Source organism: Corythoichthys intestinalis, chromosome 12 (genome assembly GCF_030265065.1).
Source record: "Corythoichthys intestinalis isolate RoL2023-P3 chromosome 12, ASM3026506v1, whole genome shotgun sequence".
NCBI classification, from domain to species: Eukaryota; Metazoa; Chordata; class Actinopteri; order Syngnathiformes; family Syngnathidae; genus Corythoichthys; species Corythoichthys intestinalis.
Window position 1 is genome coordinate 48,326,908 of NC_080406.1, and position 60,948 is coordinate 48,387,855.

The 60,948-nt window shown below is 42.2% G+C and overlaps 1 protein-coding gene across 1 annotated transcript; it reads left to right on the plus strand.

Moving 5' to 3' along the window:
* The first annotated feature begins 37,098 nt into the window (after nucleotides 1-37,098).
* Nucleotides 37,099-55,609, plus strand: vtcn1 (V-set domain containing T cell activation inhibitor 1). The gene is made up of 5 exons (XM_057852279.1): nucleotides 37,099-37,413; nucleotides 37,608-37,672; nucleotides 42,585-42,941; nucleotides 55,099-55,353; nucleotides 55,468-55,609. Exons 1-5 carry the CDS (start codon nucleotides 37,382-37,384, stop codon nucleotides 55,575-55,577), a joined length of 819 nt encoding a protein of 272 aa, XP_057708262.1. The 5' UTR covers nucleotides 37,099-37,381; the 3' UTR covers nucleotides 55,578-55,609.
* The last annotated feature ends 5,339 nt before the right edge of the window (nucleotides 55,610-60,948 follow it).

Below are 60,948 nucleotides of genomic sequence, written 5' to 3' on the forward strand. Positions count from 1 at the left end.
AAAAACAAAAAAACGAGGGGTAACCGGTGAGAGGCAGACAAACGGAAAAAACAAGGCAAGGATGCAACTAGCAACGAAAGCATGTACAAACTATCAAATAGCAGCAAGTCAATATCTCGGCAAGCCGCTTAAGATCGGTTTAAAGACACTGCTGATGAGCTGGAATTGGATGCAGGTATGACGTTGGGAACTTCCACAGCTCTGTAACTAAACAATCTGACCAGCAGCAGCATGTGACAAAATCATGCCAGTCTTCATACTAGCTTCGCTTGCTTGCTAGCACAGCTATTCACCCAGTCCAGCCCAATCGCATCATCATTCCCAGCGTGTTTTGCGCGCGTAAAACATGTCGCCCTCCGTAGGTCAAAACATGTACTAAATATTTTAGATTTTTAAATCAATGGCAATAATATGAGTGTTTCTAATAAGATTTTGGTAAACGAGAACAATTGTGGATATTAGCGCCTACAAGTCTATAAGTCAGAGGTTCTCTTTAAAGTGTGTACGACAGGAGAAAAAAAAGTCTTAAATAGCATTATTATGTAAATTAGAATAATATTTTAAGATGATTCAACTACATACAACAATTTAGCAAAGCGCAAATGACAAGAAATTAGTCTTTTAATCTGCCGGTTAGCCACACCTACCATTATAGGGCTCAAGCGTTCCCAACAGGTGGATGACGTCAGCGGGAAAATGGGCTCATCAGGCTCATTGAGGGGGAAACACATAACTAGCCCGGATCATTTCACATTCTGGGTTGTCGATGGTCTTCGCCGATCGGCAACCCGCCTGGCGGCGAACAAGTTAGAGCTCGTCGTTCCCCTCCTGAGGGCAGAGGGTTCGTTTTCGGGAAAGCAGCTGGACAATGATCGCCGGACAAACCGGTCGACGTCGGAGGAGCGTGTAGCTGCCAAGTGGTTGATACGAATATGACAAAATAATGCTTTATTACACGGCGAAGCTGTAAACAGCGAGAGACTCATAGGAGGGAGGCTGCAGTTGTTATGCAGCTAACATGACAATATGTGTATGAGGAGAGCTTTGTACATGCCAACGTAAGTAGTCCTTTATTTAAAGAAAGTTTGTAGTGTTTACTTTGTAATCGCTGTATTCGCTGCTATTTTCAACACAAAGTTGCAATTTCTGATCTGTTGGAAAATTTGACAGAACACTGGGCACATAAAAAAGGCAATAAGATGAGTATAGTGCTCTCCCGGCGGGGGGATGTGCGACAAGCCGTCGGCCGAGGGGACAAGGAGCATGTCAGCCACAAAATGCAAGCCACCTACATATAAAATGATCCCAGTATTTGACATAATACAAAACACGATGTTTACTCACTTCTTTGTAAGTCCCATTGTCCCACAGAAGTAAGGCTTGTTTTGGCCAATATCCACCGGTAAATGGGAACCTTTTGAAACCCCAAAAAGGCTCACACGCCTCTCCCTCGTACAGAAAAAGTTCTGCAGCCGTTTGGCTGGCGTGATGCAAAAAATAAACGTATTAATCCGCAAAATCAGCTGAATCCTTAGTCCTTCTCATACAACAATACGGCTGTAGAGTGAAGAGGACTCCTTCTCCCATACACGTCACAGCGCCCTCTTCCCCAATGCAAGACCGAAGCCGGAAGTCTGTCATTTCCGTAGCGAGGGATTCAAAAAATTGAATGAATATATTGATCGCTTCATCACACATCCAAGTGGTCCATTTCATTCAGGAGCATAAAATACCGCCTGTATTATGAAATAAACATGCTTTTTCGTGTCATAGGCACTTTAAGAAGCTCATGTGAACTAAAATAAAACAAATTCTGCATTACCAAAACTTATACTTACTGGTAACCTAAATCGAGACATTACGTATGCCTAAGGAAATACAGTATTTCTGCAAAATTTTCTGTTCCTGATCAGGTAAAACATAAATTTAGCCAAATAAATAAGTTCATTTTTGAGCCATGTGACTAGTGCGTCACATTTTCTTTGTCTTTCTTTACTGTGATCATTTTACTTTTCTTAGTCTTGCTTTGCTGTGATCAATTTACCTCAGTGGAAGCTACTGTCTGCCTCATTGTCTGTCCATTAGCCACACTAAACAAATCCCAGTTAATGTCATTCATGCTGATGATTTCCTAGTGTTCCACTCAGACATGTGACAACACGTGATTTTAAAAAATCAGGCTTTGTTTTATGTTATACATTTCACTAAAACAAGTGAATTGCTCAGAAAAAGCCTGAAGTGGTACTGTATTTTCACGACCATATGGTGCACCGTATTGAAGGGTGCAGGCTGATTTTCGGGTGATATTTTTGTATTCAACACACACACACAAGGTGCGCCGCATTTTTGGCCGCATGAAAAACTTACGCTAGCATGCGCGCTAGCTCTTTTTAAGGCATCAGGAGCAAAACTGAGTTCAATTGTACTTTATTAAATAATTCAACAAAGTACTCATATTAATCTTAATCCATCTACACATCATAGGCGGAGTTTGACTTTTGGAGTGGGGGGGGGGCAGAACATGTTGGTGACCCTGAAACGTAGTGTCAGCAATAAAATTAACTTACAAGAATATTTATAATAATAAGTTGACAAGTTGAGTGTTTTTTGTTTCCCATCATTCTTGAGGGGAATTCTAAATCAGGCTGCTTAGGCAATACTTTTCGCCATGATCGTCATTCATTGAATATGGTGCGCCCGCCGGTGTCGTGCCAATTTAGTTACCCCAGTCAGAGCCATATGGAGGTAGATTTGTGTCTTTAGTATTCAATCAAAAAAAAAAAAGTTGTTTCAATAGAAAAAAAAGTTGCTTCAATCAAAATATATATTTTCAACCAGAAAAAGTCACTTCAATTAAAAAAAAAAAAAAAAAAAAAAGTGTTTGAATGCAAAAATAAATTTTGAACTCAAAAACTTAAAAAAATAAAAATAAAAAAAAAGCATATGAAAAGTGTTTTTTATTTATTTATTTATTGTTTGTTTGGTTTTTTGTTTTTGATTGAAGTAATGTTGATTTGTGTTTGGGCCAGATTCTGGCTAGGGCATTTTTGTCTTTATTATTCAATCAAAAAATAAGTTGCTTCAAAAAAATATGTTTTCAAAAAGAAAAATCACTTCAATCAAAAAAAAAGAAACAGAAACATTTCAGTCATAAAAAGTTTTTTAATGCGAAAAAATATTTGAGATTGAAAACTCTGCATTTGAACACTTAAATTTTTCATTGAAAACGTTTTCTTTGATTGAAGCAATCCTTTTTGTGTTTGGGCCATATTCTGGGTACATCTGTGTCTAAATCATTCAATCCCCCAAAAAGTTGCTTCAATCAAAAATAATATTTTCAATCCAAGCAAAATAATATGTGAAAAATAAAATTGCCCTGCCCTAATTTTTTTTTTTTTTAAATTCTATGCAATGATCGTCTAAGGTGCTAGTCACATGATCTGTTCGAAAAATAATTTTAAACCATTACAAAAAAATATTTTTTTGTTCATTCCATTCATTTTTGTAGCAGTTTTATTGCTTTACAACTTTTGTATATATAGGAAAGTCAATTACATACACTTTTTGGCCACCAGGGGGGCCTGGACCTCCTGCCCCCCCCCCCCCCCCCCCCCCCCTTAAAATTCGCTTATGCCTCACATCCATCAAAGTCCTCATCTTCTGTATCCAATTGAACAGCCGAGCACACACAAACTTTTTAGCTACTGGGGGCAGGCCCCCTATCACACGCAACCTTCTCCCTTTAAAGTTCTCATGTTGCTCTCACTTACGTCCGCCTTTTCAAAAATTGCTCAGTCAGACAGACACATTTTGGTTCTCAGTCCATACAATAGGCGCACACTGCAAAAACTCACAATGTTACCAAGAATTTGTCTGATTTCTAGTAAAAAAAAAAAAAAAAAAAAAAAAAACTATCTAATCACTGTTAAAATAAGACAAAATCCCTTTATATGTCAAATTGCATTTAATTTAATTGTTGTTTTATTGTTACATTTTAAGTTATATCTTTTTAAGCTAGAAAATCTTGAAAGCAATTTTATTAAGCAATTTTTATCCGTTATAAACATTTTCAAGCTTTTGAATTATTTGTAAAAGAGGATTTTTGTTATTTCATGACATAGACCCAACTTGTTTCAAGAAAATCTGTCCTTTTTATTGAAAAGCATGCACACTTCATGTACACCATTTATTGCAACATGAAAGAATATTAAGACGAAGGGCTAAACAGTCTGTAAATCATCAACTTCATCACAAAGTTATGACGAAATTGAGTCTTTGGATAACAATATACAGGGGTTAATTTGTGCCGGATCCTGCCAGAACAAGATCCGGCACCTCTTGATTTTGGCCTCCCTGTGTTCCGGGACTTATTTGGGCAGATCTGGCACCTCTCGTGTATAGAAAATATACCGGTAGTCAACATAAAAACTTATTTTTAAAAATGTATTGTAACAGCCCTGAATGGGGGGGGGGGGGATGAGAGGACTCGTTGATGGCTTTCTCCACGTTATTGTGGCAACAATAAGAAAACAATAAACAAAATAACAGCGGACTGCCGCCACATTCGACCGGTAACTTTTGCTTCTCGCCCGTCTCCCCCTCGCTTCCTACTTCCTCACAGCTGTCCTTTCCCAGCGTTTCTTAAAGGGACTGTGCATAGTTACGGATATTATAGTATAAAATAATAATATACATAAATTCATTTAGAGAACAAATCCCAAGAATTGCATACTGTCTATAAAAATGTAACGTCATTTGAAAGAGTCGGAGATTTGTTGATGCACTGAAAAGCTGGACCAACAAATCATGCACATGACATTAAGAAAAAAAAAAGTGCGGCATCTGCGGAGCAAGCAGCCAGGATCAAACGGTATTTCAACATGCCAAAAAGAACGTTGCATTTAGTGTCTTTTACCAAAAAGAAGGAAGATGGTTCAAAACAAGTCAGAAAAGCAATGAGGGCAGCTGCAGCGATCATGCCAACGGGGAGGACCGGGTGCAGCAGGAGCACCGCAGCAGCTAGCCAGGTTCACGGACAGCTGGCCAAGCCAGGGCAGGAGGCTGCTACCATGGCAGCAGCTGGTCAGGTTCAGCGCCACCTGGAGTGGGGGCCAGCTACAGCGCCAGCCGTCAGCCATGTGGACCACCAACACCCGGAGCAACAGGCCAGTACCCTTATGGAAAATTAGGGTTTGGGCTGCACATTTTGTAAGGCGGTGGGAACTTTGGAGCCAGAGAAAATGGGGGGGATGAAACTCGCAAAAGAATGGGTTTGTGTTATTTACTGCACAAAATATTAAATGTGATGGTTCATTTACTTAATTTCCCCCTTCTGTCACTGTTTGCGTACTATACTCATTAAAATATGAAAACTTATAAAAAAGTTCAGGTGGTTTAAGTAAAAACAGATGCTGTTTTTTCATCCGTGTGATTTTGACAAAGATCAGATAACAATTGATGGTGATTTTATGCAGAAATGTGAGAAAATGCAAAAGGTTCAGATACTTTTTTATACCACTGTATGTATGATGTTTGGATATGTTTGTGTGCATGTGTGTGTTTAATGCAAATTAGCCTGACCCAGTTATTACTTAAATTCAAGTAATTAGTATAGGCTGTATTGGGACCATGGAAAAAGTGCTTAGAAAATGAATTTTGTTCCACTATGCTGGATCTACGCGTTCAATGCATCTTTTCATAGTCAATACCCCTCTAACTACTGGGTTACAAGTTCGACTCAGAATATATGTCCGAACTTTGTCACAAGCCAGAAATGTATCTTGATGTAACTACACAAAAACGAAAATCTGGTGCTGTTTTTGCTTGTTATAAGTGCTATATTAATTCTGGCAACACAAAATCTTTTATCAAATCTCATAAACACATCTACCAAATATTTGAAACAAGTATTGGTGCCTTTGTGTACACATAGTTGAATTCAGAGTGAGAAATGTAGCTAATTTCTTGAAGGAAACACTTCAACAAGTGATTTGCACCCAGCACAATTAAATATGTATTAGATTTGGCAAAACGTTTTTGTGTCATATATTAAAAATATCACAACCTACTATGTAATGAAAGATATAAAATAAAAAATACACACCATGGACATAAATGGCTGAAAATCAACTGAATTGCTACCACGCCCTCCTAAATCTGAATCATGCCAAAAATTGGATGAGACATTAATCATTCACAACTGTGGTATAAAATATTTAATCAAATATGGCAGTGTGTCTGAATATGTGTCAGGCCCCAGGCTGGACGAGTGTGTGGGTGTGTCTGTCATCCAATTACAGGCCCAGCACCTGACGGGTGGAGTGATGGCAGCTGCCAGCAATCACCATCACCAGCCTACTTAAGCCAGCCAGAGCTCCACCACGTCGCTGGATCGTCTCTTTCAGTTCACTGATTTCGCCTACGCCTCTTGTTATTGGTACCTTCGCCCGGAATCTTCAAGCCACAGACTCCACAGCCCTGCGAACAATAAACTATTTGAACTCAGATCCTCGTTCCCTCTCGTGCCTGTTTTGAGGGTTCTCAGCCCACGATCATAACAGCACGATCCAGCCACAATATGGACCCCGCAGGCACAGAACGGACGCCCCAGCACCAACCAGCTCAACTCATGGAACAGCACAACCAGGCTATCCAATACCTTCTCGCCCAGGTATCGAATATCTCACAAACACTGCTTTCACTTCAAGCCCAGCTCACGCCCTTGCCACACGCACAACGACCTCCGTCACCTCAACGAGCACCTGCCTCACCACCTCAACGAGCACCTGCCCCGTTTGCAACACCGCTTGTGCAGCCCCTGCATGAACCCATGGTGCCGACGCCAGCTCCCTATGACGGCGACCTGGGTGCTTGCAGGGCGTTTCTGGTCCAATGCAGCCTCGTGTTTGAGCAGCAAAGCCTCACATATAGCAATGACCGAGCCAAGATCGCCTACCTTATTGGCTGTCTTCGTGGCAACGCCTTGTCGTGGGCGAGCGCCGAATGGGAGAGGGGCTCGGCAATATGTTCCTCCTATGCCTGCTTCACGGAGGAGATGCGAAAGGTATTTGACCACCCGGTGCGCGGTAGGGAGGCCGCTAAACGTTTGATGTCGCTTCGCCAAGGCGCACTCAGCGTGGCAGAATACTCTGTGCAATTCCGTACCCTCGCCGCCGAGAGCAAATTCAATGAGGAGGCCCTTCAAGAAGTATTCGTCAGCGGCCTTAGTGAGTCTTTGAAGGATGAATTGGCCTCACGTGAGGAACCCAACTCTCTCGACGCGCTCGTTAGTCTGGCGATCAGGATAGATTGTCGACTCAGGGAGCGTAGACGGCAGCGGCGTGACTCTCCGCCTGCTGCCCCTGCACATCCATTGGAGAGGCCCGTCCCGTTGTCACCTGCTGCAGCGGTGGGCTCACCCCCGGCATGGGGGTCAGTGCCCATGCAACAGAGCCGTACCAGGCTGTCGGCAAGGGAGCGCTCTCACCGGCTCCGCTCGAGTCGATGTTTTTATTGTGGTGGTAGTGATCATCTCCTGCAGAGCTGCCCAGTCCGCCCAGGCTCGCCGAGGGGAAGGGAGGCATTGGTGAGCCATACTACGAACGCTTCCTCCCGTCTTCTGCTACCGGCTACCCTCTTGTGGGAGGGCCGGGTTAGTGATATTACTGCGTTGGTCGATTGTGGGGCGGACGAGAGCTTCATAGACCGCTCCATCGTGTCGCGATTGGGCATCAAGACCCACCAGTTGGACGTTCCTTTGCGTACCACCGCACTCAATGGACAGCTTTTGTGCCGGGTGGAACGTCAGACCGAGCCAATTAACCTCTGCCTCTCCGGGAACCATCGTGAGGTAACCAGTTTTTATGTCTTTGATTGCCCACGCACACCATTAGTGCTGGGCCTCCCTTGGCTCCGAGAGCACAACCCTAGTATAGACTGGTCTCACCCCAAGCTGACAGCCTGGAGTCCTGCATGCCACACCAAGTGCCTTCAGTCCGCTCTTATTCCCAATACGCCGGCTCAAACGCCACCCACACCTGACCTCTCGGCCATTCCAAAATATTACCATGACCTTGCACACGTTTTCAGCGAGGACCACGCTTTGGCCCTTCCTCCTCACCGCCCGTATGATTGCGCCATCGAGCTCTTGCCTGGTGCCGCTCTGCCTAAGGCACGCCTTTACAACATCTCGCGGTCCGAGCAGGAGGCCATGGAGAAATACATTGCAGACTCGTTGGCCGCAGGCATAATCCGCCCCTCCTCCTCCCCGGTTGGCGCAGGGTTCTTTTTCGTTGGGAAGAAGGATGGCTCGCTACGGCCCTGCGTTGACTACCGGGGTCTGAACGACATCACTGTCAAAAACAGGTACCCTCTGCCACTCATTGACTCTGCCTTTACACCGCTCCATGGTGCCCGCATTTTCACAAAGCTGGACCTCCGCAACGCTTACCATCTTGTTCGAATCCGAGAGGGAGATGAATGGAAGACCGCCTTCACCACCTCCCTGGGCCATTTTGAATATTTGGTCATGCCATTTGGCCTCTGCAATGCGCCCGCTGTGTTCCAGGCCCTCGTCAACGACGTCCTTCGGGACATGCTAAACAGGTTCGTGTTCGTCTATCTGGATGACATACTGATTTTCTCTCGTACTCCCGCAGAACACGAGCAGCATGTGAGGCAAGTACTGCAGAGACTCCTGGAGAACCGCCTCTATGTAAAGGCAGAGAAGTGTGCCTTCCATGTGTCCGAGACTGCCTTCCTCGGCTTCATAGTGGCCGACGGGGAACTCCGGATGGATCCCGCAAAGGTGACTGCAGTCTCTCAGTGGCCCAGGCCGGGCGATCGGAAACAGTTACAGCGCTTCCTGGGGTTTGCGAACTTTTACCGGCGGTTCATCCGCAATTATAGCCAGATTGCAGCCCCCCTCACGGCCCTCACGTCCACCAAAGCCCCGTTTCGGTGGTCGGATACCGCAGAGGCCGCGTTCTGCGACCTCAAGGCCCGCTTCACGTCTTCTCCTGTGCTTGCTCATCCAGACCCCGCGTTGCAGTTCATTGTGGAGGTGGACGCTTCAGAGCTGGGAGTGGGCGCTGTCCTCTCGCAGCGTGGGCTTGGGGATGGGAAGGTACACCCCTGTGCCTTTTTCTCCCATAGGCTCAGTCCTGCAGAGCGCAACTATGGCGTTGGGGACCGTGAGCTGCTGGCGGTGAAGTTGGCTCTGGAGAAGTGGCGGCACCTACTGGAAGGAGCACGCCACCCATTCGTGGTTTGGACAGACCACAAAAATTTGGAGTATCTCAAGTCAGCCCGCAGACTGAACCCCCGTCAAGCCAGGTGGGCCATGTTTTTTACGAGGTTCGATTTCACATTGTCCTATGTCCCAGGCTCTAAGAACGTGAAGGCTGATGCCCTGTCTCGCCTGTACCAAACCATCGACTCCGAAGAGGAGCCCATGCCAATCCTCCCGCCTTCCTGTGTGGTGGCTGCCACCATGACTGATCTAGAGGTAGAGGTTTTGAGGGCTCAGGGTGGCCAACCGGACCCCCGACAGGGTTCGCAGATGGATCTGTTTGTCCCTGAATCAGTCCGTCCCAAGGTGCTGGAGTGGGCACACACATCACGCCTGACTTGCCATCCTGGCATCACCCGCACCTTGGCTGTTTTGCGCCAGCGTTTCTGGTGGCCAACCATGAGGGAGGATTGCCGGTCCTTCGTCTCTGCCTGCCACGTGTGTGCCCGTAGCAAGTCGTCCACCAAGCCAAGTTCAGGTCTGCTCCACCCGCTACCGATACCAAGCCGTCCATGGTCGCACATTGCCGTAGACTTTGTCACTGGACTCCCGCCATCTCGGGGTCATACTGTCATTTTAACCATTGTCGACCGTTTCTCCAAAGCTGCTCACTTTGTCGCCCTCCAAAAGCTGCCCACAGCCAAGGAGACTGCAGACTTGCTGGTCAAGCACGTGTTTCGCCTACACGGGATTCCAGCGGACATCGTCTCGGACCGCGGGCCCCAATTCACCTCCCACGTCTGGTCGGCCTTCTGCTCTGCTCTCGGTATCACTACGAGCCTCTCCTCTGGTTTTCACCCCCAGACCAATGGACAGTGTGAACGCGCGAACCAGCAGTTGGAGGCGGCGCTCCGTTGCACCACCCAGGCCCGTCCGACCACCTGGAGTGATCAGCTCCCCTGGGTTGAATATGCTCATAACTCGCTACCTAACGCATCTTCCAATCTGTCCCCCTTCCAGTGTTCGCTTGGCTATCAACCTCCTTTGTTCCCGTCTATGGAGGCAGAGATTGCCGTCCCTTCGGTACAAGCACACCTTGCCGAATGTGCCAAGGTCTGGAATCAAACCCGTGCAGCGCTCGGTCGCTCATCTACATGTACCCAGAAACAGGCCAACCGTCGCCGTGCTCCAGCGCCTACCTACAAAGTTGGCCAAAAGGTCTGGTTGTCCTCCAGGGATCTGCCGCTCAAGACTGAATCACGGAAGTTGGCCCCACGTTTTGTCGGCCCTTACGAGATCGTCAAGGTGGTCAACCCATGCGCCGTGCGCCTTAAGCTTCCTGCGGCCCTACGTGTCCATCCAACCTTTCACGTATCCCAGGTAAAACCTGTCGGGGTGAGTCCCTTGTCCCCCCCTATTCCGCCCCCTCCGCCGCCTCTGTCGATCGACGGGCATCCGGCCTTCAGGGTGGAGAGGCTCCTGGATGTCCGCCGCCGGGGCCGCGGCCTGCAGTATCTGGTGGATTGGGAGGGCTATGGCCCCGAGGAGCGTAGTTGGGTCCCGGCTCGCCAGATCCTCTGTCGTTCCCTAATCCGGGATTTCCATCAGGCCCACCCGGATTCTCTGCGTCGCGCGCCCGGAGGCGCACGTAGAGGGGGGGGGTACTGTCAGGCCCCAGGCTGGACGAGTGTGTGGGTGTGTCTGTCATCCAATTACAGGCCCAGCACCTGACGGGTGGAGTGATGGCAGCTGCCAGCAATCACCATCACCAGCCTACTTAAGCCAGCCAGAGCTCCACCACGTCGCTGGATCGTCTCTTTAAGTTCACTGATTTCGCCTACGCCTCTTGTTATTGGTACCTTCGCCCGGAATCTTCAAGCCACAGACTCCACAGCCCTGCGAACAATAAACTATTTGAACTCAGATCCTCGTTCCCTCTCGTGCCTGTTTTGAGGGTTCTCAGCCCACGATCATAACAATATGAAAATACAGATTATTACACAAATATTGGGAAAAAACTGTACATGACGACATTGTGCGTATACAACCCCTAGCAAAAAGTATGGGATCACTAGTCTCGGACGAGCACTCAGATATTTTATCATGTAGCACAAACTCGGATAAAAACTTGAAAAAATAATGAATTCGTTCAAAAGTACAACTCTTTAGCATTCAGAAACACTAAAAGAAATGAATAAAACATTGTGGTGGTCAGTAAATGTTAATTTTATAGAACAAGTGCAGGGAAATAAATATGGAATCATGAAAAACAAACATAGAAATAACAATTAAAACACATCGCTAGTATTAAGTAGCACCACCTCTGGCTTTTATGACAGCTTGCAGTCTGAGGCATGGACTTGATGAGTATTCTTCATCAATATGGTGCCAACTCTCTTTGATTGCAGTTGCCAGATCATCCTTACAGATTTTTTTTTCAATTTCCACCATAGGTTATCAATAGGGTTGAGATCTGGGCTATTTGCAGGCCATGACATTGACTGCAGTGACGTGCGGTCAGGGGAGGCAGGTGAGGCAGAGCCTCACCTGTCATCATGACAAAATTATAATTATGGCATCAAATTTATATTAATATTTGTCCATTGCTCTTTATGTATGACTTATTTCAAACATTTTTTATAGTCAAAATCGCTGAATTTGCCTATTTCCTGTTCAAATAAAGAAATGAAACGAGAGGTGCGGCAGCAACGAGTAAAGCCTCACCTCTGAATGCGCAATCCATAACAAACTGGGTTGACACATGGAATTGGAGCATGCTGGTTGCCGTGCATGTGCATGTCGCCATTATAATGTTTCCAGATACGTTTATTTGACCTGATTTTTCACAGTCTGGCTAATGTCTTTAACCCTTAAAGTTTAATGTTTGTTAGCGACATATTTAGTTTTGCTGTTGGGAAATAAAACCGCAGTGAAAAGGCACATGTTGCGGCAGATAGTACTCTGCCGCACTGAAAGGGGGCATACGTGAAACTGGACTTTCCGTCAAAAGTGGACGCGATTAACACAACACCGGAGCTAAAAGGTTTGCTTCAAACTACGGGACAGAAGATAACTCGCGCTTTTCAAACGGACTGGTACACCCGAAAAGACTGGCTATGTGTCTGTCCTTCGAAAAATCGCCTTTGCTGCCCTGCCTTTTCTTCTCAACTTGTGCCAATGTCTGGACTAACACGAGATATTGTGGCATTAAAAAACTACCACGAAGCCTCAGCAAACATGAGAGCTCGACTACTCACATTCAAAGCCTGATTGCTTTAAAAACTTTTGGAAGCTCAAGGATCGATTTGGCTTTGACGAACAGCGGAAGCTCAACGGTAGCATCCACAAAGCTAAGGTAAAGGAAAACCGAAAGAGTTTGAAAGACCTCATTAATGCAACCTGCATCCTAGCTAAACAGGAGTTAACATTCCGTGGTAATGATGAGCGTGTAAGCTCTTCTAAACGTGGCATATATGTAGAACGATTGCATGGTTTTGCTGAGAAAGATGAAAGGTTAGCTAGACATTTGGACACATCCACTCTGTTTTCTGGCTTGTCAAATAGAACACAGAACGATCTAATTGAAGCAATCCTCTCCATTGAGGGGGAGAGATTTTTTAAAGTAAAGGAAAATAAGGAGGACTTTTACAAAAAGGGCGTAGGTTTGCATAGGGACAATAGGGACATAACACTACCAACTTTTCAGGATGCTAAAATTGTCCCCACCAACTTTTAAGCAACCTTACCTTTTTTGCATGATATAATGTTTAGTTATATAGAGAATTTAGATCTTTCAATAGTTCCATATGTTGTAAGGATAGAATTGACCCTACCATTATTAAGTGAATTATTTTCATTATGTTTATGTTTGCTAATAAAAACCAGACATTTATTCAGGAAGTTTTCAAAATGTTTCTTTAGTATTTTTTGAAAACAAAGGTTTGAATCGAACAGTGTATCATCTGAACCAATGCACGTAAAAGTTATTATCAGTAGATAAGGATTTATTTTGCATTGATCATTTTGCCTATTAATTAATTAGGTTCATATACATGAGAAATGTGGCCCTTTTCCCCCTTCATCCAACTGTTTGGTCTTATTAATGTCCCGTCCCCAGCAAAAAATGTACCTACATGCAGGTTATGCTGTTATATCGTCCCTACGAATGTTGAGACCAAAACTATGCCCTTCCAAAGTAACGGCGGTTTTTGTGGTGAAGGACAAGCGCAAGACCACAAACAGTTTTCATTTCAATCTTATAAAAATTTTTTTTTTTTTAAAGAGCTTAGACTAAGAAAAATACAACAGAATATTTAAAAACTAAATTTTGGCCTTAAATAAAATATTTGTTTTTCTTTTCACACTTGTTGTTCAGCAATCTGTAATGAATTGATTAAAGCATCAGAATTAAAAGTTTTAAAAACAACTGAATATTTCACTAAAGGTCAGAATTGAATTTTGTGGTTTTGTACACCACTCTTTACTCTCATTTATGTTGCATGAATTATAGAATTGCGACGGCCAACACATTGAGGGTGTAGAGCAAATGCATGTTATTTTCTAACTTTTACGTATCGATAATATGAACCGTGTGTGCGTGTTTTGTGAAGAATGCTGATGAGATATGAAATAACCAGTAGCCAATTGAATAAGCTACCCTTTTTGGTTTATATATTTGGAAATCTGACACTAAAGGAGTCAGGGCCTCACCAACCATGAACCTCACCGCACGTCACTGATTGACTGGATGAGTCTTTCTCCAAGAAATGCTTTAACAGTTTTAGCTCTGTGGCATGATGCATTGTCATCTTGGAAAATGACAAACATATTTTCCAATTGAAGGGATAAGAAAGCTGTCTTAAATTTCAATGTAAACTTGTGCATTTATTGAAGATTTAACCACAGCCATCTCCCAAGTGCCTTTGCCTGACATGCAGCCCCATATCACCAAGGACTGAGGGAATTTTGATCTTTGTAAATCTCACTGGAACAGCAGCAAACAAAGGTTCCAGCATCATCACCTTGTCAAGAGTCAAGAATCTGCATTGGACACGGGGTCAAGAGTAAAAAAACTGCATTATTACTCCTTAATATCATTCAAAGTCATCATCCCAAACCAATCTGTCCTGTTTCATTTCATTCTTCTACCATGCTTGACACCAACATAAATCTGTACAAGACAGTTTTGCAGACATACAAGAACATCTTTCCGTTTCACATTTGGTTGCCTTGCAACTACAGTGGACTACTTGAAAACACTCTCAGCGGCAGGATTTGTAGTCATCCATGTCACTGCCAACTGCCCATTCTCAATGTGCCACCCATTCCCAACGGATGAAGGGGCACACATTTTGCCTGTCAGACAATTTTTCATAATTGCTGTTTGGTAGTTTGCTCTCCTGCTGTGTTGGTACAGGGTATCACTTGTTGTGGGAATGGAGAGTTCTGACAAGGCTGAAGATTCAATACAGAAAGATTTGTGTCTGGCATCATTTGCACATTTTTGGTGGGTGACTGGCCATACAGGTGGCACACATATTTACTTAGCGTGTTAAATGTCTGTAATTTAAAAGTTTAAAACTGCTGCCCAGCTTTGCAAACCCAGGCAAGTATTCTTTTTGACATGCAAAAGAAAATGTTTTTTTTTTTTTTTTTTTTGCCTTATATAAATTGTTTTTCAAACTCTATACGATGTACTGTCGGAAAATAATTTCACAGTGCCATGGAAAATCCTTTGAATTTTGATGGTGTGACAACCAGTGGTGTTACCAGGATGCAAGGTGTGGGTGGGCATTAGTCTTACCTGGGGGGCAGAAAAAAAAAAAAAGCTACAATGCTCAAGTAGTTCAAAATCCATATAACTACGTATGAGAATATTTGCTTTGAAGAGGCTCAAATAAAACATACCCCACAACGCGCTCGGAGTGGGACTCATTTTCATCCCGGGAGTTTCATGCCGCATTAATTTTTTTTTTATCGCGATTAATCGCATGCCGTCAATAGTAAACTTGTGATTAGCGGCATTTTTTAAAATGCATAAATTATAGATTTTCATTTTTAAATACACCTATTAGCACAAGAGTTGATCTATTATATCAAATTTAACCCCTTAATGCCGTATGTGGCAATTCGGCATCAAAGTGTTTCCGCTCAAAATGCGGCCAAAATACCGTCTTTGTTCACTGCCGGTCGATTTATTGCAAACACATGCCTAGGAAGCTATTTCAAGCATTAGTTTCAATCGGGTCCGACCAGAAACGACACCACATCCTTTTCCCGGACCGCGATGTTCAAGTTGTGAGTCACGTCCAACCTCTCGTCACCTACTTGACAAAGCTGAAATAAAACATATGTACCGCCTTGTTGTGTACTTGTGTTGCTAACACGAGGAGATACAGTTTCTATGACGAGCAGTGTTATTAATTTTACTTTTAAAAAGTAATTAATTACAGTTACAAATTACTTCTCCCAAAAAGTAATTGCGTTAGTAACTCAGTTACCTGATGTAAGAGTAATTAGTTTCTTGGCAAAGTAACTAGTGATAATTTTCTTTTTTTTTTCTCAAAAAAAAAAAAAACAGGTCACGCAATGTGAAGTTTAAAGGGTTTGGGGGACAATTGGCCCTAGCCCAATTCTTTACCCTCCACTTAACTAGACACAAGGGTATTGCGATAACTAGCTAGTAACCTTTGCTATGTGTGGAAGTCATTTAAAGTTGTGAATCAACCGTTAAAGTTGTTAAAATTGCTCCCGTTATTGCATTAGTTCCCTTCTGTCTACTTTAAACATGTGTGAGTTTTAAAACTGTTTCATCATTTAAAGATAGATTTAAGTAAAAATTTTGCCGATTTAGGAGCATTTTAGATTTTTTTTTTTTCAGGAAAAAAAAAAAAAAGTTACTTAGGTTCGCTCTCTACATCAGAGCCTCTGAGAGGTCTACTGCTTTAAGATGGCGGCTGTTTACTAACGCATGTAATCCTTAAAACATGTTGCCAATGCAGCTGTGTCTATCATTTGCATCTAGTTCTATAATATGATATCTACCGTGTCATGTGGGCGTAGTTTGGCGGCGGCTATGGCTACAGTCAGGTATTATTGGAGCCACCTAGCATCGCGGTTGCAACGGCGTCTTCCCTACTCCTGCTCTGCTCTCTCGTCTCCGTGAGTCCGTTTCTCTCAGACTTTTTTTATTCAACCAACTTAGTAACGCATAGTAATGCACGCCTTTCCCACCTCAGTAACGGTAACGGCGTTGCCAAGATGAGAAAAGTAATTAATTAGATTACTCATTACTGAAAAAAATAACGCCGTTATTAACAACACTGATGACGAGTATTTTTGAAGCGTTTTGATGATTTTGGTTTGTCGCTTTAACGCCACAGCCGGCATCAAAGGAAAAGCACCCCCCCCCCGCAAACGTAAATGCGCTGTTTGTTGGCGGTTTGCAACTCGCACGCCTTTTGTGCAGTGTTTCCCACCAATGAACGAGACTCTGGCGGCCCTCTCGTTTGGGCCCGCCACAGTCTCGTTTGCCCCCCCGCCGAGAAAAAAAAAGATAATCAGATGCGTCAGTCAGCCGATTACACAGCTGTAGCCCACTCCACTCCACTCTACTACCCGCGAGAGCGATCATAGACGGGACTACTAGCCTGGTACACCGGACTCATAGCTGTGCTATGCAGGCATGAAAATCTCTCACCTTTCGGCGAAATTCGCCGTTTTGAAGTCAAAAAGGGCGACCTACGTGAATTGCGTATATCCGAGGAGAAATTCTTTTTGGGAGGAGGGGGGGGCGGGTCGGGAGGTTTTATTTAATTATTATTGTTATTATCATCATGTGATTAACTTAGTATGTAAACTGAGCACTTAAGAAATCGGTTCTTTAAAAAACTGACACTTGGACAGTCAGCAAGTCCTTCTAGATGCTTCGCTGACGAGAACCAATCATCGGCCCAAGCTGCGTTCCATTATTCCAAACGCGTGCACTCCTTGCGTGTACATGGAGTGCTCGGAGAGCCTTTGGTTGCATTGCAAAGCTGCGAAAACAAAAAGCAGGCCCTATCCACACCGGGGCAGACCAGAGCGCAGCATACACACTTGCCTGTATTTGCCAGCAGATTGAATTTGGTGAGTAATGGTTTCAATCGTTTTCACATTTTGCGATATAAAAAAGTACTGCCATTCGCTGCAGCTTGCGTTGAACACTGCCAGAGCTAGCCAAATCTCCCATGAAAAAAAATAGCTCCAGTTAAATTGGCGTCAAGCTTGTGTATTTAGCGGTAATATAAACGAAGAAACACACTGTTGAGTGAAATTAAGCGGCATGCTCTCGGATGGAGGGGGGCGCCTGGTATCGCTCCCGTCGTCCACCTGAGACGCGTTATTTTCGGCTGGGAGTTGAGCTGACGGCCGGTATTGTGCCGACACCGGCCGACGAGTGGTGGCAATGACTCTTGCTTCTTAAAGCTTTTCAGAAATACAGGGATCCCTCGTTTTTCGCGGTTAACCCTCGTGCGATGTTATTGTTTTTACCCCTCTCGCGTTATTTTACATAATATGTAAGGCTACTTTGAGGTGTGATAACTAAGTCATTTTTGAATATTTTTTTTCTTTCAACAACTCAAAATGTTCATTGGGGTCTGAGCTATCCATACATATGTAGTTTTTATTTATTTAAAGAAGAGCACCAATGTTTGCGTTGGATTACAAGGAAAATCACTAATTGGTCTATGGCGCTATGGAGGTAGATTTGTGTCTTTATTATTCAATTAAAAAAAAAGTTGCTTCAATCAAATAAAAAGTTGCTTCAATCAAAATATATATTTTCAATCAAAGAAAACATCTCTTCAATAAAAAAAAATGTGTTTGAATGCAAAAATAAATTTGAAACTCAAAAAAATATATTTGAAAACTATTTTTCTTTGATTGAATTTTTTTTTTTTTTTAAGTCAAGTTTTTTTTTAATTGAAACACCATTTTTGATTGAAGTCATGTCATTTTGCGTTTGGACCACATTTTGGCTAGGACATTTGTGTCTTTATTATTCAATCAAAAATTAAGTCGCTTCAAACAAAAAAAAAATATTTTCAAAAGAAAAATCACTTCAATCCAAAATTTTTAAAAATTCAATCGTAGAAAAAAAGGTTTGAATGTGAAAAAATATTTGAGACTCAGAAATTCGCATTTGAACACTTTATTTTTCATTCAAACCGTTTTCTTTGATTGAAGCAATCCTTTTTGTGTTCAAGCCATATTAGGGGTAGGACATTTGTGTCAAAATCATTCAATCGCAATAAAAGTTGCTTTAATCAAAAAAACTATTTTTAATCAAAGAAAAAAATCATTTGCAAAAATATATATTTTTCTAAAATATATTTTTTTTATTTGAAATATATATTTTTTTTATTGAAGTATCACTTTTTTGAAAAGCAAAAAGTTTTAAACTCTTTTTTTTTTTTCAAAGTGGAAAAAGTTTTGAACACACTTTTTTTTTGAAGTGGGAAAAGTTTTGAAGGCACTTTTTTTCGAGTGAATCATTTTGACACAAAGATTCAACTTCAACGCTAGTTCCGGTGTGTTTGAGTGGCGGCTGATTGGGCCAATGGCATAAAAGTATGAAGCAAGAATAATGGCCATTGGCCACCAGGTCTCCATCCAGCCATCGGAGTCTCCTGGAGTCCAAGCCGATTATAGGGCACTGGTACGAGGGTGTAACATTGGCATTTCACCGGAGTATGGTGCCCTGCTGCTTAATGTGATTCAACACGGCGAACTTCACCCGCTGCCCTGACGTGACGGTTGGCAACAGGGGCGGACTGGTAATCTGTGGGTTCTGGAGGATCACAGAACGGCCGGTGCCCTGGACGGCCGGCGGCCGCCATTCATTATACATCACTGTTTTTATCCCCCCTAGCCTCTGATTATCTACAGTTCGTATCCAATCTGACAGGTGGCAGCAATGCGCCTTGCTGTTCATCGCCGGTCCGAACGAAGAAAGCACAAAGTAGCCTTCATTGGTTTTTTGTGGAAGCAAACTAGCGACGAGCGTCAATGCGCAATATGGATGGTGGTGGCAAAAAAAGAAAAGAGAAGGGTGGCGCAGAGAAGGTTAGGGAGAAAAAAATTAAAGAAACTGGAGAGCGAAGCATTAAAATGTCATATGTTGACAAATATTTTCGCAAGCAGCAGTCTGGCTGCAACGGCCGCGTCGGGTAACAAGTCAACAGCCCAGCCCCGGCGATGGTGAGAGGGGGAGCCGCTCTGACGTGCAGCCGCCGCCGGTGCAGGGAGAGAGGAAAGAAGAGGGAGGGTGTAACGATTAGCTGGAGGAAGTTCCCCAGACAAGCGCAGGGCAAGTAAAAAGGGACGAAGAGGGTCACTTGCTCGGTATACTTGCAATTGTTATCCACCAGGTAGGTACATTTTAAATGAAATAAATGACAATTAAAGGGTTAGTGCCAGCTAGTCCGTTTGCAATCGTGTCAAGTTACAGTATGCTAGTCCTACTATCACTCTCCTAAGGAAAAATATTTTAGCTGTAAAACAACATATGCACACGCAGCAGCAATATTAATTCAGAAGAAACATAACAAAATATTAATAAAATGAATGGTTTTACTTTAAAGATTAGTTCGTTAAATTGATATGATATATATTTTTAATCATGTATATATCGTTTTGTTTCCTGGTTAATACTTTCCAATGAAGGTTATGTATCCAGGATTTGTCTTGAAAATGTTATTGTATTTTCATTGAAATTTATTATTTGTATGGCAAGATTAATTATGGCAGGGGTCTCCAAACCGGTCCTCAAGGGCCGCTGTGGGGCCTGGTTTTTGTTTCAACCGATCGAGTACCGACAGTTTAACCAATGAAGTTTCTGCAGCACCTGACTGCAATCAACTGATTACACTTGTAAGAGTCCAGATTGGTGCATAGGTGTTGTCTTGTTTTGTTGGAATGAAATCCTGCGCCCGCTGCGGCCCTATGTGGAATAGTTTGGAGACCACTGAATTATGGCATAAACAATGAAATGAAATCATTTTATAGACAGAGATATATAGAGATATATTGTAATCGATTGGATACATAAAATTTGCTTTGAAAAATACATTTTCATTTGTTTTTTCAGGTTGATCATAGAGCTAGTGCAGAAAATGAACCCAACTCCAGTTCAGCCTTGCAATACTTTGAGCGCCCCAAGTCAGACAGTCACAGTCTAGACACATTTTCTTCATTTTCTCTCAAAGTGAACGAAATTGCCGCATTTTACAATGAAATGTAAAAAAAATAAATAAATAAAAAGTCTCCCGGGGGGGGACATGCCCCCGGACCCCCTAGGGGGTCTGTGTTTCCCTTCGTATAGCGATTCTTGTGGGCTGGGCTGAGTCAAAGTCCAGGGCTGCTTTTTAGTCCCAGTCCGCCCCTGGTTGGCAATCGGTTCCAACCGGAGTGTCCGCGACGCGCCGGTACAAGAGTGGTCGGCGAGTGGCCCGACACTAGCCTGCCCAGTAAGAGAGTGGACTACCGGCGAGTCGCCGGCGTCCACGCCTGGAGCCCCATCACTTCAACTTTGAATGAGTGTCGTGTCATTCGCGGACCGTCCACTCGACAGCCGGCCACCGCGCCTGGGGGGTGATATCGGGGTCCGACCAGTGTGCCGCGACAGGGCAACGTGCCGTTGCGGGTACTCCGGTGAAATGCCGATGTTACACCCCCGTACCAGTGCCCTATAATCGGCTTGGACTCCAGGAGACTCTGATGGCTGGATGGAGACCTGGTAGCCAATGGCCATTATTCTTGCTTCATACTTTTATGCCATTGGCCCAATCAACTGCCACTCAAAAACACCGGAACTAGCGTTGAAGTTGAATCTTTGTGTCAAAATGATTCAATCGAAAAAAAGTGCCTTCAAAACTTTTCCCACTTCAAAAAAAAAAAAAGTGTGTTCAAAACTTTTTCCACTTTGAAAAAAAAAAAAGAGTTTAAAACTTTTTGCTTTTCAAAAAAAGTGACACTTCAATAAAAAAATATATATATTTCAAATTTAAAAAAATATTTTCAAAAAAAATATATGTTTGCAAATGATTTTTTTCTTTGATTAAAAATAATTTTTTGATTAAAGCAACTTTTATTGCGATTGAATGATTTTGACACAAATGTCCTACCCCTTATATGGTTCAAACACAAAAAGGATTGCTTCAATCAAAGAAAACAGTTTGAATGAAAAATAAAGTGTTCAAATGCGAATTTCTGAGTCTCAAATATTTTTTCACATTCAAACCTTTTTTTCTACAATTGAATATTTTTAAAATTTTTGATTGAAGTGATTTTTCTTTTGAAAATATATATTTTTTGTTTGAAGCAACTTAATTTTTGATTGAATAATAAAGACACAAATGTCCTAGCCAAAATGTGGTCCCAACGCAAGATTACATGACTTCAATCAAAAATGGTGTTTCAATCAAAAAAAACTTGACTTAAATAAAAAAAAAAAAAATTTTTCAATCAAAGAAAAATAGTTTTCAAATATATTTTTTTGAGTTTCAAATTTATTTTTGCATTCAAACACATTTTTTTGATTGAAGAGACGTTTTCTTCGATTGAAAATATATATTTTGATTGAAGCATTTTTTTATTTGATTGAAGCAACTTTTTTTTTGATTGAATAATAGACACAAATCTACCTCCATATGGCGCCACCTGTTGGTTTAGTGGTCCAAACACGCTCAAAGCACGACACGCACATTATTTGACCGCCTTTGAATAGATTCATGCAAAAACCACGGAAATTGCAATGAATTACATCAGGTTTACAATAAATCAAAAATTATGAATTATAATGGTAGTCAATGGTTACATATTATGTAATTTGAACTCATACGTACTCAATTTCTCTAGCCACTTAATGCAACAGTTTAGAAATGACTGCACTGTTTCATTTTGAACGTCTGCCTTTTTTAGCAATCCGGGGGAATTTTCAGAACCCTAGTGTTTTTATTTCTATGCTTACTCTTTGATGTAAAAGAAGAAAGCATCAAAAACATTACAAAATATGTAAATTCCGCATGAGGGTTAATGGGGACCAGAACCCACCACAATAAGTGAAAACCACGAAGTAGCCCCCCCATTTTTTGTGCGTGTTCAATGTATTTATTCAGATTTTACATTGGAAAAAAGATACATATATATATATATATAAGACGTTTTTTTTTCATTTTTTTCACCAAAGTATCATTTATAAATGGTTTTCAAGCACTTCAAAATGTAAGAATTATGATAAGTTTTAAACATGTTACTGCCCCACCGAATTATTTTTAAACAAGAATAAAGTAGTAAGAAAATGCTTGGCTTTATTAAATGCTTCATAGTGAGTCTACTCAAACCCTCTCAGGCTTTGTTAAACGGTGATTGACACATGTGCAAAGTTTTTCTTTTTATATATATATTTTTGTTTGAAGCAACTTATTTGATTGAATAATAAAGACACAAATGTCCTAGCCAAAATGTGGCCCGAACGCAAAACAACATTACTTCTATGGAAAAATTTGTTTCAATCAAGAAAAATAGTTTTCAAATGCTTTTTTTGTCTCAAATTTATTTTTGCAATCAAAAACTTTTTTTTTTTTAATTGAAGTGACTTTTTGGGGATTAAAAGTATACACTGTATTTTGATTGAAGCAACTTTGTTTTTGATAGAAGTAACTTTGTTTTTTGATTGAATAATAAATACACAAATCTACCTCCATCGTTATTGAGAGAGAAAGAAATTTAGAAAGCTTTAAAACTAAAAGCCACCGGGGAGTCTTTTTTTTTTTTTTTTTTTTTTTTAATATTTATATTTCATTACATAGACATGCCTCGTAGGGAAAGGAGATTGAGGGATAAAAAAAGGAGTTGGATGAGGCTGCTAAAGGCAGTGGATACCTCATCAGCTGGGTGAATAGCAGACCTGGTAAGAAAAAGTTTGCAAGGATAGTCGGGTATTTAAATACAATTATAAACACAATTACAATGTTATTTTTCTATAAGATTTTATGTCATTGCTTTATTAATCATTAGGTGCTAGAGTTGTTAATTATAGATAATAATGAAATAATAATTTTGAGAAAACTGTGCTGTTGGTGGCTCAGTGACCATCTGATGTGGTTTGTTCTCAGATGAACAAGTTGAGGAAGGAAGTTTTGATGCAGAGGTTGAAGGAAGAAAAGAGGCAGACTGACTGAGTCACAGCCAGAAAGTGTGGATGATAGTTTTGATTTCTATTTACTGTTGCCCCCTCCCAATTAAAGTATGTCACAGTCGCAGCCAATTATTATCTAAAGCTGGTTAAAATTGAAGTTATGTTGTTTTAAGGTGTATTAAATACTTGTTCATGTGCCCCTTTTGATCTACGAGCACCCGCCCCTCCACGGGTCTCTGCACGGCCCTGCTGAAACACAGTGTTGGTCGACAGAGCTCAATATTTTGTTGGGGTGTACAGTGTACTGGAACATATTTCCTCCACACCCTTCTCACCTTTTTAACCCCTGACCCATTTTCATGCCTGGCTATGAGAATATGAGTCTGGCCACCATTCAGCAGAAAAAAATTTCCAGGGCGGAGCCAGCCACAGCAAATAGACAGCGGAGCGGACCAATCAGCGACGGGCTGACGCGACGTCGGTAAAGCGACAAGAAACTAGCGAGAGACATTTCAACATATTCAACATGGCTAGCGCGAGACAGACTTGGTTTTAGCGACTCGATGTGTTTTTGGTCATGTAAAACCGAATTTACCGCGGATTGGATCATATTGCCGCCGAGTCTGGTGTACCAGGCTACGGGACTACTGTCTGCTGCATTCTGCTGCATTTGGCGCGATCCGGTGACACCACATACAGCAATTTATATTACATTCAGTGGTCTCAAAATGCCCTAAAGAGTTACACCAGACTTGAAAATGTACACACACACCCTACCCCGAGGGTCAGAGACCCTCCCACCACAGTGTCCTAAAATCCTGTGGGAAACACTGTTGTGTATAAACTATCACTCTCATTATCATCTGTAAACATTACAAAAGTAATGTGTTGCATAAAAAAGGGCATTTGTAGTGATATTTTTTCTGTAGAACAAAAAAATGAACGCATCCTTTGTATGCAACGGTGCACACGTGTGCCTCCATGTCGTTCCGCTTTTAGACACATTTTATTTATTTCCCGTTTTATATCATCTGTAGACATAACAAACAACGTGTTGCATAAACAATGTAATTGCTATTGATTTATTTCTCCAATGAAAAATGAACACAGCATGTGCTGCTAACTATCAAAAAGAAGTATATGTATGTTGATGGTTTTCAACACATTTTATTTTGAAATTATAATCGTAATTTGTTTCTTATTTTTCTGCAGAAATACAAATGGACGTAGCAGCTTTTTACGCTAAGCAAGCACATCGGACCAAAACTCCTGTGGAGAGTGATGAGAGTGCTCTCAGTGAAAGTGAAGGCAGATGCTGATGGGCCGCCTCATCCACCTCCAACCACCAGTGCTGCACCTGCAAGAGCTACTACATCGAAAAGAAACAGGATACCTTGGAGAACTGTAAAACAGCAGAACTCTGCAAAACTTGTTCATGTTGTACTGGTCCAGTATGACTCGAATTCCGATAGTAGCAGATGTCATGATCCGAGACAGATGGGAAGAAATAAAACACTTCATTTATGTGACAACACGGTACCCAACAAAGTTTCACAAAATTAGATTACTAATTGACACACTTCTCCCCAAATTTCAAGCTCTCCCTTAGGACCAAATGTTGCGTGTAGATGAGCAAATGGTTCCTTTCAAGGTCAGAATGAGCCTAAAACAATACATCCCCTAAAAGCCATACAAATGCGGATACAAATATTTTGTGCTTTGCGACACAAGAGGTCTGGTGCACTCATTTGATGTATTCACAGGGAAAATAGATCTGTACCAAGCCAACCAGACATAGGAGCCAGTGGTAACATTGTGCCAAATGCTCAAAATGCGCGGCAACGTTGCAAACACCCAAACTGTAAGGGGCAGAGCGTTTTCAAATGTGAAAAGTGCAATGTACATCTGTGCTTAAACAGAAAAAAATAATTGCTTTTCTGAATTTCACAAGCAGTGAAAAAAGATGTATCAATAAAAGTGTGTTCAGACCTGAGATGGGAACATGTGCCTTTTTTGCCATTTGTTTTACTTAATTGCCTTTTTGTCGCTAATCGGCATCATACTTAAATGTATGCCTATTTTATGGGCTATATTCAAATTATCACTTTCAATTTAATTTAGCATCTATTTGAAGGTAAAACCACACCCAAAACATTTTTTTTTTATTATTGGAAATAAATATGCCTCATTACAAACAATGAAAGAGTTTTACATTTGCAAAGATGAATTAAACATGAATTTTTCCCAAATGACTTGTAAAAAGAGAGGCACGGAGGAAGGGTTGTTAGCATGTCAGCTGACAGTTCTGAGATCAAGGGCTCAAGCACAGGTTCTTTGTGGATTTAATTTTATTTTTGTGGGTACTGGCTCTAATTTTATCTTATATATTAGACTGACTTTTTAAAGGCTCAGGAACCTTATGACCAGGGGTGCACATAAGTGGTCCGCATGCGTGCATGCGTACTGGACGTAGACAAACGCGTTGGCCCTCAACGGCTTCCATATGCTTTTGCGTACCGATGGCTGACCACTGTATTTGCGGCGGACACGAGAAAATAACTTCTCAAAATGTCGAAGAGGCAGGCCACGCTGAGTAATTACTTCCGTGTTCCCCCACCCCCGTCAAAAGACAGACGGCAGAGACGTCACCGGAGCTACCGAAAAAAAGGACTTTTGCTGAAAAGTGGCTACAGGAGGTACCATGGCTAGAAGCAAATGATGCTCGCACGGAAATGCGGTACAAAATGTGCCGTGAGAATCCCAATGTCGCCGATAAGAGCAGCGCATTTTATGTAGGGTCAAAGAATTTCAGCCATCCAAACTTTGAAAAGCACGAAAAAAAACAGAGAGCATGTGGCAATAAAGCAAGCTATTGATGTCAAACAGGACCCCACTCGCCCTATGGACAAGTGGCGGAATAGGGCGGAATAAAGGCACTGAACAGCGACATGCACTGACAAACGTGTTTTTGCTCGCATTTTACAAAGCTAAACATGCACGTTCAATGAGGTCTTATGAGGAGGACATCCCACTTTTAAAAAGGCTTGGAGTTAATGTGGGAGCCGCATAATGCTCTTTATTTTGAATTGGTGCTTTTTATTTCTTTACATTTCACTTCAAAGTAATGGCAATTTTGTTGTGCCAGTTGATGTTAATCAAGCATTAATTGTTAATATAATTAATTAAAGTTAATTGGCTCTAAGTAAAGCTTGTCATAAATTTATCGCATCAGGCGGGTCGGCTCTCGAGCTCAATGAGGACCAAGTCACATCTCCAGGTCCTCCTCTGAGAACCTGGGCAAAAAAATTATGTGCACCCCTGCTTATGACGGTGTTTTGAAGGACACATGTGGGCAAGTGTGTACAAAACTGAAGCTTTTCATCATATTCAATTTTAAGTTTGTGGTTATAATACACTGAAAAATCTTCAGCATCAGAATAGTTACGAGAACTGCTTGAGATGAGCCACTACATGCAAATTGACATACTCAATTTTGTTGGTTAAATCTTTTATGTTAAATTGCAAAAATAAAACAACTTTGACTTGATATTAAACATTTTCAGGGAGTACTGTATATACTTTAATGTAATAGTTCATAGGTTGTCAGTGTTTTCATATTATTCATGACATAAAATTACAAAAAAATAAATAAATGTGAAAGATAGAATGATCGAACTCACCAGAACGGGGTTCCATCTGTGCATTTCAGGGTAGTTTGCGCCCATCAGTCCACCTCAGTATGCAATCTTTTGGGTTAAAATGGCAAAGGTATGTTTTGCCTGAGAACGTGGATTTCAACCCAATCTTCCATTTTGTGCCCAAAAATAGTGAGTATCGGGTGGCCGCGACAAAAGTATGAAGTGCCTGGAGCCTTCATGCTGGAGGTTTTAGTGGTTCTCTCATTAAGATTCTTTCATTCTACATATTCATTCACAGTTAACTGTATCTGTGCATTGCAGTAACAAATGATAAGAGTGCCACATTTTGGTCTAGAAAAAGACTAAGTTACGTTTCGCCGGCCAAGGGATTTTACCCCGAGGATGAGGCTGGCCTGACTGCCATAGGCTCCGACTGCTTCTGCCCACCTATACAGCGTCTCGCGCGGTCAATACGGCAGTAGTTTCATTGCTGTATTTTCATCCAAACATGCTCAAAAACATAATGGGTTGCGCAAACAGCCAGATGGCTTCACGCTCGTCACGCTGCCTCAACATGCCTCATTTCGGCCTTTAAAACCCAAAATTATTTAAAACCCAAAATTAAGTTTTACCAGGATCAAGTCAATAGGATGATATTATGATACTCTCTCCCAAAGGCAGAGCTGGCGGCATTGTAGATGGGAGCGCGTTGCGAGGTATCGAATTTCAAACTACGGAATGCTCGAATGGCCACAATTTACCACGCAAAGTAGGGTTGCGATATGCCGTTAGTGACGAGTTTAACTGACAGATTCATTAATAACGTATATTACGACTGGCCCAAACGTCAGGCCGGCCCAGCGGGAACTGTCCCGATTCTCCCGATTGCCCACGCCAGGCCTGGTAACAACGCAAAGGTTAAAACTTAGAACACATCAGTACTACATGAATTGGATACCATACGCGGTGCCCAGACTGCCGTTAGTACTACATCCAGATTTCTTTGGGCGGGCAGAGCGTGTCAGTGGGTATGCACTTAGGCACTTTCTGTGTTAGTTATGGTCAAGCAAATTTTGTATAATTGATACTTATACGGCGCCATAGTGGATGGCAAATTAGCACAAGGGTTGAATCCCAGGGTCTGATCTTTTGCATGTGTTTTTACTCGTGCGTGCCTGCATGGGTCTTCTCCAGGTACTGTGGCTTCCTCTCACATTCCATAAACATGCATACTAGGTTGATTGGACACACAATATTGCCCACAGGTATGACTTCATGCGTGAATGGTGTGTCTCATTGTGCCCTGTGATTGCCTGGCAACTAGTCCAGGCTGTACCCAGCCTCCTGCCCACAGTCTAGTATAGGCTTTAGCACGGCACTTGCGATGACATGTGGTATGGAAGATGAACTAGAAACACATCTGTAGCATTGTATAAATAAACAAATCAATAAATATTTAAGACTGGCTTCCCATGAGTCACTATAGAGTCATGTGACAGCCATCCTGTTCTTCAAAGTCCAATGATGTAATACTAATGAGGTCATGAAAGCGTATTAAAAGCTTTAGTTTGGTCACCGAAGGCAGAATCTTTACTCATTGAAGGCTGTGTTTTGAGATTATAAAGCACACCTGGTAATGAAGGCTTATTTTCCAAACCACTATCTACACACAGAAATGTAATTTGCATAAAACTTGACACCATGGATATGCAGAATGTATTACCTTAATACATCAGGATGATAGATTTGATTTGACTAACTTTTCAAAAACAAGATTGAGTCAGACAACAGCTCACCAGAAACTAATGAAAAGTCTGATTGACCTTTCACTGGGCTGGTAAATGGCCTGAAAAAAAGGGGTTTAATTAAAGAAAAAAAAAGATAAAAGTTTCTTCAGATGCAAACGATGATTATTTGAATAATGATCAGGTGCAAGAATCCACAAAATGATCAGACTATGTAAGTTATACTGAAGCAAGCACTTCCATATCCAGATGATAGTCACATCTGATGAAAAAGTCATGCAATCTGCTCTGCTTGAGGCGCAAATCTACCCAAGTGCTGAAAATGACCACAAGCTTCCAAGACAATTAAGACCAAAATCTTTAGAACATCGGGGCAGCTCTTCATCTTCCTCCTCTAGCTCAGTATATTTGGGGGATGAAGTCCAGGCTGCGATAAAGGCAGTCAGTTCCACCATCTTTGAGGGCTTTGTTCAATACATTGAGTCCTTACAAAGTTTACAAGCTGAGTCAAATAGAGTTTTATCACTGGCCTGTCCTACTCAAGACTTGTGTCTCGAGGGTAATGAAGTGGAACTATTCATGTCCAAATTATCCCCAGAGGAATACTGTAGAGAATGGTCCAACAATCTCATTTTGACCCCTGACACCTCAGGAAAGGGGGGCAGCCCTAGTTCCTTATGGTCAGGTAACAGTCTGAGTGCTACAAAATCACCCTGGAGCCCTGTTAGTCACGAATTAGATCACGAGGCAGTCATAGCAGAAGAAAAGGTGATAGAGGAGCACTCAATGCTGTTGGACTCTCATGATCAAGAATTTAATCCTTTGAAAATTGATTATGACTCAGATGTGAAAAAACTATTACAATCCTTGAACCCATCACCACAAGAGGAGCAATATGGGGGGGCAGTACCACACCTAACATCTGCTATAGATTTTAATATTGATCTAGATGAAGAGAGACAATCAAAATCTTCGAGTTTGTCACCAACAAAGGAGGAGCACGGCGAAACAACACCACCCTCTAATTCTTTTTTTCAGGGGTGTGATCCTCTAATGTTTGACAGTGATGTGGAAGAAGAGAAACAATCAAGATCTTTGGTGATATCGCCAAAACAGGAGCAGTATGGGGAGACAACACAATCCTCAACCTCTCCTTGTCACCAGTCAGATCCTTTAGAGGCTAGTAGTGATGTGGATGGAGAGAAACTAGCAAAATTATTAAGTCTTTCGCCAAGAGATGAGCAATATAGCGATATAATACTACCCTCTATGCCTGCTGTTCAGGGGGCTTATACACTGGATTTTGATAGTGACGTGGTTATAGAAAAACAATCAAAATATTGGAATCCATCACCAAGAGATGAGCACCAAGGGGATTCATCCCTACTCTCAATCTCCCCTAGTCATGGCTCTCCTGATGTTGATAGTGATATTGATTTACAGAAACTAGCAAAAGACTTCAGTCAATCACTTAGAAGTGAGCAAGATAGTGATTATAGACAACACTCAACCTCTACTGGCCAGGATCCTCTGGGTATTGACAGTAATGTGGATCAACAGGAACCATGTAAACGATTGAGTCTATCACCTAAAAAGGATGAATACGCTGATACAACAGAATCCTCTACCTCTCCGGGTAAAGGAACAAAATCAGAATCCTTGAGTCTGTCAACGAGAAACGAATACACTGATGCAACACCATCCTCTACCTCCCCTGGTAAAGGAACAAAATCAGAGTCCTTGAGTCTGTCACGTAAAAACAATGAATCCTCTACCTCTCCTGGTAAAGGAACAAAATCAGAATCCTTGAGTCTGTCAACTACAAACGAATACACATATACAACCCAATCCTCAACCTCCCCTGGTAAAGGAACAACATCTGAATCTTTGAGTCTGTCACCTAGAAACAATGAATACACTGATGTAACAGAATCCTCTACCTCTGCTGGCAAAGGAACAAAATCAGGATCCTCGAGTCTGTCACCTAGAAATGATGAATACACTGATGTAACACAGTCCTCTACCTCTCCTGGTAAAGGAACAAAATCAGAATCCTTGAGTCTATCAACTAGAAATGATGAATACACTGATGCAACACCATTCTCTACCTCGGCTGGTAAAGAAACAAAATCAGAATCATTCAGTCTTTCACCTAGACACGATGAATACACTGATGCAACAACGACCTCTCCCTCTGCTGGTAAGGGAACAAAATCTGAATCAATGTGTCTGTCACCTAGAAACGTCAAATACACTGATGCAACACAGTCCTCTTCCTCTCCTGGTAAAGGAACAAAATCCGAATCCTTGAGTCTATCAACTAGAAATGATGAATACAGTGATGCAACACCATTCTCTACCTCTCCTGGCAAAGGAACAAAATCCGAATCCTTGAGTCTATCAACTAGAAATGATGAATACACTGATGCAACACCATTCTCTTCCTCTCCCGGGAAAGGAACAAAATCAGAATCCTTGGATGAGCAATATAGTGACGCAACATGGCCCTCTGCCCCAACTGGTCATGATCCTCTGGATGGTGAAAGTGATGTGGATGAACAGGAGACATCTGAACCTTTGAGTTTACCATTTAGAAACTATGAATACACTGATGAACCACCATCCTCTACCTCTCCCGGTAAAGGAAAAAAAACAGAATCCTTGAGTCTATCACCTGGAGATGAGCAATATAGTGATGCAACATTGCCCTCTGGCATTACTAGTCAGTATCCTCAGGATTCTGAAAGTGATGCAGATGAAGAAAAACAATCAAAAGCATTGAGTCTATCACATACAAGTGATCAACATAGTTACGCAACACAACTCTCTACCTCGCCTGGTTATGGCTCTTTTGATGTTTACAGTGAAGTTGATGCATCAGAACCCTGCAGTATATCATCTGTAAGAGTACCATATAGTGATGATAGACAGCCCTCTCCCACTACTGGTCAGGAACCTCTGGATATTAACAGTGATGTCTATGAAGGAACAAAATCTAAATCTTTGAGTTCATCACCAAGAGGTGGGCAGTATAGTGATGCAACATCTCTCTCTGCACCTACTGGTCAGGATCCTCTGTATACTGAAAGTGATGTGTATGAAGAGGAACAATCAAAAGTACTGAGTCTAACACCTATAAGTGAGCGATACAGCAATGAAACAACACCTTTTACCACTCCTGGTCAGCATCCTAACAATGTTGATATTGATGAGGATGAGATGTCATCCAAATTGAGTCTTTCAGGTCATGATTCAGAACTCATGGACCTTGCCTGTGTCTTGGTTGAAGAAAAACAGTCAGAATTTCTGAGTCCATCACCAATAGAAGAACATATTGAGAATTTAACAGAACATGCAAATGCTACTGGTCAGGATGATTTGGATATTGGTAGGGATGTGGCTGAAGATAAACCATCAAAATCCATGAGTCCATCACAAGTAGCGGAGCAGAAAGGAAAAGGAAGTCCACCCTGGATTTCCACTCAGGAAGTAGCTTTTTTGGACATTGATGAAGACTTGGACAAAACAAAATCAGCAAAATCATTGACTCCATCACCATCGGAGCACAGCAGAAGAAGATTATTTGAAAGAGAAGTGACCTCATCCCCTGAACCAGACTGTTTGGATGTCAACTTCCGGACTGACTGCCCTTTTAATCCAGTTGACATAACACCAAATAAAGATGCGGTGTTTCCATTAAATGAGCAGAATGGAGATGTGTTACCTTTTCCCAGCCGCATGTGTGAGGAGTTTAATAAAGAAGACGTCTTTAGCACAGACCCGTATGATGACACTTTTACAGTGTCACAAAGCAAAAGCTCATTATCGCCAAGCTGCAACCAAAGACTAATCACTGAGGCTACAAGTTGCTTCAGAAATATTGACATGGGCAAAGACTGCATTGCTGAACACCCACCGGAAGTCTCATCAAAGTTACCGAGTCATTTTTTGCAAAATCTTAATCCACCTTTGCCACAACTTCTCGAAATGTACATCAGTGATGCGATGAAAACATGCTCCAGCACCATATTTGAGGCTCTAGTAAAAGAACTGGGGGACCGCTCAGAATTAATGAAGGTAAGCAAGTTGTCCACAAAAGGGGAAGGCCTTGCACAAACTAAAACCCAAGGCACAACTCTGTTAGAACAAGAATGGGATTCTGACGCCATGTGTTCAGAATACAAGAGTCCCCACAAGCGAACCACCAGAAACATCATTGGTGAGTACTGCTCTGTAAAGATGCTTCAAAACTATATTGGATGCTTTTATGACACACATTGATTAGTAATACAAGAAGAGGATAAGATGTCAAAATTCACAAACCTGAAAGGAGACCTGAGTGTGACAATGTCATCTGTTTCAGAAGAACAACCTGAAAACTCCATGGCAGGCCTGGGCAGCACTCCCGAGCATGCTGAGACCCTAGATGACTTGACAGGGATCTTATCGAGAGATCAGATCTCCAAAGTCCACCCATTTGGGTTTGAGTCAGAGAGAGACGCTGAACGCCCGCGTCCACACAAGCATTTTGAGGCTTCAACAGAGGACACAGATGACATCACAGAGGCACAGTCGTCAATCAAAGAAACGACTTCAACCTCCCCCCCAAAACATTATCCTTCTAACACTCTTGGAATAAAGGACATGCGCAAGTCGGTGGGCTCAAAAGACCAGAAAAGAACTAAAGGATGTAAAAAGAAAAGAAAAGTGATTTGTCATTCAACTTCAAGTCCCACAGAATCCATGGGAGCCTTGCAACCTTCAGAGGTCATGCCACTGAACACACCGCTTCCATATAGAAAGTGTATTGGACAGGTGAAAAACTTCTTTGCCGGTTTGAAGAGGCTCAAAGCTTGTCCAGAGAAGAGCACAATTTGTAATGAGAAGAATGAACCTCTGCCTTTGGCGCAGGAACAAAAGACTAACATTTCTTTGAGACTTGTGAAAATGATTTGCCATCGATGAAAAAGTGGCTAAAGTATTCAAGTTTAGTTTGTGCTTTATCAATGTTACAAACGGTATACTCGTTATGATGATAGAGGCCAAATGATCTGACAACGGCAAGACTTGTATTATAGTGTTTAGAAGCATTTCCAGTGAGGACAACATCACTGGAATGTGAATATGAGGAACATTAACAAGCATAGCACTACAGAGTCAATATTTACATTGTTGTCCTTAAACCAAAAACATGAGGCTTTGTTTACCTCTGACAAGACGAAGGAAAATTATCCGGGTAATTAAGTTTTTTATTTGGAGAGTCTGACAAGCAGATGCAGAGGAAAATAAAACTTTCCCTCATGTGCAACTGTGCACACCTCTTTTTTCCCTTTAGTGTATGGATTCCCTTTCCTGGCTTCTACTTACTTAGCTTCTAGTTGGCACTATAATGTGCTATTCAAGCATCAGGTCAGAGTATCAACTTCTGATTTGTCCATGGTCAAACAGATAAGCATCGAAATGGATGCTGGATGCTATATGTTGGCGAAGTCTTTCCAAAATGGAGAATTTTTTTTTTTTTTCTTCCATTGTTATTATGTCTGAAAAACTGATAAATGATATTTTTATACTTTAATTCATCAGTACTACTAATTTAGAACCCAAAACGTGTGCACAGTCGATGGAAAATGAAATACTGACCAGAAAACTTGCATACAACCTAGATAATTTGTTCCCAATATGTGGATTAAAATTGATCAGTGTATATGCTTAAAACTAATCAGTGGGGTGCAGTGTTGTTTTTGGCAGCCATTTTAATTTTCGTCTTCGTCGTATGGACAAAAATTATTAATTTTAGCCATATTTTAGTCATTTCAAAATGAGTTCGTCTTTGTCTAGTTTTAGTCAACAATTCTCAGTATCCGTGAATACATAAACGTGTGTTAGGGGAGGTGCAGCACGTCACATGAGTGATACGACCAAATACTGCTAAATGCGTTCCAACTACACATACAATCAGAAAATATCACTCATTGTGAATTTATGACAGAAACTATGGCAAATTTTCTTCGTTCTCATGTCGTCAGACGACAACTGGCATCCATTTCGTTATGTTTTAGTCTCTCAAGATGTGTTTTCAATGCGTCATCGTGACGTCATCGTCATGAAAAAATTGTTTGTTGACAAAATATTTTCGTTATCATCGTTGACGAAAACAACAATAGTGGGGTGGTGGGTCGGCGTCACTCTTTCGGGTGGTGGATCACTTCCAAGTTGACCTTGGGGACTTGCCGGGTGGTGGTCACATGGTCCCTCATCTGATCCCCGAAGTTGAGTTGCGAGGGATTTGGATATACAGTGGGGCAAATAAGTAGTTAGTCAACCACTAATTGTGCAATTTCTCCCACTTGAAAATATTAGAGAGGCCTGTAATTGTCAACATGGGTAAACCTCAACCATGAGAAACAGAATGTGGGGGAAAAAAAACAGAAAATCACATTGTTTGATTTTTAAAGAATTTATTTGCAAATCATGGTGGAAAATAAGTATTTGGTCAATACCAAAAGTTAATCTCAATACTTTGTTATGTACCCTTTGTTGGCAATAACTGAGGCCAAACGTTTTCTGTAACTCTTCACAAGCTTTTGACACACTGTTGCTGGTATTTTGGCCCATTCCTCCATGCAGATCTCCTCTAGAGCAGTGATGTTTTGGGGCAACACGGACTTTCAACTCCCTCCACAGATTTTCTATGGGGTTGAGATCTGTAGACTGGCTAGACCACTCTAGGACCTTGAAATGCTTCTTACGAAGCCATTCCTTTGTTGCCCTGGCTGTGTGTTTGGGATCATTGTCATGCTGAAAGACCCAGCCATGTCTCATCTTCAATGCCCTTGCTGATGGAAGGAGATTTTCAATTCAAAATCTCTCGATACATGGCCCCATTCATTCTTTCCTTTACACAGATCAGTCGTCCTGGTCCCTTTGCAGAAAAACAGCCCCAAACCATGATGTTTCCACCCCCATGCTTCACAGTGGGCATGGTGTTCTTCGGATGCAATTCAGTATTCTTTCTCCTCCAAACACGAGAACCCGTGTTTCTACCAAAAAGTTCTATTTTGGTTTCATCTGACCATAACACATTCTCCCAGTCCTCTTCTGGATCATCCAAATGCTCTCTAGCGAACCGCAGGCGGGCCTGGACGTGTACTTTCTTCAGCAGGGGGACACATATGGCAGTACAGGATTTGAGTCCCTGGCAGCGCATTATGTTACTGATAGTAACCTTTGTTACTGTGGTCCCAGCTCTCTGTAGGTCATTCGCTAGGTCCGCCAGTGTGGTTCTGGGATTTTTGCCCACCGTTCTTGTTATCATTTTGTCGCCACGGGGTTAGATCTTGCATGGAGCCCCAGATCGAGGGAGATTATCAGTGGTCTTGTATGTCTTCCATTTTCTAACAATTGCTCCCACAGTTGATTTCTTTACACCAAGCGTTTTACCTATTGCAGATTCAGTTTTCCCAGCCTGTTGCAGGTCTACAATTTTGTCTCTGGTGTCCTTCGACAGCTCTTTGGTCTTGGCCATAGTGGAGTTTGGAGTGTGACTGACTGAGTTTGTGGACAGGTGTCTTTTTTACCGATAATGAGTTAAAACAGGTGCCATTAATACAGGTAACGAGTGGAGCCTGTTTAGACCTCGTTAGAGAAGTTAGACCTCTTTGACAGCCAGAAATCTTGCTTGTTTGTAGGTGACCAAATACTTATTTTCCACTCTAATTTGACAATAAATTATTTAAAAGTCAAACAATGTGATTTTCAGTTTTTTTTTTTCCACATTCTGTCTCTCGGGGTTGAGGTTTACCCGTGTTGACAATTACAGGTCTCTCTAATCTTTTCAAGTAGGAGAACTTGCACAATTGGTGGTTGACTAAATACTTATTTGCCCCACTGTACATTGTTTCCCCAAAAAATAGACATCATTTTGCAGGCCATCATTTTAGCTGCTCTGTATAGAATTGAGGAACGGTTGTAAATTGGTTAGCACGTCCGTCTCAAAGTTCTGAGATTTTTTGTTCCTTCCTGGCTCCGGCCTCCCTGTGTGGAGTTTGCGTGTTCTCCCAGTGCCTGCGTGGGTTTTCTCCGGTTGCTCTGGTTTCCGCCCACGTTCCAAAATCATGCACGGTAGGCTGACTGAACACTCCAAATTGTCCGTAGGTGTGAGTCTGCCTGAATGGTTGTTTGTCTGTATATGTCCTGTGAGTGGCCCTGCAAGCAGTTCAGGGCGTACCCTGCCTCCTACCCCTTGTTAGCTTGGATAGACTCCATCACCCCTGTGACCCTCATGAGGATATGTGGTCCAGAAGATGAATGAATGTATGGTAACGGTTGCTAGTAATCTCATCTTGATACACTTTTGGGTAGTTTAACTTCTTCAAAGAATCTTAAATACATGTTTTAGGAACGTGGAGGGAAGATTTTCTTGACAGTAGCTTTATTTTGATAAGCCAAATGAGCAGAAGCATACGCCTTAATTTAATATTGACTCAGAGTGATGTTCTCAAGACATTCTGTGTGTGCAAGTGTGAGTGAGTCAGTCAACACAAGGGATATTGACATGTTTATTTCCTCCAAGGGTGTGTGAGCAGCCATGGCTTCACTGGGACAAATCATCTTCTACATGTAAGCATAGAAACCTTTTTTTTAACACGACACTGAAGTTGCAGCATCATCAATAATGAAGCCAATTTAAGATACATTGATGTAATGAATTGCTGTTATCCTTTAATGATGCCTAATTGTGGCCAAATCCAAACTTAACTTCTTTGCCTTGTGTTGCATGAAGGCTAAATGTATGTGCGTGTGTGTTTGTGTAGCATGATCACGCTCATTGTTATCTTCTCAGCGATCATCATCCTCATCGTGTCCTTGACGCTTTCAGGTAAGTCTTTTTTGAATAACTAAGTCAGCCCAACAAAGTTCACCATGTACATGGAATTGCAGTCCATGCCATAAATATTATAAGAAAGCCCTTTTTTTTTTTTAGTTATATATGCTACATAAAATATATATTTGAGCATTCTTGTTTATTTTTGCCATTCAGAAATTTCAGATATGTACTAAGCTTGAGAACAATAAACCGATACGACCCGATATTCGGTTTAACAGGTGAGAGATACAGCTGTATCGATAGTAAATTTACCATTTGACAGTAATTAGCCATTAAATATTCAATGAACCGATAGTAGAGATAGAATTTGGCTATCACGAGCACAAGAATCGGCTTCGAATGCATTGTTTAATATGATAATAATTTAGCTTTTACCTCATATGCTGCGCTTGTGTCATTCATCACACAGCGCACTTAGATTATGACCGCCATCGTGGTTGCCTCAACTTCCCATTCATTTCGGCAGAACCGCTAGTAGTCGCCGTCATTACCCGATCGTCATGGGCGTGTCATAACAACGCGAGAGCTAACAAAACCACTGTAACGCACGCTCCGTAGCGTTTTTTTCACAGCCCAAAACGAAACTAGTAGTGGCAACGAAGTAACATGCCAAAACAATGGACAGTTTGCGCACCACGCCAGAGACGTGCAGCGATTGATTTTCAACGCACCTCCGAAAACAAAAGTCGGACTTTGAAGTGACGAAGGCAGCCAGATCTGTTCGCATGGGACAGGTAGTGTGAAGTGTGAAGCAGTACAGAGATCATGAGTTTTTAACCCTGAAAAATAACCTACTACAATGGTGGAAAGGGCGGCATATTGTTTCCACGAAACGCAGTCTACTTAAACATGAACATGTGGGTCAGTTGATCTTCCTCAAGAAAAATCTGCCCTTCAAAAAAGATATAGACAGTGATGAGGAATAAAAAAAATGTGGAAGCACAGGCATAAGTGAATGACTTTGCTGTGTATAAGGTTAAAGTAATGATTATAGACCTGTCTGTCTAAAATGCCATGTTTTTATTCCCCGAGTTATTCCAGTGGTAAAGCATAATTTATTATTTATTTATGATAACACTAGCAGGTTTCTTTTTTTCTAGAGCTGCTGCATATAATTCATATATTTTGCTTGTAAGATGTTTACGTTGAAAGTTTGCTCTTAAATTACTTACCTATTGTGTTCAAAACACCAGGAAATACAGTAATTAAATTACTGCACTTTATTGTTGTCTGTCACTGGAGTTTTATTTTATTATCAATCCCATCCAACAAAATGACGGTCATATAGTCAGCTTTATTTTTTTTCTTCATAAAAAAATAAAACATAACATTGGTATGAAATTTTGTTGTTTTGAAATTTTGTTGTTTAATTAAATCTTTAATCTTTTTTTATATGTTTAAAATACTTTACGAACACACACAACAAATGTTTACTATCGTATCGTTTTCACTCTGTATCGAACTGTATCGTTCTTAAACTGTATCGAATCGCTCGGCCTTAAAAATGTATAGTTTTTTATCTAATTGTAACCTTTGGTTCTAGATACATATCGAATTGGCTTCATGTTAGAGATTCCCAACCCTACTATATATTGTATCCTTGAGTTAACAGCCAGCGAGTTCACAGTCTGTATGACTGAGTAGGTTAAAGTGTTGGCAACATTATGCACACTGCTGTTAGAGAATTAGGAGATTGTGGTGGAGATGATGGGTTAGGTGGATACAATATTTAATATAATTAATGTAATAAAATATAATAATCAATGTCTACTTTGCATTTTAGATGTATTTTTTTATATCAAGACCAAATTTAAATGATATATCCAAAGCGAATAAAAAATGGGGTAAAAATGATCAATTGTAATTTTTTATGACATTATTTATTTTATATTTACATTCAGTGCTGTCAACAGACTTGCAGGGGTCTAGGGACAAGAAAGCATTATAGGGCCCCCCCGCCCCTGCCACTTTGCAAGCAATGACAGTGTAAATTTTCAAATCAGTTGAGATGGACAGTTAAATTCAACAGACCGTAATGTGATGTGACACAATATAAACAATTTCCATCTATTGTCCCATGTAGGCTACGATACAATACAACTGAGAGTGCTATGCCTGTCTGCTAAGCAACAAAACAGTATAACTAAACATCCAGTGCCTGCCCACTCCACATCCCTGGGGTTAGCAAGCCCTCAAAAAGTGATACGCCTAGATTTTTTTGACAGCAGTCATTTATAACATCAGTGAAGTCCAGTTTTTGAGCAAGCTCACGCTTAATGGAGAGCATGGCTAGATTGTTAAGCCTGCCCTGTGAAATGGTGTGGCGTAGGTAGTTTTTTTTTTTTTTTTTTTTTTTATCATTATTTTCATTTTACTGAAGGCTCGCTCTCCATCTAGTCACTGGCAATAAGGTGTTATATTGCTGCCTCTATTCTGTGTAAGCAATAATGTATTTTGAGCACAGAAAACACCCCTCCTGCTCTCGCTCAATTTCTGCACTCCTGTACTATCTCTATTCTGAGCAAGCAAAAATGGATTTTGAGCACACCTCCTGATGTCGCGAAATTTTTCGACTTCTGCGCTTATCAGTTTGTTTTTTTTTTTGTCTGCGCGCTCAGTTGCACACACTACTAGCGTGTCACGAAGCCAACCAATCAGACAGCTAGCGTAGGGCAACCAGCCAACCAGTGTACTTTTGCTAGCTCTTTCCGATTCTTAGATTTTTCGCAATTCGGCCGTGGGAGGTTTGAGAACGATTCACAAACATCCAAATTCCAATTATTGAAATATGCCAAGTAAAGCGGAACGAAAACACAATCAGCGCGGTCTTCGGGACGCAATGAGGAACGGACCGAGAGTAAACATCACGCTCAACTCATGCCACTACATAAAAAAACAATAATACCTCACTACGGCTGACAGCTGCTACAAACTACGCCCACATAATGTTACGGTAGATATCACATGTATAGAGAACTAGATGCGAAATGACAGACTCGTGAGGGGTTAGCAGCACATGTATAGAAAACTAGCATTAGTAAACAGCCATCATTTTAAGGCAGTAGATTTCTCTGGAAGGCTGTTGTAGCGAACCTTCCGAGCGAACCTAATTAACTTTTTATCTAAAATACTCCCAAATCGGCAAAACCTTGACTTGAATCTATCTTTAAATGATGAAACAGTTTGAAAACTTTCAGGTCGAAAGTAGACAGAAGGGAAATTATGGAAATTATTTTCTGTTTTGAACTGTTAACTTGATACTGAAATAGTTTATTTAAGCCTGAGAGGATGTTCGTACATTTTTTGTAACTAGTGTACGAAACATTAAAAACAGCTAATAGCTGAAGGGGGGGGGGGGGGTATCAATAATCGATTAATAATCGAATCGTAGCCTCTGATTCGTAATCGAATCGTTAGGTGCCCCTAGATTCCCACCTCTACTGATTACCGTAATTTCTGGACTATTGGGCGCCCCTGATTACAAGCCTAACCCAGTACATTTTTAAAGGAAAAACCATTTTGTACATACATAAGCCTCTCCTGCCTATAAGCCGCGTGTGCCCACTTAGTAACAAGAGACATTGACAAAGAAAAATACAGTTTTCAAACTTTTAATAACACACCTTAACTTTTCGTTCCAAACAGCGCCGGCATACACGGCAGTTATATAGCAGCGGCACAGAAGTTACATAGCATAAGCATGGCGGTGCAGCACTAATTGTGCTGGTTAATAAAAACATAAAAGTATTTGTTAGCAATCTTCATCTTCCTCCTGTGCATTCAAACCATGGAAGTCTTCACCCTCAGTGTCGGATATGAAGACGCTCAGATGCACTTCGCCAAGCACCTACTCAGTCTCTCCTTCGCCGTCGCCTTCAATGTCTCCCATAATGAGGCATATTAACTCCCAACCTGTGCCGTCCTCCTCGCCTCGTCACGCAGCAGACTTGCCCCTCAAAACCCGTTGGTGATGGCGGACTCTTTCACAGCGCTTCACGCTGCCAGGCTCCCCCGGCAAACCTGTGCAAAAGCTGCTCTTCGCATGCGGCGAGTCTTGGCATACGATCTCTCGCCGCTCGTCATCAAATCGTCCCATACAACTCGGATGGCCAATTTAATTTCTTCTAGCATTTTCCATGATGCAGGTCTGCCAATTCTACTCATGCGCAAAGACGAGGGTCCGCCACCTCTATTCATGCACAACGCACAAAGTTAAACTACCGGAAACAGTGCAAACTAGCGTCTTCCTCGACACACATATTACACGGGTCTCACTCCCACATTCCATGCTCGAGCGCCCCTGGCGGCCATCAGAAAAATACACAAATTGGCCGCATCATTGCACACGCCGCAGGACCCAAAATGAGGGGAAAAAGTAGCGGGTTGTAGTCCGGAAATTACGGTACTGTTGTCAAAAATGTTTTACAGCACTTTCGATTCGCCACATGATTGAACAGGCCGGCGTAATGTGTGATCATGTCACATGATTCATGTGACTGTACAGTCACGTCTGATTGGTATAATGGAGTCATGTAATCATTGTTACGACGTTTCATGAGAGAACTGGTAGACCCACTGTCGCCATCTCTGGCAAAAAAAAACAACAACCCAAAAATGTCAAATCTAATGTGTCGAATAAAGAAGAAAATGTAACGATGCAAGTGCAGTCCAGAGTAGCGGCGTAAAACTACCCTTCTCTTAGAAGTACATTTTTCTCAAAAAGTTACTCAAGTAAATGGAACACGTTACTACCCGCCTCTGGTGATACCCAGTATTCATTTGATTGAGGCAACTTTAATATTGCACGTTCTCCCTAAAATATATTTTTGGGACACATATGAGGTCACCCAGCCCCATTTTGCTGTGACTCTATTGAAGCCTTCTTGTTTCTTTGTCTGTAAAGGTAACTCTCAGGTTGAGAGCCTCAACAGACTTCCTGTTGCCAACCTCGGTGAAGACTACATACTTAGCTGCTTCCTGCCTGCAGACAGCGAACAGAGTACATTCGAAAAGGTGTCCATAACATGGAGGAAGAAGTCACTGGAAGGAATCGTTTACCGCTATGAAGATGGTGCCGAGAACAACGCCGAGCAGGACTCACAATACAGGGGCAGGGTAGAGATCTTCAGTGATCTTGTGCTTAAAGGAAACGCCTCATTGCTGTTGCGGAAGGTACGACTCCGTGATGCAGGCGAGTACACATGTTCGCTCAGCCACTCAGGAGGCGGCGGGGACATCAAAATCAACCTCAGGACAGCAGGTGGGGAAACCTGACTTTCCAGTTGCACTGTTTGCTTTTAGAATCAAACAGCAAGAACATGCAAATGCAAAGTAGCTGCTGTTACCTTAAAAAAGAGCCGAAGTTTAAAGACATCAATGAAAAAAAAAAAATCATCGTAGAAATAGCACCATCTACTGGTAAAAGGAAATGGTACATTTAATCAAGTTCAGCAGAGGTGGATAGAGCAGCCAAAAATATCACTCGAGCACTCGAGTAGCGGTACTTCTACATAATATTACTCAAGTAAAAGTAGTCTTTCAAAAATTTAGTCAAGTGCAGGTAAAAAAAAAAAAAAAGTATTCGTTGAAAAGAATACTCAAGTAATTAGTAACATTATGAGTAACTCTTTACAGTGTCAGATTTTTTTCATAATAGTATTTTTTTTTCTCAGCACAACTTCATGTACACAGCTGGCCAAAAGTATTGGCACTCCTGCAATTCTCTCAGATAATGCTCAATTTCTCCCAGAAAATGATTGCAATTACAAATGCTTTGGTAGTAATATTCTCATTTATTTTGCTTGCAATGAAAAAACACAAAAGAGAATGGGAAAAAAATTTAGATTTAAGTGCATTGGAAATAGTGACTCATTTTGCCCACATGCAAGGGCATTCAGGCTCCCTTATTGTGCTATTTTTCACTTTAAACATATCCTCCTGGGACCCTGCGTACTCATGTGAGGATATGAGATTTAAAATAGAAAAGAGAGATGAAAAATGCATTGCAAAAAACAGCTTGGGTTTTAGGATAAACCAAATGTATATAGCATGAACCAATTGACTGCTCATAACTATGAAAATGTGTAAGTTTGCTCCTTCATAAGTCAAGGTACAGCTGTTCAGTGTACAATTGTATCTTAAAGGTGCTTATATTGGGGGGAAAAAATAGAAGTCAAACATTTTCCCCAAAAAACTCACATAATTTTGTCTCACTTTGGTACATTGCTACTAGCTTCCTCTGGACATTTTGGAGTATTCTAGGCACAGGATTCATAGGGGTAGGCGGGATGTATAGGATTTTTTCCCCAGCCTCAGTACCTACACTGCTGGCCAAAAGTATTGGCACCCCTGCAATTCAAATGTCAGATAATGCTCAATATCTTCCAGAAAATGATTGCAATTACAAATGATTTGGTGTAATATCTTCATTTATTTTGCTTGCAATGAAAAAAAACACAAAAGAGAATGGATTTTTAAAAAAAATCATTATCATTTTACACAAAACTCAAAAATGGGCTGGAAAAAAAGTATTGGCACCCTTTGAAAAACATGTGATGCTTCCCTAATTTGTGTAATTAACAGTACCTGTTATTTACCTGTTGCACATAACAGGTGGCGGCAATAACTAAATCACACTAGCAGCCAGTTAAAATGGATTAAAGTTGACTCAACCTCTGTCCTGTGTCCTTGTGTGTACCACATTGAGCATGGAGAAAAGAAGATCAAAGAACTGTCTGAGGAATTGAGAAGTAAAATTGTGAGTAAGCATGGGCAATCTCAAGGCTAAAAGTCCATCTCCAAAGACCTGAATGTTCCTGTGTCTACTGTGCGCAGTGTCATCAATAAGTGTAAAGCCCATGGCACTGTGGCTAAACTCCCTAGACGTGGAAGGAAAAGACAAATTGATGAGAGATTTAAACGAAAGGTTGTGTGGATAGTGGATAAAGAACCTCGACTAACATCCAAACAAGTTCAAGCTGTCCTGCAGTCCGAGGGTACAACAGTGTCAACCCGTACTATCCGTCGGTGTCTGAATGAAAAGGGACTCTGGTAGGATACCCAGGAAGACCCCACTTCTGACCCAAAAACATAAAAAAGCCAGGCTGGAGTTTACCAAAACTTACCTGAGAAAGCCAAACCTGTTTTGGAAGAATGTTCTCTGGTCAGATGAGACAAAAGTAGAGCTTTTTAGGAAAAGGCATCAACATAGAGATTACAGGAAAAAAACGAGGCCTTCAAAGAAAATAACACGGTCCCCACAGTCAAACATGACAGAGGTTCCCTGATGTTTTCGGGTTGCTTTGCTGCCTCTGGCACTGGACTACTTGATGGTGTGCATGGCATAAATGGTAAATGGTGTTATACTTATATAGCACTTTTCCACCTTTCAAGGCGCTCAAAGCGCTTTATAAAGAAGTCTGAAGATCAAAAAAATTTGCAGCATAATGTAGGGCGCAGTGTGAGAAAGCTGGATCTCCCTCAGAGGTCATGAGTCTTCCAGCAGGGCTATGATCCAAAACACACTTAAAAAAGCACTAGAAAATGTTTTGAGAGAAAGTACTGGAGACTTCTGAAGTGGCCAGCAATGAGTCCAGACCTGAATCCCAAAGAACACCTGTAGAGAGATCTGAAAATGGCAGTTTGGAGAAGGCACCCTTCAAATCTCACAGACTTGGAGTAGTTGGCCAAAGAAAAATGGTCTAAAATTCCAGCAGAGCATTGTAAGAAACTCATTGATGGATACCGGAAGCGGTTGTTTGCAGTTATTCTAAATGTTGTGCTACCAAGTATTAAGCTGAGGGTGCCAATACTTTTGTCCGGCCCATTTTTGTATAAGTTTTGTGTAAAATGCTAGTGATTTTTTTTTTTTTTTTTTCATTCTCTTTTGTGCTTTTTCATCGCAAGAAAAATAAATGAAGATAATACTACCAAAGCATTTGTAATTGCAACCATTTTCTGGGAGAAATTGAGCATTATCTGACAGAATTGCAGGGCTGCCAATACTTTTGGCCAGCAGTGTATATGAAATCTTTTTATTATACTATAAATACAATATCCTATTACATGACCATATTAGGCCTAAATGATGATGCAAAAATAATCAAATTCAGACCAGACCAAAAACTATGAAACACCACCATTCCAAAGAGCATGAGTGCCCTCAAGTGGAGAAAAAACACTGTTACAGCTGATTGGGATCATCGAGTCATGTGGTTATTGTTGCAACGTCTCATTGAAGAAACTGACACAGCCGCTGTTGACATCTCTGGCAAAAATAAAGTCTATATGTAGAATAAATATGAAAAATGTAACGACTCTAGTGTAGCCCAAAGTAGCAGAGTAAGAGTAGTGTTTCTTCTTCACAAATATACTCAAGTAAAAGCAGGTGTGAAAGTGGCTAGAATTTCTTGCCAAAATCCCTGACATAAACGTCGGCATGGAGCCCTTTTATTAAATGTTAAACCTCCTAAAACCACTGAAATGCAAAAAAAAATGCTTTTGGCACAGTTATAAATACTGTATAACACACAATAAAACACAACAGGTTTCACACACACAGTGGTTAGCACGTCCGCCTAACAGTTCAATCCTGGGCTCCAGCCTTTCTTTGTGGAGTTTGCATGTTCTTCCCGTGCCTGCGTGGGTTTTCGCCACGTTCTCCAGTTTCCCTCCACATCCCAAAAATATGCATGGTAGGCTGATCGAACATTCTAAATTGTCCCTATGTGACCTATGAGTGTGTGCTTGCATGGTTGTTCATCTTCATCTGCCCTGCGATTGGCTGGCAACCGATTCTGAGTGTACCCTGCATCTGGGCCGGTGTAAACCATTTGGGGGCCCTAAGCAAAATAAAGCAAAGGGGCCCATATTTTTGGCCCACCATTTCATCACAGTGTACTGTGAAACCCATACATGCAATCCAACCCATAGGTCCATATTTTATATATTAATCAGATTTTGTTGCACTGCATACTTCAAACTTCTCACCCCAAATGATTGTCAGTGCTTACAGTAGATAGCGCCAAACCTTTTTCTAAAAGAGGAAAGAAAGAAGTTAAGGAAGAACTTTTATTTTTTTAAAACTTGTAATCAAGTATCAAAACTCAAAAAGTCGAATTAAGCAAACCGTAGTAAACAAAATAGAATATACATTAGGGCTGCAGCTATCGAATATTTTAGTATTCGATTAATCGATGGACTAGTTAGTTCGAATAATCGAGTAATCGGATAAGTAACATGAAAAATTAAAATACCTGAGCTGAGCCTCAAACGGTATAAATTAAACAAACGGTATAAATTTTTTTTTTTTTTTAAAGAGGATCTATGTACAACAAAAGAACAATAGACCCTACCCACGTGACGTCACCACTCCGCTCTCCTGACTGGTGCCGCCCACTTGTCCGTCAACACATCGTGTTGACCTGTTACGGCTACGTACATTCCTCCTATTTACGGCGTGTTTTTCTGCTCGTTAACATTAATAATCAAAATGGTGAAGGCGTGTGTGGCGGTCGGTTGCAATAACAGAGAAGATAGACGGAGAGACTTGAAGTTCTACCGGATTCCGAGAGACACGGAGAGGAGAGAGTGAGATGGGCTGCTGCAATTCGACGAGAAAACTGGGCTCCAAACGATTACCACAGATTATGTAGTAGTCATTTTATATCTGGTAAGATGCATTTAATATATATTTAGAGGGTTTTGGGCCGACAACCACAATTAAGATCATTGCTAGGCTAATCGCCGACAACATACACGTATGTATGTAGTGAGAGTGCTATCGCTAAACCATATAAACATTAAAAGCCCTAGCTCCATTGACAAATGACATGAAATACATTAGACTTGACAGTGGATGTTAGCAAGAACAAAAGATTTTGAATTGAAAATTTCGTAACTCACCTTTCCAAGCACAAGATAGATTCCTGCCGAATTTTCGTGGACGAGTACCTTTTTCACCCAACCAGCAACGAAGTATTTATAAGCGTCCAAGCTCTTGAAGTTTTTCAAATTTTCGTGAGAATAGGCTGATTTTGTGTGGACAAGATAATTGTAAATATCAGCGGAGCAGATGTCAGGCAGACAGGGCGAAGACAGTGGGTCGAAAAACATCGATTTGGGCATCAAATATGGATCTGGCAACTGTATAGAACGAAGCTTTTCCACATAACGCCTTTTATGCAACACATCCAGTGAGTTTACGGCATCAGAAAGCACCGGGTCTTCCATGAAATGCATTTTAAATTCCTCGATCAATTGAAACCAATGCTAATACAGAGACAAAATGACGGACAAGTGGGCGGAACCATACAGCGAGCACGTGGTTTTGTGACGTCGGTGGGTAGGGTCTATTGGCTGACTTAAATAGAAAAAGTCTGCTAGCTTAAGTGCTATAAAATGCTAAAGTTTTTTTTTTCTTTTTTTTTTTTTTACAATGCTCTTAACAAATGGTTCAGGTGGTTTTGTTTTCCCACAAATAAATTACGAATGCATTAAAAAACATTAGCTCAAACAAAAATTTAGGTCATGTTGGTGTTAACAAGGATCTTAACAGTTGGATTCAGCCATGTGAAAAGAGGCAGACCAGATGGCAGTGTATCCACCCTAATCAATAAAACTAAATGTAAACACTTTCAAAATAAACCAATACAAATCCACTTTAAACAAATACTCGAAGCAACAAAATTTAATTCGAATATTTTTTTCTAATCGAATACTCGAGTTAATCGATTAATCGTTGCAGCACTAATATAAATTAAACAATTGCCCAATTGGTGGCCCCAAAGTGTTCAGGGGCCGTAAGCAGCGGCATAGTCTGCGTATAGGCTGGGCCGGCCCTGCCCTGCATACTGCCCATAGTTAGCTGGGATAGGCTCCAGTGCCCCCGTGACACCCATAGTTAGCTGGGATAGGCTCCAGCGCCCCCGTGACGCTCTTGAGGACAATAAATGAATGAAAAGTTTCACACATGCATTAGTCCTGTTAGGTCCTCTTCCCCTTCCTTTTGAGACATGCCCACCTCCAGCAGGTGTGCATGTTTTTACTTGATTACAGGTCAGACGAGTGGAGCGGCCACACCTGAGGGCAATTAACATCAGCCAGCTTTAAAAGCCAAGCAGACGCTCCACCTCGTCGCCCGATCAACTCGTCTGGTTCCACCGTCAGTTGTTTCTCGCATTGCTTTGATACGTACTCCTGATCACCGGCTCACGACTTGTTTTTTCTCTCGCCCCAGGACCTGTTCTCTGCGCGCCCCTTGTCGGATTCCACGCCTGCCTCCCTCCGAGCTCCTTCGCCTCACGCCAGCTCAACTACCCCGAGCCAAGTCACCAGCCCTCGCCACATTCTTGTGATCATCAATAAAAGATTACTCATCTCACCCCTGTGTGTCTGCTCTGGGATCCCCTCTTGCTCACGCAACCCTAACAGCTTGATCGGGCCATAACATGGATCCCGCAGACAACCTCGCCAGCTCGCCTACGTCACTCCTTAATCATCACCAGGCCATAGAAGCGCTCTTCCATAAGGTAACTGACATCTCTCGGACAATCCAGGCCATCCAGGCACGGCTTACATCGCCTTCTCATTCACATACGCCCCCGTTATCTCCAAGCCACCCCGCCGCCGTTCCGAGCCACGCGCCCACTGCTAACCCGGCGTCATCGGCTTCGCGCCAAGAGCCCCACGTTCCCGCACCGGCTCCGTACGACGGCGACCTCGGTGCGTGTCGGGCCTTTCTAGTTCAATGCAGCCTAGTTTTTGAGCAGCAACCCTCCGCATACCAGGGGGATAGAGCAAAGATTGCCTACCTCATCGCTTCCTTGCGGGGGGCGGCTTTGGATTGGGCTTCGGCCGTGTGGGAGCAGGGATCCGCTGTGTGTCTCTCGTACGCCCGCTTCACCGAGGAAATGCGCAAAATCTTTGACCATCCTGTCCGCGGCAAAGAGGCAGCCAAACGGCTCATGTCGGCTCGCCAAGGGACTCGAAACGTCGCCGAATTCTCAGTGGAGTTCCGGTGTTTGGCGGCTGAAAGCCGCTTTAATGACGCAGCGCTACAAGAAATCTTCATCTGCGCACTAGATGAGACTATCAAAGATGAATTGGCCACACGGGACGAATCGGATTCGCTGGACGATCTTGTCCGCCAAGCCATAAATATTGACAATCGACTGCTTGAACGCCGGAGACAACGAAGAGAACAGCCGGCCGCTCGGCACACCCGCCTCTCGGTCATTCCGCGGCCATCACTGTTTCCTGTCCAAGCCTCTGATGGTGCGCAGGCGGCGCCGCCCCCCGCTGGAAGGACCGAGCCACTGCAGTGGGGCCGCACTAGGCTGACACACGAGGAGCGCAACCGCAGGTATAGTGCACAATTATGTATATACTGCGGTCAAAGTGGGCATTTCATCCGCAGCTGCCCAGTGCGTCTGGTCTCCCCAAGCAAAGACTTACTGGTGAGTCATATGTCTTACAATTCCTCACGAAGGCTCCAGCTCCCCGCCACACTCACCTGGAAGGATCAGTCCCATACAGTGACTGCCCTTGTTGATTGTGGCTCTGATGAGAATTTTATAGATCGTGGCCTCGTGGACCAGTTGGGGCTGGCTACGCACCCGCTTCCTGCCCCATTAAGAACCACTGCGCTGGACGGTCGTCTCCTGTTTAGCGTGAGCAATAAAACAGAAGCCTTAGACGTCCTCCTGTCAGGCAACCACAGAGAGGTGAGCCAGTTTTTAGTTTTCCATAGCCCCTGCACACCGCTGGTCCTTGGTCTGCCTTGGTTGAAGACTCATAACCCCTCCATAGACTGGACACACCCCAGGATTACGGCTTGGAGCGATTTCTGCCATACTAACTGCTTAAAATCTGCTCTAGTGCCTGCTTGTCCTGTCCCGAGCCTGGAACAACCAGACCTGTCAGCCGTGCCAAAATGCTACCACGACCTGGGGCAGGTATTCAATAAAGACCGCGCAGCGTCGCTCCCTCCACACCGACCTTATGATTGTGCCATCGACCTCCTTCCTGGTGCGGCTCTTCCAAAGGGTCGCCTCTATAACATCTCTCTTCCAGAAAGGGAGGCGATGAAAAAGTACATTACCGAGTCATTAGCAACTGGTGCCATTCGCCCGTCGTCTTCCCCAGTAGGTGCGGGTTTCTTTTTCACGGGAAAAAAAGACGGCGGCCTGAGACCCTGCATAGACTTTCGAGGCTTGAACGAGATAACGATAAAAAATAAGTACCCTCTTCCTCTTCTTGAGTCTGCGTTCACCCCCCTCCATGGCGCCACTATTTTCACAAAACTCGACCTGCGCAGTGCCTACCACCTGGTCCGTATTAGGGAGGGTGACGAGTGGAAGACCGCTTTTAATACACCCCTAGGCCATTTTGAATATTTGGTAATGCCGTTTGGGCTCACAAACGCCCCTGCAGTTTTCCAGAACCTTGTTAATGATGTCCTGGGAGACATGATTAACAGGTTTGTGGTTGTGTACCTAGACGATATCTTGGTGTTCTCGCGCACACCACCGGAGCACGAGGACCACGTCCGACAAGTGCTCCAGCGGCTCCTCGAGAACAGACTGTACGTCAAAGCTGAGAAGTGCGAGTTCCATGTTCCTGAAACCACATTCCTAGGCTACGTCGTGGGAAAGGGGGAGCTACGCATGGACCCATCAAAAGTTACAGCGGTTCTGCACTGGCCTCGTCCATCTGACCGTAAGCAGCTACAGCGATTTCTCGGGTTCGCTAATTTCTACCGCAGATTTATTCGCAATTATAGCCGGCTAGCGGCTCCGCTCACCGCCCTCACCTCCACCGCCAAGCCATTCCTCTGGTCTGATGCTGCAGACTCCGCCTTCGGCGACCTCAAGAGCCGGTTCACCACGGCCCCGGTGCTGGTCCATCCTAGCCCCTCACTGCAGTACATCGTGGAGGTCGATGCCTCGGAGATTGGCGTGGGCGCGGTGCTATCCCAACGCCGTCCGGCTGACAGCAAGATCCACCCATGTGCTTTTTTCTCTCGTAGGCTCTCCCCCGCTGAACGAAATTATAGCATCGGGGACAGGGAACTCTTGGCGGTAAAACTGGCATTGGAAGAATGGCGCCACCTACTGGAAGGGACACCCCAGCCCTTCGTCGTGCTCACAGACCATAAAAACCTGGAATACCTCAAGTCCGCCAGGAGATTGAATCCCCGACAAGCCAGGTGGGCCCTGTTTTTCAGCCGCTTCAATTTCACCCTGTCCTATATTCCAGGTAGCAAAAACACCAAGCCCGACGCCCTGTCACGCCAATTCCAAACAGGCGAACCCAAGGAAGAACCAGCCCCCATTCTTCCACCTACTTGCTTCATTGCCTCGATGGAGTGGGAGATCGAGCGAAAGGTGAAAGACTCCCATGGGGAACATCCAGACCCTCGAGCAGGCCCACAACCTAACCTGTTTGTACCCCAGGATCTCCGTTCCCAGGTGCTGGAGTGGGCTCACGCTTCTCGGCTGTTCTGCCACCCCGGCATCCGTAGGACGCTGGCTGTGCTGCGCCAGCGGTTCTGGTGGCCCACCATGCCTGAGGACACCAGATCCTATGTTCTGGCATGTACTGTTTGTGCTCGCAGTAAAACTACCACCAAGCCCAGCTCTGGACTCCTTCGCCCGTTACCCATTCCTAGCCGCCCTTGGTCCCACATAGCCCTGGACTTCGTCACCGGCCTGCCTCCTTCCAAAGGCAACACAGTTATACTCACCGTAGTGGATAGGTTCTCCAAAGCTGCCCATTTCATCCCCCTGCCCAAGCTACCAACAGCAACGGAAACCACGACCCTGCTCACAACCCATGTGTTCCGTTTACATGGCATCCCGGCAGATATAGTCTCTGACAGGGGACCCCAGTTCACCTCCCAGGTTTGGAAGGCCTTCTGTGCGGCCCTGGGTGTTGGCATAAGCCTCTCCTCCGGTTACCACCCGCAGACCAATGGCCAGTGCGAGCGAACAAACCAACAGCTCGAAGCAGCCATCCGTTGTACCACACAAGCTCACCCCAACACCTGGAGCGATCAACTGCCCTGGATCGAATACGCGCACAACACCCTGCCGAATGCCTCATCAGGTATGTCTCCCTACCTGTGCTCCTTGGGTTACCAACCCCCATTGTTCCCTTCACAGGAACGCGACATTGCCGTCCCGTCTGTCCAAGCCCACATTGATCGTTGCTCCAAGGTCTGGGAGAAAGCGCGCTCCGCACTCCTCCGTGCGTCCGAGAAATCCCGTACTCAGGCTGACCGCCGCCGCAGGCCTGCACCCGTCTACACCGTTGGTCAGAAGGTGTGGCTCTCTTCAAAGACCCTCCCGCTCAAGACTGAGTCGGTCAAGCTTTCCCCCCGGTTCGTTGGTCCCTTTGAAATCACCAAGATAGTGAATCCTAACGCCGTGCGCCTCAAGCTCCCTGCCCATTTCAGAGTCCACCCTACCTTCCACGTCTCCCAAGTCAAGCCTGTTTCCACGTGCCCTTTGGCTCCCCCTGTTCAGCCTCCTCCGCCGCCCCTGTCTATCGATGGGGGTCCTGCCTACCATGTGGAGCGGCTTCTCGATGTCCGCCGCCGTGGCCGTGGGCTCCAATACCTGGTGGACTGGGAGGGTTACGGCCCAGAAGAACGGTCCTGGATCCCTGCTCGGTGGGTGTTGTCCCGTGAGCTCATCCGGGATTTCCACCGTGCCCATCCCGGGGCTCTTCGTCGTGCGCCAGGTGGCGCCCGTAAGGGGGGGGGTCCTGTTAGGTCCTCTTCCCCTTCCTTTTGAGACATGCCCACCTCCAGCAGGTGTGCATGTTTTTACTTGATTACAGGTCAGACGAGTGGAGCGGCCACACCTGAGGGCAATTAACATCAGCCAGCTTTAAAAGCCAAGCAGACGCTCCACCTCGTCGCCCGATCAACTCGTCTGGTTCCACCGTCAGTTGTTTCTCGCATTGCTTTGATACGTACTCCTGATCACCGGCTCACGACTTGTTTTTTCTCTCGCCCCAGGACCTGTTCTCTGCGCGCCCCTTGTCGGATTCCACGCCTGCCTCCCTCCGAGCTCCTTCGCCTCACGCCAGCTCAACTACCCCGAGCCAAGTCACCAGCCCTCGCCACATTCTTGTGATCATCAATAAAAGATTACTCATCTCACCCCTGTGTGTCTGCTCTGGGATCCCCTCTTGCTCACGCAACCCTAACAAGTCCACTGCATTACACTGAAAGGCAAAACCTCAATTTTAACAATTGAACATAGGATGTACGTTAAAATTGAAAATAATGTAAACATTGACTTTTTGTTTTAAATAATAAGATAAAAGTAACATAAATCGACAAAAATTAAGTACAAATGACTTGCATTATGCACAGTGAAATGGAATATATTTTAAAGATAAAGCAAACATTGATTTTTTTTTTTTTTTTTTAATTATAAGGAAATAAATAAGTAGCCGTATGTAAATGAACAAATGATAAATTTTCCGTTGCATTGCTCTTTTAATTCAACAAGCTTGTTTCCCCCCCTCTATTGTTTCAAAAAACAGTTGCATTTGAACCAATTATAGCCAACTATCCATGCCGATCACATGTCAGTATGTCAGCCAATTGAACAGACAGCAGTCTAGGGTTTTTTTGTTGTTTTTTTTTGCCGCCTGCAAGTGCGCAGCGACGCGACTTGTCAGATACAGAGACGCTGGGAAGAACAACGTAGAATAAATAAATGAATAATAAATATCGTCGGAAACGGATTACGCTACACAAGCACTTTATTCGGCTTGTTGATGACCCTCGTGTATGTAAAACTGACGCTAGTAGATTCTTTTTATTAGAGATGCATGTGTGGCAGCATGGTAGGGTTTTTTAAATATTTTTTTTAAACATGGGGTTTTGAGAGTTGGCGTCATATTTTCGGAATCAAAGCACCGTTCTGCCCCGTTCCAGCCCCGAATCTTTTACCGGAACAGCGTCCCGGACCCTTCCCTTTTGTTGGCTGAGAAAAACAAGGCGTTTTTAGAAAGCCGAAACTGCACACATGTGCAATGCAATAACAGAGATTATAAAGGTCTCAATCAATACAGGGTGACCTGACTGCCCCCCCCCCAAAAAAAAACAGACCCAAATTTAGATAGGCATCATTTTTTTATTTTTTTCAACGTTCACATCACACAATGTACGACAATTTTTGCTTAACTATGATCCAAAATGTGACAATATCCAACTTATCAGTATCCTCTTGTGACCATGGCTGTGACGACCCTTTACAGCTGCTTCCAGTTAAAGTTGTATTATTATTCGTGAATATTTTTTTTTTTAGTGCTGATGAACTTCTGTTCCACACTTCCAGTCTAGTTGTTTGCAATCATGCACAAATGACACTGACTCATAATTTCTTCTTACCTCCTGTTAGCCTTCACCGCCCCCACATTTACATTTTCAAGCGGTGTCCTGACAGCTGTGGCGAGCAGGTGGTTTCCACAGCCCAATGTAACATGGTTGGATGCCGAGGACAACGTCCTGCAGGGTAGCACGGACTTTATCGAGAGCTCTGCAGGGATATTTCGAGTGATCAGCACCCTGGGGTCAGTCAATGTCAGTGACACATACACTTGCAGGATCAAGAACGATTTGGTGGCATCAAACTCTGATGCCACTGTAACAACAGGTCAGTTTCCCATTAAACCAACCATTTTGCATTTCGGACAACTGTTTTTCAAAACCACGAGAATGTGTTGTGAATAAAAAAAATTTTAATGTTTTTTTTTTTTTTTTTTTTAAGGTTCTGTTACTCCCGGAGAAGCATACTTTACGTACAGCGCTGCATCAGCCCAACTAACATCATATTTGAGAGTCATAACGTTTCTCCTTTGTGTTACGTATCTAATGTAATGCAAATTTCTATTTCATCCCAGCAAAACAAATCCTGTTAAAAAAAAAAAAAAAAAAAAAAACATCATTCGTTGTTTCTGGATAGTTTAAATTATTGACAAGTTTGTATTTGTTTTGCATGTTTCAGTTATATTTAATTTATTTAGACAAACAATGTTGAGTGGTCTTAAGACGAATGTTTATTTTTTGCATTCCTGGATAGTTTAAATTATTGACAAGTTTGTATTTGTTTTGCATGTTAATATAATTAATGTTCAAATATTGCAATTTAAATTTGCTAATAAAACCCAAACGCCTATTCTGGAAGTTTTCAAAATGTTGTTTAGAAGTTTTTGACAACAAAAGTTTGAATCGAACTGTCTATGACCTGAACCAAAACATATAAAAGTATAAGTCAATACAGATTTATTTTGCATCGATCAATTAGCCCAGGGGTCGGCAACCCAAAATGTTGAAAGAGCCATACTGGACCAAAAAAACAAAAACAAAAGGCAAATATGTCTGGAGCCGCAAAAAAATAAAAGCCTTAAATAAGTCCAATAATGAAGGCAACGCATGCTGTATGTATCTGAATTAGCTATATTAGCCAACTATAAAAATGACTAGGTCGGCTAAAAATACATAATGAGCCTTCATGATTTAATGTTTATTTTCCCCGAAGTGCATCCAACGCACCACGTGACTACTCTGTTGTATGATGCTACCACATTACAATATTAATGAATTGTTTCATTGCTTTTATGAAATTATAGAAATGCAATAAAGAAATCCAATTTTTGATGTCGTTTTATTATGAGGTTTCGAAAAACAAAGTGGAACGTGCATAATATGCCCCTTATCAGGGCATGTCTTTGATTTTCTTTATTATCTCGGTTTTGTTTTTGAAGTCCGCGCAGAAGCATCAAAACAAATAACCACATATGCTGGCTCAACGTCATTCAAAGGTGATCATATTTTGATTTCCAAAAAGAGGACACAAATAACAGACATAAATAATCCCAGATTAGTCTTATATTCAAAGTTTATATGGAACCATAGCATGCACGCACTGTCCATTCATGACACACACATACGGACAGTTTGCGACTCTCGGCGGTGTAAGCAATCTTGAAATATTGGCCATATGGAGCACAAAGAAAACCGAGCATTCTCAGGCTTATCCTCAAAGCATTTTATTTTTATTATGACTCTTGTCAAGCCCGACCCTGCCGTATTCAAGGTAAGCTAGGTGCTAACGCACAGCTGCACCACTACCGTAGCACTAGCGCCCAGTCTCTCTCGCTCTTTGCTGACGTAATTGCTGCATGTATTCCAATTCGGGAAACTTGACAGTTCAGACTGCCAGCCCATAGGCGGAGTTTGACTTTTGTATTTTTTTTAATTGAATTTTCATACTTTAATGGGATCGGTACAGGCAAAACACAACAAGGGTAGAAACACATAAATGATAGTTGATGCTAGATAAGGTTTTGATAACACAAAGTAAGCTTCATTCCAATAAGGTCAAGATAAGGGTACCTTCCCGGCACGATCAAGACAGCAGACGTTCTCATTCACAACTTGCACACACCCCACACACACACACACACACACACACACACACACACACACACACACACACACACACACACACACACACAAAAATATATATATATATATATAAATTTAAAAAAAATACATAAATAAATAAAAATAAAAAAAGAAAAAGAAAGAAAGGGAGGGGGTGTTAGTAGCTCAATGGTTTTCAGCTTCAATAGGTATGGAATCTATGTAGAGTAGAAAGGGTTGCCAGATTGTATCAAAGGTTTGGAGGGAACCCTTTAAGGAAAATCTAATTTTTTCAAGTCTCAGGTTTTGCAGGATTTCTTGGATCCATTTGTTGTGTGTAGGTGGGGATGAGTGAGTCCACTTAAGGAGAATTAGCCTCCTAGCAAGTAGTGTTGTGAAAGCAATCACTTTTCTTGATGGTTTGGACAAAGCAGGTGAGGGAGATGTTCCAAAAATTGCCGTTAGGGGGTCCGGATTCAGCTTAGTGCGAAGCACTTTTCCTAAAGTGTCAAATACAGTTTGCCAAAAGACAACTAGTTTGGGGCATGACCAAAACATATGTATATGATTGGCTGGCGAGAGTTTACATCTATTACATGCATCAGATCTTCCCGGGAAAATTTTGGCCAACCTCGCATTTGTAAAATGAGCCCTGTGGAGAATTTTGCACTGTAAGAGTTGATGTCTGGAACAAATTGATGAAGAATGAACAAGATGAAGCATGTTGTTCCATTGTTCATCAGATGTATTAATGTTGAGGTCTTGGTTCCACGCTGTTCTAAGAGAATTTAAAAAAGTTGGATTGATTTTAAAAATTAAACCATATAAAGTAGACAATAAGCTTTTCTGTGTTGGTTTGAGTACAAGAAAGGCATCCATCGGCGTTTCAGGTGGGCGATTTGGAAAATGAGGAAAAAGTTTTTGAATAAAATGTCGTATCTGAAAGTAACGGAATAAATGAGAGCTTGGAAGAGTGAACCTCTTTGACAAGTCAGCAAATGAGGGAAATATGCCATCAATATAAAAATCGTCAAGAATTTGCAGGCCCTTTTTTGGGGCAGGGGGGGCACAACATGTTGATCACCCCAAACCGCAGTGTCAGCAATAAAATTGACTTACAAAAATATTTATAATAATAAGTTCACAATGAGCGTTGTTTGTTTCCCATCATTCTTGAGGGGAATTCTAAATCAGGCTGCTTAGGAAATATTTTTCGTCAAAATCGTCATCCATTGAATTTGGTACGCCCGCTGGCGTCGTGCCAATGTAGTTACCCCAATGAAAAATTGTATCCCCTGGGGGGAGCCATATGGAGGTAGATTTGTGTCTTTATTATTCAATCAAAAAATTTTGCTTTAATAAAAAAAAAGTTGCTTCAATCAAAATATATATTTTCAACCAAAAAAAGTCGCTTCAATTAAAAAAAAAAAAAATGTGTTTGAAGGAAAAAATTAATTTTGAAATTCAAATAAATGCACGTGAAAGCTATTTTTCTTTGATTCATTTTTAAGTTTTTTTTTTTTGGATTGAAGTCAAGTTTTTTTTTTTCTGATTGAAGCAACTTTTTCATTTAAGTAATGTCGACTTGTGTTTGGGTCACATTTTGGCTTGGACATTTTTCTTATTATTATTCAATCAAAAAAATAAGTTGCTTCACAAAATAGATTTTCATAAAGAAAAACAACTTCAATCAAAAAAAAGATATCTGTCATTTCTAGCTTAGAATCATGAATTGATGTCTAATATTTCGTTTAAAAAAAAAAAAGACTTTAAAAAAATTATTCACTCGCATGTTTAAAACCTTTAAACAAATGACGTCACAATAAAAAAAAATGGTGTCTGTAAAAAAAGTCACGGATACCTACCTCATAACTATCGCTTAATTGTATTTTTTTTTTGTTACTGTCGCATTTTCTCCGATATGTTAGGTGATAAATAATCGATTCAAACATAGAAAAATTGAAAAAAAAAAAAAGTTTAAAAGGGTAAATATATGAAAAAGAACATCTCGACCGCTCCTTGATGTCTGCGATTTCTGCATCACGACCCTTGTTATAGACCCTACCCACCTACGTCACAAAACCACGTGCTCGCTGTATGGTTCCGCCCACTTGTCCGTCATTTTGACTCTGTATTAGCATTGTTTTCAATTTATGGCGGAATTTAAAATACATTTCATGGAAGACCCGGTGCTTTCTGATGCCGCAAACTCACTGGATCTGTTGCATAAAAGGCGTTATGAGGAAAAGCTTCGTTCTATACAGGCGCCAGATCCATATTTGATGCCCAAATCGATGTTTTTCGACCCACTGTCTTCGCCCTGTCTGCCTGACATCTGCTACGCAGATATTCACAATTATCTTGTCCACACTAAATCAGCCTATTCTCACGAAAATATGAAAAACTTCAAGAGCTTGGAGGCTTATAAATACTTCGTTGCTGGTTGGGTGAAACAGGTCCTCGTCCACGAAAATTCGGCAGGAATCTATCTTGTGCTTGGAAAGGTGAGTTACGAAATTTTCAATTCAAAATCTTTTGTTATTGCTAACATCCACTGTCAAGTCTAATGTATTTCATGTCGTTTGTCAATGGAGTTAAGGCTTTTAATGTTTATATGGTTTAGCGATAGCACTCTCACTACATACATACGTGTATGTTGTCGGCGATTAGCCTAGCAATGATCTTAATTGTGGTTATTTGTCAGCCCCGTAGACGAGGCCAGTTTCTTTCACTTGGTACCAGCTAAATATTATTCAAAAAATAACGATGGTGGAAGAAAGGGAAGTCACAAACATCTTGAATTTGAAACTATGTCGTACTACGTCGTATGTTGTCGGCAATTAGCCTCGCAATGATGTTAATTGTGGTTATTTGTCAGCCCCGTAGACGAGGCCAGTTTCTTTCACTTGGTACCAGCTAAATATTATTCAAAAAATAACGATGGTGGAAGAAAGGGAAGTCACAAACATCTTGAATTTGAAACTATGTCGTACTACGTCGTATGTTGTCGGCGATTAGCCTCGCAATGATCTTAATTGTGGTTATTTGTCAGCCCAAAACCCTCTAAGTATATCTTAAATGCATCTTACCGGATATAAAATGACTACTAGTCTGTGGTGATTTTTTGGTGCCCAGTTTTCACGTCGAATTGCAGCCGTCCATTTCGCGCTCTTTGGATCCCTCGGAATACGGTAAAACTTCAAGTCTTTCCTTCCATCTTCTCTGTTAGTGCAACCAACAGCCACACACGCCTTCACCATTTTGATTATTAATGTTAAGGAGCAGAAAAACACGCCGTAAATAGGAGAAATGTACGTAGCCGTAACAGGTTAACACTATGTTTTGACGGACAAGTGGGCGGTACCATTCAGGAGAGCGGAGTTGTGACGTCACGTGGGTAGGGTCTATATGACCATGTTTCAACCATAAAATCCCCCAAAATCCAGCTGTGGCCATTCACAGCTGTGTCTTGACACTCAGTGATACATGCTACGTGGAGTTTTTGGATCGAAACAAGGTAAGTACCCGATAATATCTCGTTAAAGTCATGGCGTCTGCAATTCTGCTCTCGCGTGCACTCACCTCCAGATAGGGTTTTGCTGTTTAAAAAAAATGTATTATTTTTTTTAAAAAATGCCCTCCTGTTCAAAATTTTTCTTCCCCCAGAAAATTGAGATTTTAAGCTTTTCAGTGAAGTATGCATCTCGCACGATTTGGAAATTTGGCAAATTGGGGGTTTCAGAGCAGAACTTCAAGTTACCTGAGTGTTTTCCGCCATATATTACATACATATATATATATATATATATATATATATATATTA

Bases quoted from the DNA above. Each gene is read 5' to 3' on its own strand.
- vtcn1 (XM_057852279.1), top strand. From the start codon at position 37,382: ATGGCTTCACTGGGACAAATCATCTTCTACAT. The intron at 37,414-37,607 runs GTAAGCATAGAA...GTGTTTGTGTAG, and splicing joins GGACAAATCATCTTCTACAT to CATGATCACGCTCATTGTTA. The intron at 37,673-42,584 runs GTAAGTCTTTTT...TTGTCTGTAAAG, and splicing joins CGTGTCCTTGACGCTTTCAG to GTAACTCTCAGGTTGAGAGC.